The 72,089-nt window shown below is 27.9% G+C and overlaps 5 protein-coding genes and 3 long non-coding RNA genes across 11 annotated transcripts; 5 read left to right on the top strand and 3 right to left on the bottom strand.

Moving 5' to 3' along the window:
• The first annotated feature begins 32,043 nt into the window (after positions 1-32,043).
• Positions 32,044-34,672, top strand: LOC136077850 (zinc finger MYM-type protein 5-like). The gene is made up of 3 exons (XM_065792002.1): positions 32,044-32,143; positions 33,957-33,961; positions 34,016-34,672. The coding sequence occupies exons 1-3, from the start codon at positions 32,044-32,046 to the stop codon at positions 34,670-34,672; spliced, it is 762 nt and encodes a 253-aa protein (XP_065648074.1).
• A 36-nt stretch (positions 34,673-34,708) lies between these two features.
• On the top strand, positions 34,709-36,904 carry LOC136077854 (zinc finger MYM-type protein 1-like). The gene is made up of 2 exons (XM_065792005.1): positions 34,709-36,450; positions 36,523-36,904. The coding sequence occupies exons 1-2, from the start codon at positions 34,739-34,741 to the stop codon at positions 36,656-36,658; spliced, it is 1,848 nt and encodes a 615-aa protein (XP_065648077.1). The 5' UTR covers positions 34,709-34,738; the 3' UTR covers positions 36,659-36,904.
• Positions 36,905-38,788: 1,884 nt separating this feature from the next.
• Positions 38,789-41,021, top strand: LOC136077853 (uncharacterized). Of its 3 annotated transcripts, none has more exons than XR_010637317.1 (5): positions 38,789-39,131; positions 39,220-39,329; positions 39,779-39,873; positions 39,998-40,457; positions 40,533-41,021. It is a non-coding gene; the product is annotated as an uncharacterized LOC136077853 (long non-coding RNA). The 3 variants fall into 3 exon arrangements; XR_010637316.1 differs by having other exon boundaries at positions 39,779-40,163; positions 40,284-40,457; XR_010637315.1 differs by having other exon boundaries at positions 39,779-40,457.
• A 1,843-nt stretch (positions 41,022-42,864) lies between these two features.
• On the top strand, positions 42,865-44,406 carry LOC136077849 (zinc finger BED domain-containing protein 4-like). The gene has a single exon (XM_065792001.1). The coding sequence runs from the start codon at positions 42,865-42,867 to the stop codon at positions 44,404-44,406; it is 1,542 nt and encodes a 513-aa protein (XP_065648073.1).
• A 1,475-nt stretch (positions 44,407-45,881) lies between these two features.
• Positions 45,882-48,475, bottom strand: LOC136077608 (uncharacterized). Of its 2 annotated transcripts, none has more exons than XR_010637115.1 (3): positions 47,908-48,475; positions 47,473-47,569; positions 45,882-46,074 (listed from the first exon to the last, which is right to left on the bottom strand). It is a non-coding gene; the product is annotated as an uncharacterized LOC136077608 (long non-coding RNA). The 2 variants fall into 2 exon arrangements; XR_010637116.1 differs by lacking the exon at positions 47,908-48,475 and adding an exon at positions 47,766-47,897.
• Positions 48,476-54,084: 5,609 nt separating this feature from the next.
• Positions 54,085-56,637, top strand: LOC136077607 (uncharacterized). The gene is made up of 3 exons (XR_010637114.1): positions 54,085-54,760; positions 54,955-55,051; positions 56,441-56,637. It is a non-coding gene; the product is annotated as an uncharacterized LOC136077607 (long non-coding RNA).
• A 10,757-nt stretch (positions 56,638-67,394) lies between these two features.
• On the bottom strand, positions 67,395-68,847 carry LOC136077606 (uncharacterized). Its single transcript, XM_065791883.1, has 2 exons — positions 68,286-68,847; positions 67,395-68,104 (listed from the first exon to the last, which is right to left on the bottom strand). Exons 1-2 carry the CDS (start codon positions 68,761-68,763, stop codon positions 67,623-67,625), a joined length of 960 nt encoding a protein of 319 aa, XP_065647955.1. The 5' UTR covers positions 68,764-68,847; the 3' UTR covers positions 67,395-67,622.
• On the bottom strand, positions 68,817-70,107 carry LOC136077848 (SCAN domain-containing protein 3-like). The gene is made up of 2 exons (XM_065792000.1): positions 68,934-70,107; positions 68,817-68,851 (listed from the first exon to the last, which is right to left on the bottom strand). Exons 1-2 carry the CDS (start codon positions 70,105-70,107, stop codon positions 68,817-68,819), a joined length of 1,209 nt encoding a protein of 402 aa, XP_065648072.1.
• Between the last annotated feature and the right edge of the window lie 1,982 nt (positions 70,108-72,089).

Genomic DNA, 72,089 nt, shown 5'->3' with positions numbered 1-72,089 from the left:
AATATAATGTTTGGTCAGTTGTAATTTATATATCTAATCCTGATAAATTTGTCTCTTATTGGGAAAATGATAATCTAAGAGAATTTTTGAATAGTAATATTTTGAAAAATCATGCTATAAAAGATATCATTGAAGGCTTGGTTGGCATTCGTAACGTGTTAATAAGTAATCTTATCACTGATTTTAGTGTGAATGATTTTCAAATATTAAAATCATTACTAGTAATTTAACCAAAATAGAAGTTACTAAAGAGGGAGTAAACTTACTATTTTCCTATTTATTTATTACTGGTTATCTAACTAATACTAAATCAGTAAATGAGTATTGTATACCTAACAATGAAATCAAAAACGAATTTCAGAAATTTCTGTTATCATATTATCAAAATGTCTTTAACATTCCCTATTCTTTATTTGATGATTTGTCTAAAATTCTTTTTGATGTTTTTGAAGAGGATGAAAGCAGTATTTCTTCTACTTTTACCAAGAGTTTTGGACCTAAACTTTACCTTTTTTAGTTGGTCATTTAAAATTATACTTAAAATTTGATAAAGATGTTAGTGTAGGATTATTTGGAAATGGAGACCTAATGCATTCATTGCTAAACTATATTGCTCTACAGGTTGTCAAGGCAAAGTTTGCCACTGAGTGATATACAACAAAGCCTAGTGGCAAAAGGGGCAGTGCTGATATAAGTTAATAAAAAATGACATTGGTGTTGTCATAGAAATGAAGTACAATGATGATGTTCAGGAAGCTCTCATACAAGCTAAGGATTACTTTTCATTAAAAAAAGATGTCAATATTAAGGTTTTTTTTGGATGTAATATAACAGATAAAAAAATTAGTGTTTTTATCTGGAGTAATAAGCTAAGTAATAAGCTCTAAATCATCTATTTCTTTTAGTTATCCATAACTTTAATTTAAATAGTAATGGGTTCACATCTTTTTCTTTTTTTCTTTAATTGAATTGCGATACACCCTTTTAAACATTTTGTTTTGGTGTACTTTTTTTGACTAGACGTTATGTAATGTTTTGTTGCTGTTTAGGTATATGTGGTCGTTGTTTCAAGTGTTGTGTTTTTTTTAAGGGTCATGTTTAATTTATTTATCAATGTTTAATATTATTTTTTTCAGTTTAAATATATTTCCCTTGTTCATTTTTCAAAATTCTTGTGTTTTTAAACCTATACAAATCTTGTGTTAATAACTCAACGTGCATCTTAATTTTTTTTTTTATTCAAATATTTAAATTAAACTGTTTAAACAATAATAATAAACCATATAAAGATAGGTTATTTGCTGCAGCATCATTTCAAAACTTATAGTAATTAAAAAGTGATCAAAACTAAAAAATAATTGACCTAAGTTGACTCACTTTTTTATTTGAGTTGAGTTTGCATTTTTTTTAAATTCACTTGCTTCAAATATAAACTAATAAATCATAATAAGAAAGCACATTGGTCGTCAGGTCATCCAAATGCCATCGCTGTAACGAATTCGATTGGTCGCATGCTTGCTCTAGACATGTTGCCATACGACTTTGTAGAAGGCAGAGGATTCAAAGAACTGATGAAATTAATGGAACCACAATATCTGGTGCCAAGCAGAACTACTTTTTCAAGATCAGTTGTACCTGAGTTATATTGTAGTGTAAAACAGAAATCCCGCTAGTGAAATATATCGAGATTTTGAAGATATTCCTTCATATGCATTCACGACTGACCTGTGGACTTCGAGAGCGCAAGATCCATTTATTTATTTCTGTCTGTCATATGTAAGCCCTGAATTTGAGCTAAAGACATTTGTATTAGAAAACAAGCCGTTTCCAGGAGAACATACCGGCGAAAGCATTCTTGAATCTTTAGACAAGACTATTGATAATTGGGAGCTTCCTCGGACTGTTCCAATTTATGCGTTGCGTGATAATGGCAGTAATATGAAAAGCGCCATGAATCTCTCACAATCATTTTATGATGTTTCATGTTTTGATCACACTTTACTATTAACCATCAATGATGCCGTGAGTGAAATTGATGGAATGCAGACTGTCCTTTCCAAAAGCCGTCGTATTGTGTCACATTATCACCATAGCTGTCAGGTTACACAGAATTTGCCCAGAGAGCAGAAGCAATTAGGAATTGTAGAACGAGAACTGATAATCAATGTTGCTACTAGGTGGAACTTGGATTACTTTATGCTGAAGAGATTATGCGAAGAAAAAGATGCTACATCTGCAGAGCTAGCAATAAGTGAAAAAATTGATAACTTGACTAATGCAGACTGGAAGCTTGCTGAAGGCTATCACACAATTCTTGCTCCATTTGAACAAGCAAGTAGAGAATTATGTGGCAAGAACTACCCAACGTTGTCTATGAAAATTCCGGCTTTGCATGGCTTAAATCAGCAATTGCAGCGATTCATCAATGATCCTTCACATAAGGGTTGTGGTGTACTTATTGCTCGAAAATTAAAGTTAAAACTAGACCGACGATTTCCGCAATTCATATCAGCTTTGCCTGATGCAGCATGTACATTTCTTGATCCACGCTACAAATCCATCTTCTTCTCTGAACAACAGCAAGCTACTGTTGTAGACAGTCTTCATCAGTACTTTAAGAAATTCCGATCTCGTGGCGGTACTGGTGTTGGTGGAGGTGGACATGGTGCCTTGAGCGATCATGACACGAACTTAATTCAAGGTACAATTCCAAAACTATTACGTTTTATGTTACGTGATTAACAGAGATTAAGACTTGATGGTAATGGTAATGGCCTGCAGTTCAGATTTAACTTTCAGATTTACTGCATTGTGGTTTAATTTAATTACAGATGAATAATTAAACAATAATGCATAGGTTTTCATTTCTGTTTGCTATTTTAGTTTTACATCTATTTATATTGTATAATACTTTGTCGGAACATCTGCTAGTGCTGGTGCTTCCGCTCCTGCTTTTGGAAGTGCTGGTTCTGGTTCAGGTCCTGGTCGGACATCAGCTGCAGCCTCCAAGCCAAGTAGTTTATGGGATGACTTCGACAGCATCCTTACAACAGCAAGTGCGAATAGGATGCTGCCAGTTGATGATGCAGCTTTTGTGCAAGAGGAGGTCAGAATGTATATGATTGAACCTCCTATTGGAAGGAACGCCAATATACTTGATGTGTGGAAAGTTAATCATCACCGTCTGCCGAAACTCTCAAGAATAGCGAGGGCACTATTGGCTATTCCAGCAACTTCTGTAAATTCGGAGAGATTGAACTCGACGTCTGGTAACATTGTTACAAGAAGGCGATGTAATCTACTCTCTGAGCATGTGGCTGAACGAAATTTTATTCACGAAAATTTGTAGTGTAGCACAAAGCAGTAGCGTACCGAAGCCAGACTGCCCTGCCAGCTACAGTCAGTACAGTACACTGTAGATTAAGGTCTCGGAATTTCTGGAACAATTGCCTATGCATGTACTACTACTTTACATAACTGTATAGCATTTGCATTCATTATAGCATTGTACTTTTACTTGTATTGTATTATCTGTTAAACTATAACTATAATAATGTAATGTAAATATAATATTAGTCCTAGTCTTTATTCTATGCACTGCATTGCAAGTACTTGACTTGATTTTTTTTAACTTGAATTATTACACATTGTAAGTGAAGCAAGTGTTTTTTTACTGATTAAAACTTTTTAATAACTTTTTCTAATTTCTTCCCCTTTGTTTTTGATGATATGAAATCTTTTTCTGGGGTTCCTGATTTTGACAAAACAATATTTACCAAATTATGCCCTGCATGCTTTAAAATTTGGGAAATATTTGTTGTATGACCCCTTACACCAAGATGAAATCTTGTAGCGACTTCACTTGTTGCTTTTATTAATCCGTCCCCTGAGATTGAGAGGTGCAGCTCATCAGATCCTTTTTTTTCTTGTTAATGACACAGAAAAATTTTCATCTTCTTTACTAGATACACCGAAAAATGAATCATTAAATGAATTTGACTCAAAATTTATTGATTCTGTATCAGAATCAGAGACAATTTAGTTTTCAAATAAATTTTTATACTCTCTAAACATTTCAGGTTTTTTGTCTTACTCATTCCTTCGTTCAATTCTTTTTTGGTAAATGGTGTCAATATTCTCAGTTATATACATCTTGTTAGTCAACTTTTGGTCGGTGACTTGAATGACCTCTTTAATGGCATCAGGTGATCTGTTGCAATCAGCATTGATTTTCAATACATTATTTTTGCATCCTGGTCCTATGTCAAAAAGTTTTTTTAAAGTTTTTTTTATAGTTGGTTTCGAGATGTGAAAAATTTTCTTTTAAAAAAAAACTAAATCTAATATGAAAAAAAAGACACAATTTATACATTTACAACTTTAAAAGAGGTTGTCAGTTAAAATTAAAAAAATATTGTTATTTATTGTAAACATATTAAGAAAATTTTTTCTTTTTAAAATCTATTTGCTTTCTTTGAAGAAATAAATTGGTAATATTCTTTTAAAATGTCACCATTTGCGGGCAACTGGTATTTGTTAGCTTTAAAATATGTCTGTTCAATAGATAAAATGGTCTCTTTCGGTTTTTTACCATATTGTTAAATTTTTTTGCATATCTTCGAATTTTCTTTTTTCACAGCTTGTTCTTCTGCATTGTTTATTTTCATATTATTTATTTATATATCTAAAAAAAACAACACTTTTTTGTTATATTGATTTAATTTATTTATTGTGTTTAATCTCTATAACAGTATAAAAAAACAATACTTGCTTATTTATGAATTCAAAACAAATAAATGAGAGAGTGGTGGAGATGTATTATTTACCTGAAAAATCATATAAAATATCTGAAAAAGCCTGTTTTTCAGTTTTTATGCTTAACACTTCTAATGGATCTTAAACCCTTGAATTTGGTAAAATTGCATATTTTCATACATGTAATCAGGATATATTTCGAACCCAAGAAATTAATTTCCTAAATTCTACATTTATTTTTACTAAGGATTCATTTCTTAAAAGGTTATTCAAGAAATTGTGTAAAATGAAAATATAAATTTTTTTTTTTTTTTTTTTAATAATTCACCTCCCCAAGGCCAAGAAGGCCACTACAGATGAGGAGGTTACTTGTGGTTATAACCCTCTCCCAACTCTATAACTCCGAAACACGAACCTTGACAAACAAAGCCGCTGCAAGGAGAAACAAGTTGAGCGCGTTACTACCAGGGACGTGGTGGGAATCGAACTCGGAACCTCTCGCTTATGAAGCAAGCGCTCTACCACTACACTACTACCGCATAATAAATACTGTAAAAACAAATATTAACACCTCTCATCCTTTAAACAAATAATTCAATATTTACTTAAACTCAAATCCCTAAACATTCATCATTTTTATTAAATTTTTTATTTTTTGAAATTAGTTTATTTATAGCATGAGAACATTTTACAGGGTGACTCATTTAATATTTATACTGGCAGTGCCTTCTATTGCGAATCGATTTTTTTAGTATGCCAAGTACTTGATTTAATCTAGCTGCACCTTCAACTTGATGCCACTTCTTAAACTATTTGTGCTTTTGTTTAGGTATCACACACCACTAGTAGGTTAATAGTACAGCCCTGTTTTGGAAATCCAAGTTCAGAAAAATTCAAAAAAAAAAAGAAAAACTTAAGTTCTAAAGTTCAGAAAAGAAATCCAAGAGACTTTATGAAGAGCCCTTTCTTGAGACAATATTTCATCATTCTTTTGTGTAAAAATTTTTCCATTATATTACAGGGTACTGATGTGACAGGAACTGATCTGTAGTTTAAGCATTTCATTCGGCTTCCATTTTTATATATAGGTTAGAGACTCTGCCTTCAGCAAGTGATTTTTTAAAAATCATAGCTAATGGTGTGGCTATTGCTGTGATACAGTGTCAAATTACCTATGATGTATGCTATCATGGCCTTTTGATTTTGTCTCAATGAGCTCTTCTAAATTTTGGTGAACAGATATAGTTGTTATTTCTGTTTTATTTAGGGTACATTCATTTTTTGTTTAGTTTTCAAAGGTTGGCATCTGATGTAACTGTTCAGCAACAAATACAGACTTTAAATATACGTAAAGTGAACGAGAAATTTTTTGACGGTCAGCTGTAAGTTTTCCACTGTTCTCTTCCAATGACTTCAACATTTCATTTGCTTTTTGCTTATGTTTGACTTGGTTATGAATACGTTTTGGATTGATTTTGACACAGTTTGAAATTTTATTTTCGTACTTATCAACTGCTGATCTTAAAACCTTAACTAGCTATTTGCAGGCTGCCTTTTGCTTTTTTTTAATCTCTATGTGAGTCCATTAACCAGATTCAAGATATTTGCATTAAATGTTTCTTTTCTTATTCATCTTCTGGCGTATTCCATATTTGTTTTTGTTGAATTAACAGTGTTTTAGTTGAAGGCATGTGAAGGGTGATCGCCTTTTTGATTTTATCAACAAACATATAATAATTGTTGTTTACTGAATAAGAGTTGAAAATAGTCACCCACTCGTTAGCATTTAACTTTCTAATTTTATTTTAGGTGCCCCAAGACGTCCTTAGAGTCTTATCACAAAGCATTGCAGACCAAAGCACTTGAAAGGAAGTTCATGCCTCCTTCCTAAACGATTCTTGGCCAGAGGTAGCGTTGAACCACGGATCTCTAGCTTCTGAGACAAGCGGGCTAACCACTGCACTACCATTGAGACTGCTTTATAGTTTGCTCTGCACCAGATGAATCTTTTCTGAGTATTTTTAACAGAAAGGCTCTTATTTCTCCCCCTCCAGGTGTGTAGCCAATGAGTCTCCTTTATGCAGATCATTAATATGGTTTGGATCATTAGTTGTTAATAAATCTAGTGGTTTTAATGGTCTTTCTTCTGTATTTCTGTGGTGAGTATGGAAAGTGACTATTTGCATGAGGTTTTTTTTTAAACATTGCTGGAACTTCACATCACTTTGATGTTCGTTTTGTATATGTGCAATAGGGGTGTTTAAATTTTACAAAAATTAATTTTGAATTTTCAAAAAAAAAAATTTCACCGTTCTACACTTAACCAAAATTTTGACAAGTTTAAAACTTTTTACAAGAAGACTCTTTTCTAAAGATTTAAGATACATGCAAGCAAGTACACAACTTATTTGTTTGTTCCCTATGTCTCGATCATGCTTGAAAAAAAGGCACCCTACCTTTACTGGATCACCTTGCTACAACTTGATTTTTAAACGGTAATAGTAGCGAGAGGGAGAGGGAGCAAAATTTTTATTATGCATTTTAAAAAATTAGGAAATTTTTTTCTAAATTTTTTTAATGAAGTATAAAATATAATAAAAAATTTTTTTTTGTTTTTTCTGGTATCCGCTTGCTGTTTTATAAATCTTGCCTACGTTTTCTGGCTCATTTCAAATTCGTTAAATTAGAAAAGTGAAAATATAGATAAAAGATTATTGTAAAATCTATTTTTATTTTTTTTAATGATTTTAAATAATATTTTATATTGGTGGTATGTTATCTAGTTTGATATCTTATATTAAGGCTGTGTTATCTTGTTTAATATTTTATAATTGGGTTGTGTTATCTTGTTTTGATTATGTTATGAACAAAATTTATTTTATCTCTATTGAAAGATTTTTTTTGCTTTTAATTGTTTAGTCGACTACAAATCACGTTGCACACTAGCGGGGGGAGGAGGGGGGGGGGAAGAGAAAAGGTGGCTATCCGGTTGGCATATTTTAAAACCCTATAATAGCTCAGTATAGGCAGAGATATGCGCAATCTGATTTGCTAATTTTGAAAGAGAGGCGTATGGTAAAATTATAACAAATGTCAAAAATCTTACTAACAATAAAGTGAAATTGAGTAAAAATCAAATTATAGTATCAAAAAAAGTATGATTTTTTATCAAGTTTGTACTATATAGTACTTATACTTTTACAAAACTTCACAATTCAAAACATCCGTGATTTTCATAATCTTTAAAAAAAAAAAGATCCAAAAAAAGTAGTTTGTTTCCCTAATGGTTTTTATAACTCTAAGACATAAAAAAGACAACCATTGTAACAAACCATAAACCAGATAGTGAAACTTGAATATGCAGTGATTCTCATACAATGATTTGTTTAAAAATAAACTATGCAGTGTAAACTACACTTTGCAGCATCTGCAGCAGTTATTTGTTTTGTTACAAATGTACGCCATTGTATCAAAGATTTAATTAAAGTATTCTCAAAAATATATAATTTTGCTAAATCATAAGTACATATAAATACAAACTATATAATAATATATAAAAGAATATAAACGCTTTTTGAATATTAACGTCAAAGCATAGCTTAAAATTTAATTAAAAATGTTCTGAAAAGATTTAAAATGCTAATTTAAAATCTTTTCAGAATAGTGTTCGCATTACGATAAGTAAAGCTAAGATATAGGTTTCACTCCTCCAATCACAAAATTTGTTACTTACCCTTAAATTTTAATTTGTTTGGACAGCGGGCGTAGTCACGTCACTTTCGACATGGCGAATGGCGCCTTTTTTTTGACGGAGTTAACTAAAATCCTGCGTCCATCCCTGATAAAATTTGCAATTTTTCGAGTTACACGGTTTAGCCTATTTATTAATGATACTACGTTGTACTAAAGGAGATTTTTTAATTTAGAAATAATTTAGAATGCATTTGGTATTGTTTTTATGTTTTTTTTTTTTAAAAAAAGATTAAAATCCTAAAAATATTTTTATCCAGATTGTTAGCAGTGATGTATCCAAAGAGGGGGTATGGGTAGTAGACATCCCCCGTCAAAATAAATTTGTTTCTTTTTTTTTAATTTAGAGGTTCTTTTGTGAATTTAAGGAGCTTTTGTTTTTTGTTGCTTTTGTATAAACATCCATTACACCACCACCCACCCACCCCCTCCCCCTCCTACAACAAAAAAATTGAAGATTTTGTTGATCTCATTTAAAAACCTAATATTGAAGAGAGTGCTCCGAATAGTGGTGATTACAAATCTTATATCATGGAAGGTGAGAATGAAGTCTTAAAACTTTTTAAAATTTTGAGAATGGGATTGTTAAGAATGTATATGTGACCAGGGGCGGATCCAGCATTTTTTAGTCTTTGAGATAACTTACCAACATTTTGACAATTGAATAAGCATATAAATATTTGGAGCAAACTCCGAATATTTAACTGCTTATACTTATGTCAAATAAGGATGCTTTGCAAAAAGTTGCGATGATTAGAGTCTGGGCACAAAAAAGCTTAAGAATTCCCCCGCCCCCCTTCTCCTCCTGTCCTAAACGTGAGAGCAACAAGTTGATAAAATGTTTTTTTAACTATTCTTAACTAGACTTATATTAATCAATAAATCTTAAGTTTCATAGTATAATCTCTTAGCGTTCAAAAAATATAACCATATAAAATTTGTAACCCCCTCAAATCGAGAGGATTTTAAACTTTATATGGTCATAACTGTTTTTATTGTTTAAATGTACTTAAAGTACATATAAACAATCAAATATAATTTATACCATTTCAAAAAAAATCAAATATGATTTATACCATTGAAAAACGTAACTGCATTTAAATGCAAAAAACAAAACAAAATAACAAAACATATTTTTAATGATTTTACAAAAAATGGATACAAGTTAAGTTTAAACTAGAACATTATTCAAAATTGTATCTTATTAAATTACCTCATGGTCCTTGCTAAAAACAATAAGATCACTTTTTTCAAAATCATTTAATAAAGGAAATGACCATAGTTTATCTGGTTTGTTATCGTACTTAACATAGTATGTAATGTGGTTCGTTTTCTATTCATTTGATCGATTTGTACTACTTGTGCAGGTTCCCTAGATACTTCAAGACTTCATAGATACTTCAAGACTTCATATAAACTTCAAGAGAGATTTCTTCTCTTACACGATGTTGAATAGAAATACCTACAAAATCGAATGGATTGTTACTAAATTTTGTAAAAAAATTTCTTATTAAATATTCAGAACACAAGCCTAAGCAAATTAATAGTAAAACAAATAAAAACTTTCCTGCAATCCAGGAACTTTTTTTTAGTTGTTCAATTAATTTCTTCAGTATTGTATTCTGAACTTTTTCAATCAATTTCTTTTCTTGCTATCATCAGCTGCATCACAAGGCTTTAAACTAATACCCAAATTACTTATAAATTGTTTGTTTTGTATTAAATTTGCTTCAATGTCAATAATAAGATTTTCATAGAATTCTTTCCAAGTCAAGTTTCTTTATTTGGTTTCTTCTAACTTTGTTTTTTTAAAAACGTTTTTTTTTCGCATTTCACGCTAAGATGTCGCAATAAAAACCAAGCTAAGCGAGGAGTATTTTTAATTTTTTTTTTTCTTCTTTTGCTTGAAGACGAATAGCTTTGCCTTTTTTGAGAACTTCTTTTCTTTTATTATATTTGTTTTTCATCATTGGTACTTTCATCATTGGTTTTTGAAAAATCAAGTAATTCTTATATTTCTTCATCAGTCTTACTATTTAGCAATTCTAATGTTCGATTCTGAGACCACAGTGTCATGGCCAAGAAAGTTTGAATATTTGTATTCAGTTTTATTACCATAACTACCATTAAATCCTGCAAAAATTAAAATCAATTAAATTTTAACTTTTAAAATTTAATAACAATTTAGATGTTTATCTATCAAGACAATACAATTTTTTATTTAATTACATATACAATGTTATATATGTAACAAACAGTGTATGTTACAGTCTTATTCAAACTTTTGACAAGCAATCGCGTTTTAAAGAAGATTTTTTTTTATAAAAATAATTTTTAGTCTGGGTTTTTTTGCTGCAAACATTTTTATTTTATGTTATGGCAAAATCTATTAATTTAACTATAAATATTTTTATATAGCTATAATTATTTAAAATCGCCTTCACTATACCGAGTAAAAAGATAAAATGTTTCTTATTTCTATCTTGAAAACAAAAATATTTGAATTTTTTTTTTTAACTGTTTACCCAAATAAGTTGCAACATCTAAAATCATGTTATTTTATAAATGATTTATTTACATAAGTTCATCTTATTATATTTTTTATGTAAAACTATCCATTTTTGCAGGACCCAAACAATTATAAAAATTATAAAATAAATTATTTACGTTTTATTATACATGAAAATGAGCACGACAGCGTTTTACACCAATACTCGCTTTAAAAATTCATTACTTATTACTCATTCTGAGTTACGTTTCATAATGATTTATATGTAAAAATATAAAATTAAAATAAGATAGATCTAAAGTTTTTCGGAACTTTACTTAATGAACATTTATCATGGATAAAAAAAAAGGTCTAATAAAACAAAATTATCCTCTGCAATAGGTGTGCAATGAAAACCAAGATCTTTTCTTGATATTAAATCACACAAAAATAATGTACATAAGCCTTGTTCATAGTATCTTTTATACGCTTAAATTGTCTGGGCAAACACTCACAAAACAAAATTAAAAAAACTGCAAAGCTTACAAAATCATTCTTGTAATGCAATATATTAGAGATGGACCGATTCAGATTCCGATTCTCCCGATTCCGAGGTATGCGACAATTTTGCAATAAATTTAAATGAAACTAACTCTACAATATGCTACTTGCAAAACTGTTATATTCAGGGGTGGTGGCAGAGATCCTCAGTCATAAACAACATCAAACATGCTAAAGCATTTAAAAACATGTCATAAATCTAATATCAAAAATCAGAAACAGGATAAAGCAAGTAATATCAATTTTGATATTTAATATCAATTTGATACATATTTTCTTCGTTTAGCCGCGGTCATATAGATTTTATTTATATAATACAGCATTGTATTCTTTTTTTTAATGACGAAATAAATTAATAAATAAAATATATATCCATGGATAGCTCTATTGCAGGACGATCTTTTAAATCCAGTTCTAATTCTGCTTTTGAAACTCCTATGACCATGCCAAGTGAACCTCGATCTATTACACTCACATCCGTATTCACAAGTCTCAGGCCAAGGTTTGAGGATGCGGAGATCAATACTTGAAGCTCCTCTTCTACACCTAGTTCTGTAAAAATGAAAACTAGATCTTCATCTTCTAAAGAACCAACAGTACAACAAGTGTTTGCAAAGAAAAGGTCACTCACATCTACAGATTCAAAAGCAATAAAAATTAGAAGGCTTATTGCTGAAATAATATGCACAGATAACCAGCCTGCTAGTATAGTAGAAAATCCTGGCCTAAAAAGTTTACTACAGTTTTATAGCGAAGATGTACGAAATCAAGCAGAAAATACTTCTCGACTATTGAAATTCATAACATTTATCAGAAGGTATCAAGTAAAATTCATTTTTTGGCAAAGAAAGCTGATCACGTTAGTAATAACTACAGACATAAGGAGCTCCACTGCTAATAATGATTACATGAGCTTAACAGCGCATTACCTCACAGAAGATATGAAATAAATTCATATTTGTCTTGACGTGGTACCTTTTCCCTACGAGTCCCACTGCAGCTAATCTTGTTAACTTTATGAATGAATCACTTGAGCGTTGGGGACTACTTGAAAAATTCAATTTAGTAGTAAGAGATAATGCCAGAAATATTGTCTCTGGTATCGAAGTAGGGGAGTTTTCAAACTTTCTTTGTCTGACCCATTCAGATGGTTGTAAAAGATGGTTGTCTTGACAATGAACGCATTTTTTGCTAGCTGCTACATGTAGAAGAATAGTAGGTCACTTTAAACATTTGGTTAAGTTGTACAAACTTTTGAGACAATCTCAGGAGATTTTGCGACTTCCTAAACACAGGATCATTCAAAATGAGCCAAGTAAGTGGATTAGCACCTTCCACACGCTGTATCGTTTAATTGAACAAAAAGATTCGATTCTGTTGCTAACGCTATATTTACTAAAAGCTGCTCAACAAAACAAAGAATTATAAATTGAAGAATGAGACAGTTTGGTTTCTCTTGTTGCTGCTTTTAAAGTTTTTGAAGACGTCACGCTTACAGCAAGTTTATTGAAAGTGACCACATTAGATCAAAAAAGTATATACATAAATATTTCATTTTTCGTAAATTAAGTGTTATTTTTAATTTTTTGTTCTTTATTACAATATTACTTTATTACAAAACTCCGTGTCAAACGCCTTCTTAGCCTCGCGAAGAAGGCGCTTGACACGGAGTTTTTTTAAAGAAGATTTAACACGCTTGGTCTTTAAATATTTTTCTTTACATTATTTACCATTTTCAGTATGACCATCATTATTATTAATATTATTGTTGTTATTTTTGTGATAAGTATAATGATATCAATTGGAATATTTAGTTTTTCCTAATTTTAAAATTTGAACTAGTGTAAATCTCTGTTTGGTTTGGTAAGAGAATGGTTTGAAAAATTTGATGGTTCCAGAACCCCTGGACTCTTTTCCTGATTGCGCTACTGCAGTTTTATTGTAGATTTATTAATAAGTTATTCAATTAAGTCATCAGGAAACTTTTCAGTAAACTTTTTTATTTTGTAACATACACTGTTAGTTACATATATAACATTGTATATGTAATTAAATAAAAAATTGTATTGTCTTGATAGATAAACATCTAAATTGTTATTAAATTTTAAAAGTTAAAATTTAATTGATTTTAATTTTTGCAGGATTTAATGGTAGTTATGGTAATAAAACTGAATACAAATATTCAAACTTTCTTGGCCATGACACTGTGGTCTCAGAATCGAACATTAGAATTGCTAAATAGTAAGACTGATGAAGAAATATAAGAATTACTTGATTTTTCAAAAACCAATGATGAAAGTACCAATGATGAAAAACAAATATAATAAAAGAAAAGAAGTTCTCAAAAAAGGCAAAGCTATTCGTCTTCAAGCAAAAGAAGAAAAAAAAAATTAAAAATACTCCTCGCTTAGCTTGGTTTTTATTGCGACATCTTAGCGTGAAATGCGAAAAAAAAACGTTTTTAAAAAAACAAAGTTAGAAGAAACCAAATAAAGAAACTTGACTTGGAAAGAATTCTATGAAAATCTTATTATTGACATTGAAGCAAATTTAATACAAAACAAACAATTTATAAGTAATTTGGGTATTAGTTTAAAGCCTTGTGATGCAGCTGATGATAGCAAGAAAAGAAATTGATTGAAAAAGTTCAGAATACAATACTGAAGAAATTAATTGAACAACTAAAAAAAAGTTCCTGGATTGCAGGAAAGTTTTTATTTGTTTTACTATTAATTTGCTTAGGCTTGTGTTCTGAATATTTAATAAGAAATTTTTTTACAAAATTTAGTAACAATCCATTCGATTTTGTAGGTATTTCTATTCAACATCGTGTAAGAGAAGAAATCTCTCTTGAAGTTTATATGAAGTCTTGAAGTATCTATGAAGTCTTGAAGTATCTAGGGAACCTGCACAAGTAGTACAAATCGATCAAATGAATAGAAAACGAACCACATTACATACTATGTTAAGTACGATAACAAACCAGATAAACTATGGTCATTTCCTTTATTAAATGATTTTGAAAAAAGTGATCTTATTGTTTTTAGCAAGGACCATGAGGTAATTTAATAAGATACAATTTTGAATAATGTTCTAGTTTAAACTTAACTTGTATCCATTTTTTGTAAAATCATTAAAAATATGTTTTGTTATTTTGTTTTTTTCTTCATTTGAGTACAGTAATTTTTATCTTTTTAAATGGTATAAATTATATTTGATTTTTTTTTGTAGTGGTATAAATCATTTTTAATTATTTATATGTACTTTAAGTAAATATAAACACATCAAGTATGAATAGTAGCAAATACAAACACGATACTTTAAGAAAATATTTCTAATAAATTCCAATTATTGAAAATATTAAAACATCCATATCTTTGGAAATAAATAAGCTGTTAAGAACTGGAAATAAATAAGCTGTTAAGAACTTTAAAAAATAATGTAAAAAATATGCTGTTGGGAACTAAATACGCTTTTGGCAATTTTTGGAACTAATTAAGTAGTTGAAACCATTTCAAAAATTAAATATCCTATGAATTTAATTTTATAATTATGCAATTCATTAAAAAAAAATTAAATTCATGTTTGCTATAAAAATATTTTAAACTCCCTTTATCTAGTTTTAGTTTTTTGTTTTTTCCAAATTTTTGAGAAATGTGTTTTTGTGAAATAGAATGCTTTACTGCAGAAGTTTCAAATATTTTTTTGGTCACACATACATTCTTAACAATCCCATTCTCAATAAATCGCTTATTTTAAAAAGATAAAAGACTTCATTCTCACCTTCCTCGATATAAGAATTGTTATCACCACTATTTGGAGGACTCTCTTTAATATAAGGTTTTTAAATGAGATCAACATTTACAAAATCTTCGATTTTTTTGTTGTAGCGGGGTGGGAGGGAGAGGGGGGTGAGAGATGTTTTTACCAAAACAAAACAAAAAAAGCTCCATAAGTTCACAAAGAACCTCTAAATTAAAAGAAAAGAGAAAAATTAATTTTTGTTGGGGAAAGTCTATTCCCCATACCCCTCTTTCCCTGGATACATCACTTATAATGATCTGGACAAAAATATTTCAAAGATTTTAATCTTTTTTTTAAAAAAAATCAAACATAACAACAATGCTAAATGCATTCTAAATAATTTCTAAATTAAAAAACCTAGTTTAGTACAACGTAGCACCTTTAAAAAATAAGCCAAACCGTGTAACTCGAAAACTGCAACTTTTATCAGGGGCGGACGCAGGATCCCGACCTAAATAAAAGCGCCATACTTTTATTAAAATATAGGTTTCACTCTCCAATCACAAAAAATGTTTTTTACATCCTTCCTCCTTTACCCTTTAATTTTGATTTGTTTGCACAGCGGGCGTAGTTACGTCACTTTCAACATGGCAAAAAGTAAAATTACTTGTTATAACGCGAACACTATTCAAAACTAAGTAATTAGTTTGTTTTTTAGCATTTCAAATCTTTTCAGAACATTTTTAATCAAATTTTAAGCCATGGTTTGACGTTAGTATTCAAAAAGCGTTTTATATGGTGTTATATTTTTTCATTTAACATCAGTTGAATATTGATACAATGGCGTACATTTGCAACCAATCAAATAACTGCTGCAGGTGCCGCAATGTTACACTGCATAGTTTATTTTTAAACAAATAATTGAATCACAGCATAGTCAAGTTTCACTATCTGATTTATAGTTTGTTTTAATGGTTGTCTTTTTTATGTGTAAGAGTTGTAAAAAATATTAGGAAAACAAACCTCTTTTTTTAAATATTTATTTTAAAAAAACTTTTATTGAAAATCACGGATGTTTTGAGTTGTTAAGTTTTGTAAAAATATAAGTACTATATTGTACAAAATTTGATAGAAAAATCATTATTTTTTGTTATTATATCTTATAAAAGTATTTATACGATTAATGAATTTAAAACTCAAGTGTAACTGTTTAAGTATAGAATTGGTAATTTTAGTGATTTTGCTTGTATAAGATTCTTTTTCTTATACAACATCCTCCATTTTTATAAAACGTTTTTAAAAACAGAATGTTGATTTGATAAAATTTTTGTTTTATTTTGCATCGACAGTTTTTTTTTTTTTTGGTTTTGCACGGACAAAATAGGTGCTTTTAATATTAATTTTTATTTGCAAGGATGTAGGAAAATTAGTACTACAAAAAATATTGCTAAGTCTTTTTATTTTTTAAAGTGAATTATCTGGTTTTGCAAGTCCACTTCTCCTTTAGTCTTAGTATCCGGCTAACAAGAAATTTTATAATTGGACAAGCGAAACTCAAAATTTTTTAACAATCAAAACAGGGATCGATCTCAGTATATAGGACAGCTCTAAAAAATATGCACTGAAGGTACATTTAGAGTTACTAAAAAAACACAGACCGAAAAAGTTTAGCGCATGCGTAATGATAGGCTTTGCTGGATCGCGGTTTAGGTTGGCAAAAGATTATCGCTCACATGACGATCAAACTCCACTTGTAATTATGAGTAATTTGCTTAAGGCATAATTATGCAAAATATGGAACTAACTCTTTTCGTTATCATTCATCTTTACATAAAACATGCGTTTCTTGAATAGAATAGTATTTTTTAAAAAGAAACTCTACTAAAAAATGATCATATATATTAATGGTAATTTAATAACCAAATAGTAGTGACCTCTAGTAACCAAATGGTCTTATCCAGATATATAAGATTAAGATTTAATGTGTTGGTTCCCTATTTCCTGCCTAAGCAGCGGCGTAGCAGGAATTTTTGCGCCTAGGGCAATAATGAAAAAAATGCGCTTTTTTAACAATAAATTTTTTTTTTTGCACCTTTATTTTTTTTGGCTCCTTTAAGCCTTCACGCCCTGGCCTATTTCCCCTTTAGCCCTTCTCTCTATACGCTACCTAGCTTGAGCTATTTAAAAAAAAAATGGAAATAGTTCAAAAGAATTAAACTACATATCTTGTTTTGCTTGTTCTTGGGTTTTAAAAGTTCTTTAGCATATGCACAGTCGTAGTTGACTTTATAAGACCAGAATTTAACTGGCTAATCTAGACCAAATTTAAGAAGATTAAGACCATAAATGTAACTCAACTTTAATTAAAAAGTCAACTTTGCCTTTCAGTAAACTTAGTAATCCGAATTTTGAAGAATATTCAACAGCCTTTTCTTTAGTATGTTATATAGAACAGAACATCTTGCAAATACAGTAGAATCCAGTTAAATCGGACCCTAGATAAGTCTGACTTTTACTAATTTGAACAGATTTTCTATTCCCCTTGAACTTTCTATAAATACCGAGAGCTTTGCTCAACTCGGACATTTACTAAGTCCGACTATTTATCTATCTCCTATGAGAGTCCGACTTACCGAGGTTTTACTGTAGTAGACTTACCAAGAATCAACTCTAGTAGACTTACCAAGATTCTACTGTAGTAGACCTGCTGAGATTCTACTGTAGTAGACTTACCAAGATTCTACTGTAATAATAATCTTTTTTTTAAGCATTTTCAAATAAAAAAAAAATTTCCACTGGGAATGCAAAATGTTGACTTGTCTTACAATATATTATAACAAACAGCTATACAAAGGGAGCTTTTTATGATTTATTGAAACTTTTACTCTGGCATTGATGAAAACTTTCTCTAACAATTTCAAGCTTTAAAATTTTAATACCAATTAAAATATCTTTTTTTAAATCTTTAAACAAAGTCAATTAGCCTAGCTGGCTAGCGGTTAGAATTTAGTGGTTGTGATTTTACCTATCCAAATTAATATAAAATAAAATCTATAAAACTCTTGGGATTATGGTCCGAAGCTCAGATTTTGAGCTTTTCCTAATATGTTCAACAATATATTTACTTTAATAATTTCAAATATTCCACGCGACATATCATTTCAATTTTTAAAACTTTACATCGCCTTAAAAATCAGGCCATTTAATTAAGTATAATGATTTGAAACATATATTTAACGGAAGTTCTAGGAAGACATAATGGTCTTGTCTCTAAGCACTATAATTGAAATAGCATTTGGGTGCTTTTCCGTGTCAAAATTTACCGATGTCACGCGTGCCATAAGCCAATGTGGCATAAAATAATCAAAACCGCGGTTCTTGAACTACGCTTTGACAAGTGCGCTTAGGTTTCTAAAACGGTTGGCTTAAAGTAACATAACGGAAAATAAAAGCTTTATTCTAACCTCTCAAATCTAGAAAAATTATAACACGCAGTAGTCTAAAATTTAAATGAAATGGAACTTGCTATAAACCTCTATAATGACTAAAAAGAAATTTTTTATAGGTAAGCCATGTTTTAGATATCAAGAAAACAAAATTTTTATATTAAGATAATCCCAGGGTGTAACTCTTGTTGGAGGATGAGTATTTCAAGCCACCCCTTAATGTCAGTAAAAAGATATAGTGCGCAAAACGAGTATCAATTAAAAATATACCCTAACCATGACCCTAATGACTATGTAGTAGGCTATGTAATGGCTAGGGTAGATTTTAAAATTCTTGTTTCAAGGTTTGATACCTACTCTGACCATACATTATATTTTCCCAGAGTTGAGCATATTGAAAGCGCTCCATGTGACCTGACCTAACGATTACAAATAATTCAATTTAATACAAAATGTAAGAAAATAATAAAGACTAATACAAACAAGTATACAAACAACATTGATATATTTGTACACAATATATTTATTTGCAACACGAAGGTGGTGGAAATGCAAAGAAATCTTTGTAAGTTCAGAATTAAAAAATTGAAAGAAGATGAAGAAGCATGTGGAACAACAAAAATAAATACTTTCTTGAAGTATATGAAAAAGGAAGTGTAAGACAGAAATCATCGGATCATCTATAAAAAATATAGGTAAATATTGGACAACTTTGAACTTTTTTAGAAACTTTTTGTTATTTTTGTATGGTATTTTTGTTATTTGTGTATCGTACTTTTGTTATTTTTGTATGGTATTTTTGCTATTTTTGTATAGTATTTTTGAAATTTTTGTATAGTAATTTTTTATTTTTGACTGAAAAGGTTAAAAAACATATACTTTAACTTGTTATCACAGAAAACTTTTTGGAAATCCGGAAAAACTGGAAGCTGAAAGAACTATACAAATATATATGGAAAATTCCTTGAGAGAATAAAGGTTCCTTGATGATTAAAAAAAAAAGAGGTGAATGACTAATTGGATAAAGTTTTATCCAGAGGAAAATTTCATATTGCAGAAAACATAATTAAACCTTTTTTATTAAATTTTTCTTTGAAAATAAGATTTTTAAAAAAAAAAGACTTTGCAATTTTTTTTTGTAGTAGTAATACTCCTACATCTTTACGAATTATTTAAAAGCAACTATTTTAATAACATTTTACCTGCCTTAAATTAGTCCGTGCAAAACCAGATTAAAAAAAGTTATTGTCGATGCAAAATACTAAAAAATTTTTATCTAATCAACATTTTGTTTTAAAAACGTTATATAAAAATGGTAGACATATTTACGGAAAAAGTAATATAAAAAAAATTTACTAAAATCACAAAATATTTAAACAGATATAATTGAGTTTCAACTTTATCAATCCTATATCAAACATTGAAATTACTTATTTTCTAAAGCAGCGGGGGGTTTTGCACAATTATATTGATTATTATAATCGTCACTAGTCAAGTTGACTTTATAAAGCTTTTTTGAAAACCAGTTAGGAATAAATTTCTGACCAAAACCTGATATAAAAATAATTGGCGTGCAAAACTAGATAAAACGTTTTTTAAAAAATGTAATAAAAATAAGATCAAAAGAGCACTATTTTCAAATTTTTGTCTTAAACATTCTTTTATTGATATCTATTGTTTAGCTTTTAATTTTTTAATTCTTAGCTATTCGATTTACTGGATACCATTTTTTGCCATTATCTCAGAATGAAAAAAAAGTGAATTATCTGTTTTTGCAAGTCCACTCCTCAATTGATGTTATATTACCTTTGCTTTTTACATTCCGTAACTATATGAGCACGGATAATATCATTTCTTGGATAAATCTACAGTTGTTAGGAGTTGGAAGATTTTTTTCTCCAAACATCTCATTAACAGTTAATTTCAAAATTCTTTTCATCTCACGAATATTCAAAATGCCGTTTAACAAACTCAGAAATGTTACTTGACAACTGACGGTCTTTTTTTTGAGACAGTAGTTCACTCTAAACAATTTTTTTACTGATATAGTTTTCTATTACTACAATAATGTAAACAAGTAAAAGAAGTAATTTACATAGAAGGAAACAATTACATTTATTATTTCCATATTATTATTAACATTTTTGAAACTTATGTTCTTTTTGAATTCTAAAGTAACATCTGTTATTAACAGACATTTGACTGAGACCTCTGCCAACCAATATCTTGAGTTAAGCAAATCCGGATCAATTTAACCGTCCAGACAAAAATTTTTTATGATTCAATGCTTTTCCAAACATTTGCTAGAAAGCTGTCAGACAGCGAAGATCAATGAGGATGCAGTAAAACATTTTAAAAAGAAAAATAAAAGCCAGGACGCAAAATTAAAAAAAAAAGAATTTACAAAATACTTTACTTTGTATTTTTGACCTTTAATTTTTTGTTATGTCTGACCATCATTAACAGCGCACTGCAATAAGCAGGGGTGGGGAGCTAGAAATAAATGAATGGCTCCAACTCCAAATTTATTTAAACTTATGGTTCTGACTTTGGATTTAAGTTTTTTGGAATGAATGGCTCCGGCTCTGATTCCCAACTTTTTTCTACAGCTCCGACTCCTTTTAATATCTTTTTATGTATTAAAAAAGTTCATTATATGTAAATACCATTATCAGTTTTATTAATTTATTTATAAACTGTTACATAAGCATAGACTGAATGAAAGACTGTTCCAGAATTTTACAACAATAATTGATAAATAGAATTAGAAACTGTATAAATAAAAATTTAAGCTAAAAGGAGCAGAAGAGTAAGTCTTTTTTAATGGCTCGGGCTACTATTGACACTTCTAGCCCAGCTTCCTACCCCTTTCAATATGCCTATAGTGCAATATGAAAAAACAAAAACAAAGTAAGTTTTTTATTGCAGCTGATATTCACTAAATTTTTTTTCCAAATGATTTTTGAGGTTGAATATGTAACTTGTGACTTGACTTGAAGTTCAAGTCAAATCACATTGGCACTATAGTTAAAGCCAAGTCTTATTTTAGTTTTTCAAGTTAAGTAAAAAAAAAAGAAAGTGATTTATATATTTATAGTTGTCAATTTGTAACTCAAACTGGACGGATTTTAAGTCTTAAGACCACAGCTCTGGTTACAATAAACTGTTATTGACAGACACGTGCGGCATAATGACTTTCACTTAAAGTCATTCTGCAGCACACAAAGTAGAACAATTAAACCTTTAGCTTTCTGTTGTGTTTTAAAATCAAATAAGCAGCACATAGCTATTACTTTCCTAGGATTGCAAAACAGTTTGACATTTAAATAAAATAATATATAACACATAATGATCTTGAATAATAAACATAACATAGGTATATAAAATAAATTGTTTAAGAGATACAGCAAATATTTTTAATGAAAAATATAATACTAAATACTAAATGAAGAAATTAACGCAACACTAATTGGAGAAACATAACAGTAATTAAACTAACTATATTACTAACATACTAATAGGGAATGGAATAAATAACCGAAGAAATAAAATATTAAAGTAAATAAATATATTATTAGGCAGAATAGCATAATGTCAAATACAGTAATGGAAGTATTTGAAGTACTAAGTATTTGAAGTACATACTATTTTAAGTACTTTCTTTGTATGTGTATTTTAAATGTTTTTGTTGGAAGTATTTAGCGTTTTTACTTAAAATACTTTTGATTAGTATTTTGTACTCATTGCAAATACCTTTAATTCAAATACTTCTTCAAACATCCACAATGCACACGTATATTAAACTAACTGTTCGTCAAAGTTTCACTTTGCCGCTATTTATTCTGATTTTTTTTTTGTTTTATACCTATTATTTAACATTTTTCAAATAAATTTTGAAAGTGGCCATAGTTGTAAGTTTTGGCAAAGTATTTGGTATTTTCAATACTTTTTAAAAGTATTTTTTTTAATACTTTTAAAGTATTTTTACTTTACAAACTTTTAAAGTAATTTTTTTTTACAAACTTTTAAAAAGTATTTTACCCAGCACTGTTCAAACAACCAAAAATAATGCAAAATTAGAACATTTTAATACTGCTAGATTGTCAAGATTGCTTCCTGATTTTCTTTTGCTTTTACATATTTCTGCTTTTTACTAGGATTTCGATCAAAGCTATGGTGACAGTCAAATCCTTTTGTTGACAGAACAATAAAAGAAGTGTTATGAAAGTCTGAAGACATTTTCCACAATACTTTGTGCTTATCAGCATGCATATCTAAAAAAATATTTAACTTAAAAAATCTGTTTTGAATGTTATATATCTATATTTATTGTAATAGAAAAGGCTCACGATGAAGTAGAAAAGAGGAATAAATCATTATTTAAATAAAAGGAAAACTAGCCATGTGTGTACAATGTATGAAACAGTTAAGTTGAACAGAGATGATGATTAGAAGACTCAAAATTATATATCTTTTAATTTTGAAGACATAGAATAGCTTCTTCTACCGAATCACAAATTTAAATACACATGTTATCTAAAATTTTAAATGTTGATCCATTTTTAGAGAATAAATCTTTTTATTCAATCAAAATTTCGGTATAACTATGACAAATTGTAAACAAAAATAAAAAAAAACTTGCAAACCTAATATGTTGTTTTGTTCATTATCTAAAACAAGATATTGTGAAGCTTTCTCAATAGAATTGCGAATGTGTTTTGTATTTTTTTCTGAACTTAACAACTGTGTTTTATTAACTTAAAAACATGTATTTGTACCAAATACATTAATATTTTTACATACTTTAATTCAATATAAATTACAAAAAAATAATCAAATAACCTTGCACATTTATAAAATCTTCTGCTTCATCATTTAACATGTCAGTTATGTCATCATAATCTGATAAATCTGAACTAAAATAATAAGTTTGTAAGGGAACCTGTTGTACCTTTGACCACGTTGTACCTTTGGTCACTCTACTCTGTCGGCTTACTATTATTATTTAAAAAAAATGTGAAGTGCAATTTGAAATAATAGCCCATGACAACTCTTCTTACAGTAAAACATCATACTTGGGATAGATGGTATCGATCCACATGTAAATATAAGATTTGGTTCTTAAAAAGTAAATATTTGTGTTAATCTTATTCTAATTTTAAAACTATGATGTATTGTTGTTTGATTTATCAACGACATTTTAAACATTACCCAACATCATTTTTTTGTTATGGAAAAGTTGGGATGGTTATGTCTTACCGTAAATGGGGACAAAGATAATAATAGTTAAAGAAACCCATCTCGTGTACCTTTGACCAGACTAGGACGTTGTACCTTTGACCGACAAAAATTGTTTCCTTTTTAGGCATCTGTGCTTTATTGCTTTTTAATACAAAATTTTTTCTAGTATTATGGTAATGAAAAAATTCCATTGAATTTTAATGCAATTCACTATTTATCCTTGGACCACTACTACACTTAGAATAATCTATTTTGATAATTTAGTTACTTGGATAGCTGAAGCAATATTATTATCAAGTTCATTCTGTTTGCACAGCTATAGAGAATTAAATGTATAAAAATAGTCAATAAATTCTGTTATATTAATATATACTAATATATTTTAGTTTTAAAATGCCAAGGAGCAAGGTTGGTGTTTTTGGCAAAAAGATTTCCGAAACAGGTATGCTTAATGCAGTGAATTTTGTGCTTCAACAAAAAATGAGTTTAAGTGAAGCTGCAAGACATTACAGCTTCGCTTAAACTCATTGAGACTTCATGGATAAAAAAAAATGCGCAGGTGAACAATGGCTGCGATATTTTCGCAAAAGAATTAAAAACAAGCTAGCTCTACGTAAACCACAACCTATAAGATCTTCTGTACTCAATAGTGAAACCGTAAGAATTGTATATAAAAATTACAAAAATGTTTTAAAACGTTATCATTTTGACCAATCAAATATTTGGAACTGTGATGAGACAGGAATTACCACAATCCACGTACCACCAAAAATTCTAGCTCCAAAAGGTAAAAAACAAATAGGAAGCATGACTAGTGCTGAACGAGGCAAATATATAACAATGATTGCAGCCATTAATGCTACTGGAAAAAGCATCCCACCATTACTGGTATTTCCATAGTGAATGTACTTGATCATGAAAGTGAAATTGTTTCTGGAAATATTTTAACTGTTAAGTTGGCCGGAAAGAAATACTCTAGATTATATAGTAGATTTTCAGTTATAGAAGTTGTTGGCATAATTTACAAAATTATGTATCTTAAGAAATCAGGAGACTTTTGTAAAAAATTTATAAAAGAAGATGACAATCTTTATGATGTGAAACTTTAGGATACTTTTATGAAACTTCCACCACCAAGTATTAGTCACGGTTCATCTAAATGTCAGTCTCTTATGTTTGTTGTTGATCTGACTATTTTTAATAATTAATATATTATACTCTTTTATTATTGTATTTTTTGTTGTCACCATAAAAATATTTCCAATAAAAAGCATTAAGATCATATGTAAATGAATATAGACCGTCAGCTAATATAAGTTATAAAAATATATTTGTGCTCTTTTATTATCTAAAATAATAAAAATTACTGTATATATTAGGAAACATGTTTTGTACAATTAAGTTGCATTTAAAATTTTGGACTTTAACCCAAATTATTTCACGTAAGTAGTATCTAACTAAAGAAAATATGTGACTTTATCTAAATAGTTATAGTTACTGATTTTATTTAAATAGATTAGTAATACTATTAGTAATACTGACTGAGTATGGTAACTTCGATACAGAAGTCTTTGGAAGATTGAAAAGATTGATTTTTCTAATTTTTTTTTAGACAACTAAGATTGATTACCAAATAGTTAGATTTCTTTTTTTTATTGACATGAGGTAGGCCTGAAGTTGCTATATAATATATAACAAGCTAAAATATTAAAGAGGTTCAAACATTGCATGATTTTTTAATAATAATATTTTGGTCTAAGGAACAAAGCGCATTTATCGAAGGTACAACGTACGTGTTGTACCTTTGACCAATTTGACTTCTTTTTTTAAAACGCGGGAAAAAGATACTTCTTGGTCGAATGAAAATTAAAACGCGGGAAACAAAAATTAAAACGCGGAAGAATTAAAACGAGAATTAAAACGAGGGAAAAAGATACTTCTTGGTCGAATGAAAAAAAAGTCCTAAGTAAAATTTTTAGGCAAAATATGAGGGAATATTATATAGTTTGAATGGTTTAAATTTACTCAATAGACTACGCAAAAAACGCCTTAAAGCAAAAAGTGGTCAAAGGTGCAACAGGTTCCCCTTCATAATATTGCAATGATAATATAAAAAAATTATAGTTTTGCAAAAAAAATTTTTTTAATGAAAGTTTTTAAACATAATATTATTATTACTATTATTATTTTTGCTATTATTACTGCTATTATTACTATTGTTATTATTATTATTAATACCATGTATTAGAACTTTCTTTTTTTAAATGATAAGTCTATATATATGGGCTTATCACTTAAAAATGAAAGTACTAATACATAATAATAGTAGTAATAACAATAATGATAATAGCAATAATAATAGCAAAAATAATAATAGTAATAATAACATTATGTTTCAAAACTTTCATTAAAAAATTTATTTTTTACAAAACTATTATTTTTTTATATTAGTATTGTTCATGTTTTGTTAAATTATATATATATATATATATATATATATATATATATATATATATATATATATACATATATATATATATATATATATATATATATATATATATATATATATATATATATATATATATATATATATATATATATATATATATATATATAAGGGTTAAGACTTTTTTTAAAACCCATGCTCCTGTACTGTAGATTGATGAGCTTTTACCTAAAAAGCACAAAATGAACTATTATTTGCATATCTTTTGAAAAAAGTTCACCCAGCCATTGAAAAATCGATTTTGACATAAAATCAATTTTTCAATGGCGGGATGAACTTTTTTTAATAGATATTCAAATAATAGTTCATTTCGTGCTTTTTAGGTAAAAGTTCATCAAATAGTACAGGAGCACGAGGTTGAAAAAAAGTCATAACCCTAATATATATATATATCTATGTATATATATATATATATATATATATATATATATATATATATATATATATATATATATATATATATATATATATATATATATATATATATATATCTATATACAGAACTGTGAATAAGTTTTAGACCACTTGTATAATTAGACGTATTTACAATTTTTTTCCTATGTAATTTTTTTAAAGCGTACTTAAGTTTAATAATATATAAGAAAAGTTGAAAGAATATGTTATTTTAAATAAATAAACAAAATTAATAAGAAAACATGAGAGATTTGTTTGTTTATTTATTAAAACGATGTGTCTTTTTTTTTTTTTTTTTTTTTTTTATTTTTTTTTTTTTTATTTCGTCATTTTCATAATAAGTTATTTACAAAATATTTTGAGTTAAGATATGACCGGAGCAGGCAGAAGACAAAAGTCTTATCATCTAGCCCCGTTGTATCGTTTACACTACCATAAATCTATCATAAATTTTTACAATATCAATAAAATAATATAAATATTTTTAAATAAACATTTTACATTTTTTTATACATAAAAAAAAGAATTATTTATACATTCATAAAAATATATATGTATAAAAAAAAAAAAAGAAATAAATACAAATTTAGATAAATAAGCAAAAAAAATATATGTTTTACTTTTAAGCAAACGAAAGAAAAGTTAAGAATTGGAAAAGAAGATATTAAAAATAAAATAGAATTTGAGATATGTCATAATCAAGTAACTGTTTTTTTAAAATAACTTTGAAAGTTTGAAGTGAAATTAAAGTTTTACTTTCAATTGGAAGAAATGAGTTCCACAAATGTGGCCCTCGGTATGCTATTGAGAAATTAGACTGTTTTAATAAGGTTTTTGGTACCTGATAGTTTTGCAATGAATGCTTTGTTTGATATTTATGATTTATAATAACAAAAAGGTCGTCAAAAATATTTGGCAGCATACGATATGTAAATCTAAACATGAATAAAAGAATGCTGTAGATATTTAATTGATAAACATTAAGCACTCCAAGCTTTTTAAGCAGTGGATTGGCACTGGTGTATTTATTAGCATTTAATATAAGGCGGCTAGCTTGTTTTTGTTTATTTAAGATACGCTTTAATTTTGATGGATAATTGCTGGCCCACGCAATATTACAATAACTGATATAGCTATGGATAAACAAAAAGTAGATAAGTTTTAAGCAGTTTTTATCCAACATATGTCTTGTCTTGTACATAATTCCAATACTCTTTGAAATTTTATTTTCTATTAAATTAATGTGGTCTTTCCAACTTATTTGTTCGTCAAGTAAAACGCCGAAAATTTAATGCAGAATGTCCGTTGTAAATTAGTTTTTTCTATTGAAATATTTGGGAGTTTTAGGGGCAAAGTTTCAGATTTGGAGGGTTTAGAAAAAAGAATATATTTGCTTTTAGTTTTATTTAGAGAGAGTTTGTTGGCTTTCAACCATTCATTGAGGTTGGCAAGCTCACGATTCATAGTGATAAAGATTGACTGGGTTTGAGTGGGAATAAAAAACCTGAGTGTCGTCAGCAAAAAGATTGAAATTTAATACACTAGAAGATAAGTAAATATCGTTTATATAGATAACAAATAATAAAGGCTCTAGAATAGATCCCTGTGGAACTCCGCAAGAAATGTTTTCTAGTTTCGTACAGGTTTTGTCATAAGATACACATTGTTTGCGATTATTAAGATAGGAAAAAAACCATTTATAATTATTATTTTTGACACCATAATTTCTGAGTTTGTAAAGAAGAATAGTATGGTCCACAGTATCGAAGGCCTTTGAGAGGTCAATAAAAACCCCAAGAGTATATTGGTTGTTTTCAAATCCGTTTAAAATTTCTTTAACTAATTTAATTACTGCATGTTCTGTCGAGTGCCCTTTTCTAAATCCGTACTGATTATTATTAAGCAATTTATGTTTTATAAAATAATTGTATAGCCTATTATGCATTATTCTCTCTAAAATTTTAGAAAAACATGGAAGTATTGAGATAGGTCTATAATTAGATAATTTAGAAATATCACCGTCTTTAAAAATTGGAACTACTCTTGCTAGTTTTAAGAGGTCAGGAAAAATACCATTATTAAATGAAAGATTAAATACAATTAGTAAGGGTTTTTCAATAATATCAAAAACTTCTTTAACAACCCTTGGGCTTATGTCATCAAGACCTGAGCTTTTGTTTGGTTTTAACATATTAAAAGCAAACCGAAGTTCATCCGGAGATACTTCAAGCTCATCCATCACACAGTCCTCTTCTTTAATATATGATTTAAAATTTTTATTTCCGGGAGTTATTTTATTTGCTAGGTTTTGACCGACGTTTATAAAAAAATTATTAAAACTCTCTGCAATAACTTTTCGCTCATCAATTACTGTTCTTTCATCTTCAGTGTTTACATATTTTGGTAAAGTATTACCATGATCTTGTTTATTTTTTCCTATCACTTCCTTTATTATATCCCAAGTTTTTTTGTTATTACCAATATTATTTTGTAGTGATTTTGAGAAATAATTTTTTTTAGCTTTCTTTTTCAGGTTTTCAAACAGGTTTTTGTAAATTTTATATTTTTTTTCGTTTTGATAAGTTTTGTTTTTTAAGAATTTTTCATATAGTCTTTGTTTTTTCTTTGAAGATTTACTAAGCCCTTTTGTAATCCAGGGACTTTGCAGGTTTTTAAGCTTAGTTTTTATTTCCTTCATCGGAAACGCTTTGTTGTAAGCATTAATGAACTCATTGTAAAAAAAATCATAAGCTATATTAACATCTTTGCAATTATTGAGTTGTTTCCAGTTTACTTTGAGTAAATAATTTCTAAACGCCTCAATATTAATTTCATTAATCTGCCTTTTTACTTCCCTTTGTACTTTGCATTTTTTTCCTTTTTTAAAAAAATTCGAAATGAAAAAGATTGGAAAGTGGTCGCTTATATCGCTTTTTATGATTCCGCTTTGAATGTTGCATGTTAAAAAGTTGTTAGTAAAAATATTATCAATGAGAGATTCGGTTTGAAGAGTTACGCGAGTAGGTTTGTTAATTAAGGGAATAACGTTGTACTGAAAAAGAGTGTTTGAGAAACGTTTTACATCGCTATCAGTTTTAACATTAAGAAGATTTAGGTTATAGTCTCCCATGATGTAAATTTGTTTGTGCTTTACTTTTTTTAAGTAGCATTTTAAGTGTTTTAAAAAAGATTTCTTATTTCCGCATGGCGGTCTATACAAAGCAGTTATTAAAATGTTTTTTTGATTATTGTGGTTTAATAATTCGATAGTTAGAAATTCAAAGTCCGCGTTTTGAATACTTAAAGTTTCTATTTTCTGAAAATGGATTGAGTCATGAACAAAAATGCATACACCACCACCAATACCACCACCTCGAGTTTGGTGGATTGCCTTATAACCTGGAATTTGAAAATTATTTTTTTCATTTCTGCACCATGTTTCTATTAAGCATATTACCGTAAACTCAGAGTTTATATTTTTAAGCATTGATTTAAAATTTTCAAAGTTTTTGTTCATACTACGAATGTTTAAAGTTAGAGTTGAAAATAACATTTGTGACGCATTCATGAGGTTAGATACTTCCTCAATATCAAAATAGTTAGAGTTGATTATGACGTCCTCAAAAAAGTTTACATCTGGATCATTATCATTATTCAAAAGAAGTGTGTTTTGTTTATTAAAAATTTCTAAAAGATTTGTTACGTTTGATTTGTTAACCATTTTCATTATTATAATATTTAAAATTAAGATTAAAAATGAATAGATTTCTAGCTATATCATTTTGAATTATTATAAACATTTTTTAAAATAATAAGTTTGTCATACCTGACGATTACATTTTCTCCATTTAATTTTCTCACTTTCGCTTCAGAAAATAACTTCCTTCGTATTCTTGCCGTCTCTTGAGAGAAATCTTCATTCACGTAAATATTCAGACCTTTGAGTTTTCTTGTTTCTTTTTGAATGCTTGATTTATCGTTAAACCTTAACAACTTCAAAATAATGGTTCGGGATTGGGCTTCTTTTCTAAATCCAACTCGATGCGCTCTTTCAATTTCGACTCCTTTTACTCCTAAATTTACACATAATAAATTCTGAACCTTTCGTTCAGTTTCATCCCAAGTTTCATTGATATTTTCAGAAATTCCGTCTATCCTTAAGTTATTAAGCCGCGACCTATCTTCGGAGATTCTGCATTTTTCGTTTAAAATTGTAATATTATAAGAGCTTTCAAGTTCTTTAGAATCATTAGCAGCTTTCACCTTTTGGTCGATTAAATGTTCGTGAAAATTTAAGCTTTCTTTTAAGTCTTTTATATCATTTTCTAGCAAGTGTATTCTTTTAGTGCAATCCAATGTTTTTGTTTCAATATCATCTAGGCGTGTATTGATTATTTTTAAATTATCGCTAAGTAAGTCCACAAATACTTTTTCTTGTACTTTAAATAATGTTCGTATTTCTTTTTTGTGCTGAATGAACATATCTTTTATTTCGGATAAAGTAATAGCCATTTTTAATTTTTTTTTTTCTTTCTTTTTTGAGCTGTTAGAATTACGTCTGTTCACCACGGCGGTCGAGTTGAATGAACTTGTTCATTCAAGAACTCTGATTCTAAGAAGTCACACAAATGGGGATCACTGTATTTTTTAGCGGTGGCATGGACATTTAACAGAGAATCGTTAACTTTTTGTCATAACAACTACATCCAAAACAAGATATTCGAAGAATGCTGTTACAGAAATCAGAGAAACTAGCTCCTTTGAAGATAGAAAGAAAAGCGGTAGACCTCCTTAGCTAATAAAAGATGATAATAAAAATTAAAAAACCCTGTCTTTAAGAAATACAAAAAAAGCATTAACCGAGCTGGCAAAAGACATTAACACAGCAACTGGGGAAAATGTCAGCTCTTCTTTTATTCGGCGCCACCTACTTAAATCAGGATTAAGAGGGTGTGTTGCAATCCGAAAACAATTACTACGGTGTGGCAATAAAGAAAAACGACTTAAATATGCAAATCAACACAACGATTGGGCCCAGGAAATGTTTAATCGGGTTCTGTACACCAATGAGTCCAAATTCGAAACTTTTAGTTTTAATTTAAATAATTTTTTTATCAAAAAATTATTTAAATAAAATGGCAGAGGAAAGAGTACTGGAATTGATAGCCTGTCCTCCAAAGAGTCCAGTTTTGAATATAATTGAGCATTTTTTGGGATTACCTGGACAGAAAAAAGGTCAAACATGCTCTCCGAAATGCTGAAGAATGTTTTGAAGTACTTCAAAGAGAATGGCACAACATACCCCAGAATTTTATAACTAACTTGTATGAATCTATTCCCCGGCAAATATTGGCTGGGATTGAGGCAAAAGGAGGACATAGTAAATATTAAGAGTTTTTTTATGAAGTTTGACATTGAAAAGTTTGTAATTGTTCCATATTTTGTTTGAAATACATGTGTTTTAATAGGTTTATAATTTTGAACTACAAACTTTAATATTAGAGAAGAATTATCCGGGATTTTTTGTAAAAATATAAGTGGTCTAAAACTTATTCACAGTACTGTATTATATATATATATATATATATATATATATATATATATATATATATATATATATATATATATATATACATGTTATAAAAAGTTTTAAATAAATATATATATATATATTTATATATATATACATATATATATATATATACATATATATATATATATATATATATATATATATATATATATATATATATATATATATATACATGTTATAAAAAGTTTTAAATAAATATATATATATATATTTATATATATATACATATATATATATATATACATATATATATATATATATATATATATATATATATATATATATATATATATATATATTATATATGTATAATATAATATATATATATATACATATATATATATATATATATATATATATATATATATATATATATATATATATATATATAAGGTATATATATATATTTATTTATTTATTTAAAACTTTTTATAATATTTATATATATATATATATATATATAAATATAAATATAAATATATATATATATATATATATATATATATATATATATATATATATATATATATTTGTGCGTGCCGTTAAAGTCGACAGTTTAAGTCAGTGCCGTGGCAAAGGCCCCCCAAACCCCCCATTTGGGGGGGGCCCACGAGATATAAGGGGCCCGTTTTTTAAAAAATGATAAAATTTTTTATGGCATTTTATTATTTTAACAGATAATTATCAATTATATTCAAACTATAAAATAAAATAAATGCTACTAAGACAATTTTAATGTGAAAAAAAACAACTGATGAGAATGGACATCCTTGTTTAGTTTCTGTATCTATATAGTAGCTTAACTCTAAAATTTTTACTCATACTTTTATGAAAAACACGGAATTTTTTAATCTTGACATGTTTCGTAGTTAACATACTACATTTTCAAAAGATTAAATAACAATTTAAAACTCTGGATATAAATATAAAATCAAAATTTGAAGACATTACAGAGAAATATTAACCGACAAATAGAATTGTTACAAACCAATAAAAATTATAATACAAATTATGATATCATAAATAGCATGCAAAAAATTATGTAAATAAAACAAACTAGATTGACAAATTTATATTATAATGAACAGTTTATTTAAAGATGAGTTTTCCTATTTCACATGGAGTTTTCACACCGGGATATTTCCCGGTGGGCCGTCAGCAATACAACATTTTAAAATTTTATAATATTTTAAAAAGTATTTTCTTTAATTTTTTTAATAACTTTCTAGAATAGTAATAAAAAATTGTGAGTTGAAATACGATTTGAAATATTGATTTCTGCGTGTCAGTTGCTTCATTTGACTGTATGATGTGTGTGTAGTTGGTTAAACCGAAACGCAATCGTCATTATTCAAAATTCGTAGTGAGCGTGGCTGAATCAGCTGAGCCGGTAAGTTTATTATTTTTAGGAGACATTATTATTTTTCATTTAATTTATTTGTATAAATTAAATAGGTATAGTACTATAGTAGGACCTAAAAGTAAATTTTATAAACTATCTGTTCTATTTTTAGGTATTAATTATTGGAATGAAGAAAGTGAAAAGTGGTGCAGCTAAGAGAAGAGAAGCAGCTGCAGCCAGGGAAGTAATAACTAAGTACCCCAAACTTACACAATTTTTGAAACCAGCAGTTCAAGCTGATGGTGAATCAGTAGCAATAACAGAAACCAATAATGATGTTACAGCCAATGCAGAAAATGATTCTGTTTCTTGTTTTGGTTTGTCTGCTGAAGGAGACTCTAATATGGCAATCTGTGAGTGTATACCAACTGCCACAACACTGCCACTTCTTTTTCTCAGTGATGATCCTTCTGATTGGCCAGAAAATGTTTCTGATGCACAGAGGTGTGACATTGTTGAACGTGGTGTAAAGCAAATTGAGATAGATTTTCCACACAATCAAGAAAGACGACGATTTTCAGTGACTTATTATAAACGACAGATGAAGAATGGAGAAACTATTGTACGGTCATGGCTTGTGTATTCTATGAAAAGTAATAAAGTTTTTTGCTTCTGTTGCAAACTTTTTGGTATATCAGATTCACCATTCCGACAAGGGATGAACACATGGGAAGGTTTATCCAAAAAACTGAATGATCATGAAACAGGAAGTACACATCTCAGGTGCTTTGAACAGTGGATTACATTACGAAAAGGTAAACTGTTTTAAAAAAAATTTTGTCATTAAATATAATAAATATTTATATATTTTACCAAATTCAACATTGCAGGCATAATGAATCAAACAACCATTGATGAGCATCAATACAAGTTGCTTCAAAAAGAGCGAAAATTTTGGAGAGCAGTATTGGAACGATTACTAGACATCACTCTATTTCTTTCTGCGAGGAATCTTGGATTCCGTGGTTCACAAGAGGTCATTGGTTCCAAGAACAATGGAAACTTTCTTGGGTTGTTTGAATTGATGGCGAAGTATGATAGTGTGCTCGATGAACTTTTACGTCGGATTCAGAAGAAAGAAACTAATGAACATTATTTGAGCAATGATACCCAGAATGAGTTGATTGAATTGTTAGCCAAGGAGATTGAAGCCGAAAACCTTTCCAAAGTAAAGAAAGCGAAATATTTTTCCATTATTTTGGATTGTACGCCAGACGTTTCACATAAAGAACAAATGAGCATAATCCTACGATCAGTAGTTTGCATTCCTGGGACAGGTATCAACATTTCTGAAAATTTCTTTGGATATCTCAAGGTAGATGATACCACTGGAAAAGGGCTTTTGGATGCCTTTCTAGATCAGACAAAAAAGTGGGAATTAAATATTCTTGACTGTCGAGGCCAATCCTATGATAACGGTGCTAACATGAAAGGAAAGGCAAAGGGTGTTCAAGCTAGGCTTCTTCAAATGAATCCCAAAGCTCTATATGTTCCGTGTGCAAACCATTCACTTAATCTAGTCATTGTTGACGGTGCAAAGTCATCCAACAGTGCAATTACTTTTTTCGGAGTTCTTTCAAGATTGTATACACTCTTTTCATCATCTCCTGCTCGATGGCATATTTTAAAGTCATGTATACCCATTTCTGTCAAGCCTCAATCCGATACCAGATGGGAAAGTAGAATAAACTGTGTGAAACCTCTTCGCTATCACCTGAAAGAGATATTAGAGGCATTAGAAAAATTGGAAGTGTATGCTCTAGAGAAGAGAGATGGCGCAACAGCTACAGAAGTATGTTCGCTGATGGAATATATGATGACATGGCCATTCATATTGTCAATCGTTATTTGGTATGACATTTTATACCAAATTAACAAATCAAGTAAGCTTCTGCAGTCCTCTACAACTTCCCTTGATGTCTTGGATAGTGAAATAAAGGCCACATATACATTTCTTCAGCAATATCGTGAAACTGGATTTTCAGACGCACACATGAAAGCATCAGAAATCGCAGAAGTGTTGGACATTGCAAAAATTTTTCCAGAAGTGCGTTCCCGACAAAAAAAGATGATTCATTCATACGAGTGTGCCGATGAAGCTCACACCATCCAATTAGAACAGAAGTTTAAAGTTGATTTCTTTTTACCACTCCTTGACATGTCAATGGGATCAGTAAAGGAGCGTTTTGAACAAGTCAGTAGTATCACAGAGCTCTATGACTTCCTATACCGTTCTGAGAATCTTATTCAAATCTGTAAAGAAAATTCTTTGTCTTTATATTGCAAAAATTTGCAAGCAAAGCTTGGCGATATAGATTCGGATGATCTGGAAATGGAATTAAAACGATTTGTCATAGTGGTACAGGAGAAAGAAAGTACTCACATGAAATCTGCACATGATTTTCTTAATTACATTTATAAAGAAGAGCTGCAAGGAACTTATCCAAATCTTGCCATTGTGTTACGCATAATCCTTACCTCACCAGTAACTGTCGCAAGTGCTGAACGTAGCTTCAGCAAGCTAAAATTGATTAAGACTTTTCATAGGTCAGTATATTTAATCTTGCTACTTTATACATAATAGATGTAGCTCTATGCATTTCTTTTCACTTTTTATAGGTCAACAATGGTTGATGACCGCTTGTCTTCTCTGGCGATGCTGTCAATTGAGAACGATGTGGCAAGAAAATTAAATTATGAGGAGATAATCAACAAATTTGCAAGTATGAAAGTTCGCCACAAGTCATTTCTGTGACAATTGTGAATATGTGATTTATTACAGGTTTTGAAGTATTACCAATATAATATAACAAACATTATTCTGATAATTATCCGTACATATACGTTTGTCTATACTTATATGTCTTATTTTTGATGTTTTTAGCCTTTAGAAAAAATGTGACGCATATATATCCTGTAATGTGATGCCACAAAAATAGGGCCCAAAAAAATGATTTGGGGGGGGGGCCCAAATGTACCACGCCACGGCACTGGTTTAAGTATCAAAAAGCTGATTAAGTCGACAAATATTTAAAGGCGACAAAATTGAGTCGACTTAAATTTTTAATGTTTTTTTTTAATACATTTCTTTACAAAATATACTGTAGAACGGCATCGTTTAATAAATATTGTTAATATGTTTATAAAATAGGATAGCTTATATTAAACTAATAATTATTTCTCAGAAACTAAAGAATTAAAGTTTAAAAGCATATATTTATCAAGTTAGAAAATATAACGCTTAAGATGACACATACTTTAATGCATTTTTAGCAATTTGTAATGTGTATTTTTTTTTTTTAGTTTTTTTTTCTTAGTTTTTTTAGTTTTTTTTTCTTAAACAAAACAATATTTACTTATTTTATCTTAAAAGATTTTAATGTTATCTATTAATTTATTTATATAAACGTTTAATAACATAAATACTTTTCTATACTTAACGTTGATATAATTTATGCGGGAGTCGACTTAACTTAGGTTTTTAAAGATTTAAAGTTTAGAGCTTTAAAGCTTTAAAATTAAAGTCGACGGTTTTCATTCAAAGTTAAAATAAACAAGTTACGCTTGATTGGTTTTATAACATAGACTTTTAAAAATCTATTGTATGATATACCCAGACGGCACAACTCGTTTAAAAGTTACGCGTGGTTTCTGTTGCGTGTTTAAAACTCCCGAAAACACTAAGAATAACACGTGTCAAGAATAAGGTTTCGATTCCGTGAAATTTACTACTATATTTTACCAAAAAACCAGTTTGGATTTTAAGTTTTTAGTGATGGTTTTTCAGTTACAAAAATGGAGTATTAAATTATCAAAAGTTTTCGCAACGAATGTGAAACCATTACTGAAAGCACGCGATTATTCAAATTTATTGCATTTTTATTATTCGGAAGGTTTTAGAGTGTGTAACAAGAACATTCAGGAAAACATTTGTCGAGAAAATTTATGTGTTAAATAAATTCAGTTTTTGTTAAGTATTAGCATGTATATATATATATATATATATATATATGTGCATATAAATATATATATATATATATATATATATATAGATATATATATATATAGATATCCACATATAGATATATATATATATATATATATATATATATATATATAGATATACATATAAATATATATATTCACATATATATATATATATATATATATATATATATACATATAAATATATATATGCACATATATATATATATATATATATATATATATATATATATATATATATATATATACACACACACACAAACACACACACATATAAATATACACGTGTGTATATATATGTGTATATATATATACACATATATATACACACGTGTATCTATATACACACACTTGTGTATCTATATAATTTATACAATGTATATTTTATATATGTATGTATAATACATATATAAAATATGTATGTGTTTATTTATGTATTCATATGTATATATGTATGTATGTAAAAGTCTATATATTATGTATGTATGTATAAATATATATGTATATATATATATATATATATATATATGTATACTTATATATACTTATATACATACATACATACATACATACACTTATAAATAAATGTATATGTTATGTATACGTAATATGTACACATATACACACATATGTGTGTTTATTTTGGCGTATCTATATTTGTGTGTATTTGTATCTGTATATGTGTGTTTATTTCTGCGATGAATATATATATATATATATATATATATATATATATGTATATATATATATGTATATATATATATATATATAATATATATATATATATATATATATATATACATATATATATATATATACATATATATATATACATATATGTATATATATATATATATATATATATATATATATAATACATTTTTTGTGTTAATAGTATTATTGTTTTTACTATTAGTATTGTTATTATTTATATATGTTTGAAAAATACTAGTGTTGTTCCTATATAAAGGTGTGTGTACTAAATGCTATAGGATATCCTATTAATGATAATTATTTAACAAAAATGAAAAGAACAAGTTCAGCATAGTGGAAAGAATATATGAAAAAATATCGATCAGTTTTAGCTGGAAATTTATTACCTGTATGTTTAAATTTGTCTTCGAGCTTTGAGGCTGCACCAATATACTACCTATGCTTCAATAAACTTTCTCTACCAATATTGACAGCAAAATCTTGTAATACTTTGTTGCAAAATACTGTTCGTAAGTAACTTTACTTATCTGTAAACCAATTGTTTATATTTGAAAATTATTATGTAAATATTAAATTAATTTTTAATTGTTTGAGAAGATACAAAAATGAGTCAGCAGTATAAAAAACATGGCATGAGCAGAAGCCAGCTAGAAAAGTTCTTGTATAGTCTATCTGATTGCAGAAATGATATTTTTTTGCTGATTAAGGTAAGGGTGAACTTTTTTTGTTTTGTTTGTGTGTGTATATATATATATATATATATATATATATATATATATATATATATATATATATATATATATATATATTATATATATATATATATATATATATATATGTATATATATATATAACATTTTTAAACCAGAATATGTGGATTTTAATAAGCAACAAAGCATAAATTGAAAAGACTCTACTATAAGTCTTCTACTTACTTATAGTTTACTAAAATAATCTTACTAATTCTACTAAAAGTCAACTACTAAGTTTTTCACATGTTTAACGAAAAAGAGAATGAGAAAAAATATTAATGGTGGTACAACTGTTAATGAAAATACTTGTATTGAAACTCTAGTTATTTATCTTTAACTTCAAAAAATTTAAAATGACACTAATATTTCTGGTAAATTTTGTTTTTGCAAATTTTATCTTTTAGGAGTTTTACTTTTATCACATAATCTAGATGAAGACAATATATCTATAGAAGACTTCAGAAACTTAATGAAGATAATAATATTAATGCTGATTAAGGTAGGTGACTATTAATGAACAGGGGGCATGTATGCATTTGATTTTTTTAAATATTATGTATAACTTATGTTTATATTTATTACCTATATTTGAGTGTATATTAGTCTAATTTATCTTAAAACAGGATATTTGCACTTTAACAAGTAACAAAACCTAAATGAGATGGTTTCGAATCAACCTTTAAAGGTTTCTATATTTATAAGCAAAAATCAATTAAGAGAGGATTTACATCCTGGTATAAATGCTAATGAAAATACTTGTGAATACTCGGGCTTCTGGGTCTTTCCTAAGTAATAAATTATTTGCATTTAATTTAAAAGTGTATAATATTTATAAAGTACAATAGTATATTTGATGAATTATGTTTCTCAATGGGTTTCATAAATTCTTTAAGGGCGTCTCTTATTTAGGTTGAAGTAGGTGGCTCTAAAAAACAATTTGAAAAGAAGAATGAAGGGTCGATTCCGTTTAAATGTACATACACAAACAAGCGTGATTAATAAGGAGAAAAGCAATTTTACTCTTCCATCGAATCATCACTCTGGTTTTTCCAAACAGCATTTTTTTATAGTGCATTTACTTAGGTACGATACAAAACAATAGACTAAGATAATCATTTATTTTGTTATTTATTATAAAACTCGTTTTTTTTTAAATAGATTAAGGCGAATCATCAAAAACCATTACCAATACAGATCGACCAAAAAATAAGACAAACGAAACCTCTTCCATGGATGATGCCATGTTTTAGCGTAAAATGATTGTATCACACCATTACGGAAAAAGAAATTTGGGCTACTGCAATAGTTTTTAGATAAAGATTTGAATGAAATTAAACTTGAACAGGTTACCTCAATTGAGGAATTAGTAAAGTTCGAGACCCGACTTTTAAGAAAAATTAAAAAGAACATTCGATGCTACTGTAATTGTTTGTAAAAATGCGAAAGCGTATTGTTATACGATTTTAGATTTTATAATGACGGAAGAGGCGATCAATCGAAATTAAATATTATGTATGGTAACCATGTGCCAAGCATCTTTTATTAGCTTATTTTTAATGATTTGGTTTTTTATTTCTTTGTTTATTTTTTCTTCGTAGTATTAATGTAAAATAATTTACCTTAAAAAACAAAAATAATACAACAAAATTGTCGTAAATATAATGTAGTATATATAAAGAAAGGTTTACATGTTTAAAGCTATAAACGTGTCTAACAAAACCTGCGTATTTTTGGGTTATCATTAAACCGTGCTGAACAGCTGTTAGTTCAGGCATAAGTTTAGAAAACTTATGCCTGAACTAACTTAAGGCATTAAATAAAGTTTCCGTTTGGAAACTTTATTTAATGCCATAAGTCCGTTTTAAACTATAAAAAACACGAATTTAAAACCTCTTAAAACACGAGTTCAAAACCTCAAAAACACGTATTTAAAACATAAAAAAACTCTTGTTGGAAAACTTAGAAAACACGTGTAAAACTCCAGTTAAACTTCCCGTGAAATGCACGTGTTTTTGGTTTACGCCTGGATCGTAACAAACACGTGTTTATACGGGTATTAATTCCGAGAATAAAACCAGATGTGCCGTCTGGGTAATTTATTCAAATCATACAAATAAATTTAAAAAAAAAAAAAAAGTGTCGACTTTAATAAACAATTTAAACACTGTCAACTTTATCTGGTATCTAGCAGTATATATATATATATATATATATATATATATATATATATATATATATATATATATATATATATATATATATATATATATATATATATATATATATATATATATATATATATATATATATATATATATACATATATATATATATATACATATATATATATATATATATTTATTTAAAACTTTTTATAACATGTATATATATATATATATATATATATATATATATATATATATATATATATATATATATATATATATATATATATATATATTAATATATATATATATATATATATATATATATATATATAATATAATATATATATATATATATATATATATATATATATATATATATATATATATATATATATATATATATATATATATTAGGGCTGTACCGGCTTCCGGCTCCGGCCGAAATCCGGTCATTTGTACAAATCCGGCCTAAATCCGGCTCCGGCAAAAAGTTTTGAAATCCGGCCACATTTTAGCCGGATTTCTGAATTTTGGTCAGTTATTTATTACATCTTTTTTGCTTTTATTTATACAAATCAATGTTCTTTGTAATTCTATATTTTATGTACTCCATGTTTGTAAAGGTATCTGTATTTACATTTCTTTACAATTTCTTTTCCCCTTTGAAGTTATCGATTCCATTCATTGCGATAGTTAAAATTGGTAACTTCAGAGCAAAAAAAATTCGAAATTCGAAAAAATAAGTCGTTGAAATATTTCTGAAAGATTTAAATTTATAAAAATACATACTTAATTAAATATTAAATTATTTAAAGCATTTAATTAATAAAACTACCTTATTAACATAATATAATATTTTCTTTGATAATTTAAATAAAATTTATTTATTATAAACAATATTTAGAAGTAATTTGTTACTTTATTTTTGCTTATTAATCAAATCAATTCACGCTTATTCAAAATATCAAATTTTTAAAGTTGTTTATTTCAAATATAATTAAGAATATAATATAAACAATTTTCTAACGTTTAGCTATATTTATGTTTAGATATTACATTCAACTACTTTGCAAAAATTGTATAATCATTCATAAGATTTGTTTTAACTTTTTCTAACTAGATGGCAGGCAAAGGAAAAAATGATAAAAGCTGTCCAGTTTGGGAACTCTTCAAATTAAAGGATATCCTTTAATTTACACAGCAAGCACTGGCATTTTGAGCTGTCGCTATATAGCGACAGCTCAAAATGCCAGTGCTTGCTGTGTCCTAGTATCTTGTCACGTGGTAAAGCTGGTGAACCTAAAAAGTTTTTAACTTCGTCTATGATAACACATCTTCGTTCGAAACATCCTAAAGAATACAACGAAATGCAAATAAAAATTGCTGACTCACAGAAGAAAGCTGAAACTGTAGCACTGCGAAATGCTAAGCCTGGTGCAACTGCCGCAACCAGTAAAGCCATGGTTCAGTACACAATTCCAGAACAAGTTGCACGCATAAAAATATGGGATATCAACAACAGCTCATCAATTAGAATTCATCGTGCCATTGCTAAAATGATTATAACTGATATGGAACCGATTCAGGTTGTTCAGAAGACAGGCTTCGTTGAACTGATAAGAGTTTTAGAGAGGCGGTACACTGTTCCATCACGGAAATATTTTTCAGAGCGATTAATTCCTGAAATAAACGATGAAGTGTGTGCTCAACAATTGGTAGTACTAAATCCAGTAACTTCTCCATTTCTGTCATTTACCACTGATGCATGGACATCAGGCAATACTGTGCAATCATTCATGGGTTTAACTGCCCACTGGCTAACAGAGCACTTTGAAAACATGAGCTTTGTGTTGGATTGTAAGCCATTCATTGGACATCATACTGCCCCTGCACTGATGACTGCCTTTCAGCAGATGCTTGACAAATGGAACATTGACGTTGGACGCTGTCATGTCGTACTTCGCGATAATACGGCAAACATATCGAAATGTTTCTGTGATGCCAACATAGATAGCCTTGGGTGCTTTGCACATACTATTCAGTTATGTGTACATGATGGCTTGCTCAACCAGTGGGCAGTATCAGATATAATAAGTATTGCTAAGAAATTAGTTAGTCATTTTAGGCATTCTTCGTCTGCGACTGGTCGGTTCAAGGAGCTGCAGGCTGAACTTTGTTTACCAGACCACCAGCTGATACAAGACGTGAGTACAAGGTGGAATTCAACGTTTTACATGCTGCGCCGACTATGTGAACAGCGTCGTGCATTAACTGTTTACTGTTCAGAAGTTGATGGAACTTATTGCCCAACTGCATATCAATGGTCTGTGGTGGAGAATGTAGTTTGTATGCTGGCTCCGTTTGAAGAGGCTACTCGTGAAGTTAGCTATGAAACAGCACATATATCACTGGTTATCCCTATTGTAACAGCTCTGCGGAACCTGTTGAAAAATGAAGGCAATGATGCAGGTGTAAGGACTATGAAGTCAACACTACTTAAGTCATTGGATGAGCGTTTTAAAGGCACTGAGGAGAAACCTCTTTATACAGTGGCGACGTTGGTTGATCCACTATTTAAAACTAAATTCTTTTCATCACAGGCAACACTGACAGCTGCAAAGGCAGCGATTCTGCTTGCATTCAATAAAGTTACAGTGCAGAGGGTATCAATGCAAGATGAAAGTCATTCTGAGCATGCTAAGCAGCAAATTAAAAAAATTGAAGAAGTTCCAGCAAAAAAAATCTGGCTGGATAATTCTTCAACATCATCATCATTACTCTGGCGATGTATTAATGAAATTGTTCAATCTACGTCAGCACCTGAACAACAATTGCCAACAAACATTGAAACTCAGCTAAGCTAGTATCTGGCAGAACCAGAAATAAATAGACTCGCTGATCCACTACAGTGGTGGAGTAAAAATATGCAGAGATTGTCAGCTCTGGCGACAGTAGCTCGCATATATTTGGGTGCACCGCCGACAAGTGTACCATCAGAACGTTTGTTCAGTGTTGCTGGGGAGGTCCTCAATGATCACCGCAGCTCACTCCTTTCACATAATGCAGCTCGTCTAATATTTCTTAAGTACAATTCGAAACTGATCAAAGACTAAATACTATTTAGTCTTATGCATATAGATTAATTTAGTAAATAGAAAAAAATCGTTTATTAATTATTTTGTTCTGTTATATTGTTCTGTTATATTGTTTTATTTATAATATTTGAAAATTTTTCCTTCTTTTTTAATAAAAAAAAATAAAGTTTAACAGAAAAAAGTTGTCACTTGGTATTGAAAATGGTCAACATTGTTTACCATTTCAAACGTTGTTTGATTTACAGGATTTCGGCTCCTGTAATTTGCTTTCGAAACCAGGCTCCGGTTCCAGCCGGATTTGTCAATTTAAATCCGGCAAATCCGGCTCCGGCCGGATTTGGAAAAATTGAATCCGGTACAGCCCTAATATATATATATATATATATATATATATATATATATATATATATATATATATATATATATATATATATATATATATATATATATATTCATATATATATGAATGATGCTAATTGTGTAACTAGATAGTTATATAATTAGCGTAACATGTGTTAATGCGGCAAAAAGCTCAACTTATCTACTAATAAAAAAGAATCCTAAAAAAAAAAAGTGGTAACGCAATACTCAGTTTTGTTTAATTGAATAAACAAAAAAATTTAATTAAAAAAAGTAAAGAAACAAATTTGCTATGTACGCTTTAACTATGAGAAATTTTGTTAATTTTTTTTTTATTCGTTTTGTGTCCCAGTCGGCAAATTTAGTTGTAAATGCGCATTAGAAACTCGTTTAAATACGTATCGATGTGGTATGTATGTTAGCCATTTTATCGTGTCGCATACGCATTAGAAATACGCATTAGATGCGTATAAAGACAGGTATACAATACGACGCCTACTGAGTATCAAACTCGCATTTGAAACTCTTGTAAACACGTATAAAACACGATAACCAGAGAATACTCAATACGATATTTTCCTGGTATTACATGCGCATTTAAAACTTTCCAGAATACGCATTATTTACGAATATTTGTTAGCCATTTTATCGTGTCAAACGCGCATTAAAAATAGCTATCAGATGCGTATAGAGACAGGTATACAATACGACGCCTACTGAGTATCAAACTCGCATTTAAATACGTATAAAACGCGATAACCAGGGAATATTCAATACAATTTTATTAACTAATATGAATTCATAACATAATGATAATGACTAGCAGAAAGCAACCCGTAATACGGGTTATGAGTTATTAAATCATTAATAACAATAAAAACACATTAATAACTTGATATATTATCTAAAAAATTAAATACAAATATATCTGTAAATATTTTAACTTTGACTCCCTATCAGCAACATCATTGCTTATAGTCAAAGACGAAGACCGCAATTAACATCAGTTGAGTTCTTTTTAAAATCTGTCACAACAATGGTACCAGAAACGGAAAGTCAAGTAAAGCCTGCAAATACCTAAAAAATGAAATTGAAAAAAAAAATTTTAATTACAAAAGTACTATTTGCATTTTATTGTTAGTAGAATTAGGATAATAATAACAGAAAATATATACTCTGTGTCTACAGAATAATTAAAAAAAATTATAAAAAGGCTAGACAACACAATGTAGTAACACTGGGAAATAACACCACAACTTAATAAAATATTTTATTAACTTAAATACTTGGAATAAAAAGATTTTATTTATTACAATATTTGAACAATTGAGGGACAATTATAGTTAAACAATTTAAACAATTATACCATAAAATAGCAAGCAAATCGTAAAATATTTCTTAGAAATGATCTATTTTTTTCATTTGACTACTATTTTCAAGTTGCCTATAAGCATTTACATTATAACTTCGTTGAGCCTAATACTATCTATTTCAATTTAACTATTATCATTAAACATATTACCAGTAATCTTATATTGCTGCAACTGAATAAATGAACGTAAAAGAATCTTACAAATTGTGATCTTTTCTAACCAAAGACTTTATTTAAACTTAAGATTTATTGAAATCCATATCTTTTTATATGTTTACAAACATTAGTCGTTTATCAAAAATATCAAACAACATTTATTTACATCAATTATTTTTAATTAAAAAAGAATCTAGACTACAATGCACAAAATTAATTTTACCTTAATGCATAAAAATAATAAATGCACAATCTTGTATAAAAAAATGAAGCACTGTCAATCAGTATATTTTACTCTAAATTAATTATTTAAATGACGAATGGGGCAAGATGACGACCTACAGTTATCTCTTAAGCAAAACTAAATATAACAGTTGATTTTAGCTGAAAGGGAAGTAGATTAATTTTACTAGATTTATCAATGGTTTCTTTTTAAATCTTATTTTTGTGACGAAAGCTAAGTATTAAAAAAGTTTTTCCGACATTGAGAAAAAAACTTTTTATCCTCGTTTGACTTGATTTATTACATTGCTACATCACCAGCTAAAGGTAAGTTTTAATTTTTGGGACAGACTAAGATACAGGCGTTTTTTGAAACAGTCGTCATCTTGCCCCAAGTTCCCCTATATATCTATTCACATACCTTTAAAAAGTGGTATTACACTTTTTACACAATGAAATATGGAAATACATCATTTTTTTCAACTACTTTTAAAAGGAATTTATTTATTTTTTCTAGTCTGTTATTTTTTCTAAGAAAGAATATTTATAAAGATACAGAGAAATATAAAATATACTGAAATATAGGCAGATTTATGTTTATGAACTTTTGTGTCAACAAATTACAGTCAGTTTTCCATGTTAAATACATAAAATATATATCTAATATAACATATATCAAATATCAAATAAATCAAATATAAAATAAAACAAAATAGTAAACTTACTCAAATCAGTATCAGTTATACCGTGTGAAGTAACTAAAAAACACTTTAATTCTTTTCAATTGCTCTAAAAAATAACTTTCTGCTCTTTCCAATTGCACTAAAAAGAAAAAAAAAACTTACTTAGATAAGTTGCCAAGTTCTTGAGAATCTGAAAACAAATAAGTAAAAAAACAAAGAACAAGCAAACATTTATTTGTTAAAACTACTATATTTAAACAAATTAAATTTAAAAGTGTAACGCCAATTCTCCTTACAGGCTAAAAAAAATTTTCAGCTCAAATTTGCTTGCATACCTTGCTTGTAAAACCATGTGAATAAGAAACACATTTAGAAAAGCCAAGAAACTACTTAAAGATGACATATGCAACATTGAAGTTTGAACGTTCACTGGACTAATAATTAGCAGATGTTTTTAAAAAATTCATAAAAACTTACATATATTCGTTCTTTTATATTGCATAAATCCATTATATGATAAATCTGAAATGAAAAAATGTAATGGATAAGTAAATACAAAGAAAAACATCATATATGAATCACAAATCAATATATCAGATAGAGATAAGATGTCATGATAAGAGAGTAGTAGTTGTTAAATATTGTTATTTCATGTTAGCTTTTAGAAAACAATTCATGTTGGTACGTCATGGTTCTTAACATTCAAATTAAGATATAAACAAAATGTATATATGGCAAAATGATTTTTCTTGAGTGGCTTTTACTGAACGATTAAAAGCAGTGAGTTTCAATAATAAAACCACTTATAATTTTTAACAATAGACACCAACATAAAGGTAAGCCAAATGTAACAACATTAGTAACATAAATAACAACTTTATGCAAAATTTTGCTCAACACGTTTGCCAAGTCACACACTTTGAAAACATGGTCCATAAATATTATATGAAGTGTTTATATATGTTATATAAATTTAAATAAATATATTGTGTTTTATAGTTAGTATATATGTTTATATTATGTTGTTTCGATGTCATGGAAACAACATAATATAAACATATATACTAACTACAAAACACAATATATTTATTTAAATTTATATAACATATATGTTATATAAATTTATATGTTTATAGTTTGCATATATGTTTATATTATGTTCAAAATTAAAATGTTTTTGATAAATATATGTATGTGGTAATATGTGTTATATAATTGTTTTATAAATGCATTTTTAAAATAGTATAAAATGTATCTATCGTGTATATAAATATTATAAGAAGTGTTTATATATAAACACTTCTTGTAATATTTATACACATTTTATACTATTTTAAAAATGCATTTATAAAACAATTATATAACACATATTACCACATACATATATTTATCAAAAACATTTTAATTTTGAACATAATATAAACATATATGCAAACTATAAACATATATAACTTGAATTGCGTGAACAAAAAATTTAAAAATAACATGAAAAAATCGAAAAAGATTCATATATATATATATATATATATATATATATATATATATATATATATATATATATATATATATATATATACATACATACATATATATATATATATATATATATATATATATATATATATATATATATATATATATATATATATATATATATATATATATACATACATATATATATATATATATATATATATATATATATAAATATACATATATATATATATATATATATATATATATATATATATATATATATATATATATATATATATATATATATATATATATATATATATATATATTCATACATAAAGACATATAATATAAACATATATACTAACTACAAAACACAATATATTTATTTAAATTTATATAACATATATGTTATATAAATTTATATGTTTATAGTTTGCATATATGTTTATATTATGTTCAAAATTAAAATGTTTTTGATAAATATATGTATGTGGTAATATGTGTTATATAATTGTTTTATAAATGCATTTTTAAAATAGTATAAAATGTATCTATCGTGTATATAAATATTATAAGAAGTGTTTATATATAAACACTTCTTATAATATTTATACACATTTTATACTATTTTAAAAATGCATTTATAAAACAATTATATAACACATATTACCACATACATATATTTATCAAAAACATTTTAATTTTGAACATAATATAAACATATATGCAAACTATAAACATATATAACTTGAATTGCGTGAACAAAAAATTTAAAAATAACATGAAAAAATCTAAAAAGATTCATATATATATATATATATATATATATATATATATATATATATATATATATATATATATATATATATATATATATATATATATATATATATATATATATATATATATATATATATATATATATATATATATATATATATAAATATATATATATATATATATATATATATATATATATATTCATACATAAAGACATATATCTCGTAATAAAATATCAAATTATAATCATATTTAATTTAAATCAAATACTTATTGAATAAAGAACAAAAAACAGATAAAAGAACTGCAATCCTAATAACAAAATTTAACGCTTAGCAACAATTAAAATGTCAGTGCTGGCTCAAAATTTTAACTTATTTTTCTAAATTTTCTAAAACAGAACAAAAAAAGGTAATAGCATAACAGAAATGTCAATAAAATAGTAATCAACGGAATAAAATAAGCAAGGTATGAAATGATAGGATTTAAAGTATATTTGAATTATATTAATTTAGGACTTCATAAAACTAAATTAATAAATTTAAAAGTAGTAATAAATATTTTTATGATAAAGTTTTAGTAACTCTTTTAGTGCAAAAAAGTACTGTAACTGTACTGGGGATAATTTACTAAATTTCTCAAGAAACATTTTTAATTTAAATTTTATTTTCGCTATATCAGTTTAAGCATGCGCTTTAAAAGCAAAGAATCTTGTTTTTCCATTATTTGTTAATATTTGATCAAAATAGGGTTTAATATAATTCCGATTTTGATCAAATATTATAAATACATATTTTTGATAAATAAGTGGTATTGAACTCGAATTCGAAACTTATAACTAAATGCGTATTTTTCTGGTATCAACGGCGGTATGTTATACTTGACCAATACTCCGATTATTTACAATACTAGATATGCCGACTGGGGTGTTTATTCGTTTTGTGTGTTTTCGCTTAAAATACGTTTATTCGTTTAATAACGTTTATTCGTTTTGTGTGTTCGCTTTAAAAAATGTTTTTGCTTGATTTGATGTTTTTTTATCTATATGTATATAACAGGAAAATAAGAAAATAAATTGCTATTTGTTCGTAAAATATGTTATTTCATTAACAGTTTTTTAATGACGACAAGTTGAAAAGAACTTTATAATTTCTTTAATAAATGTATTTACTGCGTTTGATGCATGTCTCAAATTGTTTCTTTTATAATGCCTAATTTCCAATGTTAATATGAATTACTAGAGATAATGAACATAAGGATTGCACTGTTTAAAAAAATGTATTTAAAAACTTTAAAAAATGTTTTAAAAAAGCTCCTTAACATTTCGTTAAAAAAATTCAATAAGGTAACAATGCACTACCCCACAAGCTTTTGGAGCATCATCAATAATAATCGTTCATCAGGAAATAAGCTATTGGGTTTAAATGCACAACTTGGGTAATCCTACTAAAGTGCAGACTATTTCAATCGGGGTATTAAAAACAACCAAATATTTTATATTAAACTATTAGTATTAATGACTTCTTATTTTTTTTACATAAAAAACTTGTTTTTAAAAAAAGTTGTTTTTATACATATAAATAGCAATTAGTTTACTGGCTTTCCTGTGCATTGATAAAGTCAGTAAAGTTTAGTAAAACCATTTGTAAAAATAAAATTTAAAAATTATCAATGTTTCTAGCGCAACTTATAAAGTATTTTTTTAATATACTGACTGAAAAAAGTTGCAAGAAAATTGTATAACAAAAAATATTTTTATTTTCGTTATATTCTTCTATACTTTTTTCCTTGACTTGTAACTATCAATTTTGCTAGTGGAAAATAACAAATGCCCTAAAAATATGAAAACAAAACCAGCAAAATATTTAGGTATATTATTTTTTTTTACAATAATTTTCTTTTTTTAATATTCCATTTTTTTAGCTTATTTTGTTTAGGTTTTCTATTTCGTATAATCTTTGGTTCTTCGAGTATTGTGGTTTTATTCTCTTTAGTTTCTTACAGTTTTATTTTGCCGCAAATTATTAAAACGTTCACTATATAAAAATAAATTCAAGTTGTCAAAAAAAAGTTACTTTAGGCAGGGCTGAAAAAGGTGTGCAGCCGCACGCGCTTCCTGTGAAGGCTTGCAAGTTCATACCGGAAGTCAGGTCACAGTTATACCTAAAAAATTTGGTAACTTTTGCCTAAACCTAAATGACAAAAATGTTTTTTCCAGTTAAAACAATTTGATGTATTTCATAAAATGGCAGGAATGATATACTTTTCTATAGTTTTTCTATAGTCACAAAGAAGCTAACCACCAAATTGAGATGGACAAATAGACACATGAAATAACAGCAGTTAGGGTTGGTCAGGGTTAGGGTTATATATAATCAATAAAATTATTAAAAATGTCAACTAGGATCTAAAAAAAGCTCTGCAACTGGATAAATGCCAACAAAATCTGTTTAAATACAAGTATAACTGGTGTTGATTATTTTCAAACCATGGTTAAAAAATCCTCATCATCAATTTAAAATAAAATTTCTTTTATAAATAAGAACTTATTAATAAAAATAGTTCTTTCTTTCAACTAACTTGAGAAAACCCATACAAAGAAATATTATCGGTTAAACTTCCATACTCATCGATGAAAAATAAAATGAAAAATACGAGGGGCACATTAGGGTTTTTGTTGGATGTAATATAATAGATAAAAACTTAGTGCTTTTATCTGGAGAAGTAATTAGCCCTAGTTCATTTGTTTCTTTAATTATCCATAACTTTAATATAAACAGTAATGGGTTCACATCTTTTTTTTTTATTCTTTAAACGATTTTCTATACACCCTTGTGAAAATTTTGTTTTGGTGTACTTTTATTTTTTGACTAATAGTTATGTAATGTTTTGTTGTTGTTTAGGTATATGTGGTTAATATGATCATTTGTTTTCAAAATTTTGTTTTAAAACTGCTTTTTAAAACTGTTTTATCCTTTTATTTGCTATGCATATTGATGTTTATTGCCGTATTTGTCAATATCTATTAAAGTTACAAATAAATAACTGAAAACTGTAAAACTATATATAAAAAGATTTGAGATAAATATTTGCAGTTTTTACAATTTTTTCTTAATTTAAACTTGTTATTGATTAATCGACGACAAACCCAGTCGGCATATCTAGTATTGTAAATACTCGGAGTATTGATCACGTATAACATACCGCCATTGATACCAGAAAAATACGCATTTAGTTTTAAGTTTCGAATTCGAGTTCAATACCACTTATTTATCAAAAATACGTATTTATAATATTTGATCAAAATCGGAATGATACTGAACCCGATTTTGATCAAATATTAACAAATAAGGGAAAAACGAGATTCTTTGCTTTTAAAGCGCATGCTTAAACTGATATAGCGAAAATAAAATTTAAATTAAAAAGATTTCTTGAGAAATTTAGTAAATTAATTTACTAAATTTCTCAAGAAATCTTTTAGTGCAAAAAAGTACTGTAACTGTACTGGAGATAATTATCTCCAGTACAGTTACAGTACTTTTTTGCACTAAAAGAGTTACTAAAACTTTATCATAAAAATATTTATTACTACTTTTATATTTATTAATTTAGTTTTATGAAGTCCTAAATTAATAAAATTCAAATATACGTTAAATCCTATCATTTCATACCTTGCTTATTTTATTCCGTTGATTACTATTTTATTGACATTTCTGTTATGCTATTACCTTTTTTTTGTTCTGTTTTAGAAAATTTAGAAAAATAAATTAATATTTTGAGCCAGCACTGACATTTTAATTGTTGCTAAGCGTTAAATTTTGTTATTAGGATTGCAGTTCTTTTATCTGTTTTTTGTTCTTTATTCAATAAGTATTTGATTTAAATTAAATATGATTATAATTTGATATTTTATTACGAGATATATGTCTTTATATATGAATATATATATATATATATATATATATATATATATATATATATACATATATATATATATATATATATATATATATATATATATATATATATATATATATATATATATATATATATATATATATGTATATATATGAATCTTTTTAGATTTTTTCATGTTATTTTTAAATTTTTTGTTCACGCAATTTAAGTTATATATGTTAATAGTTTGCATATATGTTTATATTATGTTCAAAATTAAAATGTTTTTGATAAATATATGTATGTGGCAATATGTGTTATATAATTGTTTTATAAATGCATTTTTAAAATAGTATAAAATGTATCTATTGTGTATATAAATATTATAAGAAGTGTTTATATATGTTATATAAATTTAAATAAATATATCGTGTTTTGTAGTTAGTATATATGTTTATAGTATGTTGTTTCCATGACATAGAAACAACATAATATAAACATATATACTAACTATAAAACACAATATATTTATTTAAATTTATATAACATATATAAACACTTCTTATAATATTTATGGACCATGTTTTCAAAGTGTGTGACTTGGCAAACGTGTTGAGCAAGATTTTGCATAAAGTTGTTATTTATGTTACTAATGTTGTTACATTTGGCTTACCTTTATGTTGGTGTCTATTGTTAAAAATTATAAGTGGTTTTATTATTGAAACTCACTGCTTTTAATCGTTCAGTAAAAGCCACTCAAGAAAAATCATTTTGCCATATATACATTTTGTTTATATCTTAATTTGAATTTTTAGAACCATGACGTACCAACATGAATTGTTTTCTAAAAACTAACATGAAATAACAATATTTAACAACTACTACTCTCTTATCATGACATCTTATCTCTATCTGATATATTGATTTGTGATTCATATATGATGTTTTTCTTTGTATTTACTTATCCATTACATTTTTTCATTTCAGATTTATCATATGATGGATTTATGCAATATAAAAGAACGAATATATGTACATTTTTATGAATTTTTTAAAAACATCTGCTAATAATTAGTCCAGTGAACTTTTAAACTTCAATGTTGCATATGTCATCTTTAAGTAGTTTCTTGGCTTTTCTAAATGTGTTTCTTATTCACATGGTTTTACAAGCAAGGTATGCAAGCAAATTTGAGCTGAAAATTTTTTTTAACCTTTAAGGAGAATTGGCGTTACAATTTTAAATTTAATTTGTTTAATATAGTAGTTTTAACAAATAAATGTTTGTTTGTTCTTTGTTTTTTTACTTATTTGTTTTCAGATTCTTAAGAACTTGGCAACTTATCTAAGTAAGTTTTTTTTTCTTTTTAGTGCAATTGGAAAGAGCTGAAAGTTATTTTTTAGAGCAATTGAAAAGAATTAAAGTGTTTTTTAGTTACTTTACACGGTATAACTGATACTGATTTGAGTAAGTTTACTATTTTGTTTTATTTTATATTGGATTTATTTGATATTTGATATATGTTATATTAGATATATATTTTATGTATTTAACATGGAAAACTGACTGTAATTTGTTGACACAAAAGTTTATAAACATAAATCTGCCTATATTTCAGTATATTTTATATTTCTCTGTATCTTTATAAATATTCTTTCTTAGAAAAAATAACAGACTAGAAAAAATAAATAAATTCCTTTTGAAAGTAGTTGAAAAAAATGATGTATTTCCATATTTCATTGTGTAAAGTGTAATACCACTTTTTAAAGGTATGTGAATAGATATATAGGGGAACATGGAGCAAGATGACGACTGTTTCAAAAAACGCCTGTATCTTAGTCTGTCCCAAAAATTAAAACTTACCTTTAGCTGGTGATGTAGCAATGTAATAAATCAAGTCAAACGAGGATAAAAAGTTTTTTTCTTAATGCCGGAAAAACTTTTTTAATACTTAGCTTTCGTCACAAAAATAATATTTAAAAAGAAACCATTGATAAATCTAGTAAAATTAATCTACTTCCCTTTCAGCTAAAATCAACTGTTATATTTAGTTTTGCTTAAGAGATAACTGTAGGTCGTCATCTTGCCCCATTCGTCATTTAAATAATTAATTTAGAGTAAAATATACTGATTGACATTGCTTCATTTTTTTATACAAGATTGTGCATTTATTATTTTTATGCATTAAGGTAAAAATAATTTTGTGCATTGTAGTTTAGATTCTTTTTTAATTAAAAATAATTGATGTAAATAAATGTTGTTTAATGTTTTTGATAAACGACTAATGTATGTAAACATATAAAAAGATATGGATTTCAATAAATCTTAAGTTTAAATAAAGTCTCTGATTAGAAAAGATCACAATTTGTAAGATTCTTTTACGTTCATTTATTCAGTTGCAGCAACATAAGATTACTGGTAATATGTTTAATGATAATAGTTAAATTGAAATAGATAGTATTTGGCTCAACGAAGTTATAATGTAAATGCTTATAGGCAAAATAGTAGTCAAATGAAAAAAATAGATCATTTCTAAGAAATATTTTACGATTTGCTTGCTATTTTATGGTATAATTGTTTAAATTGTTTAACTATAATAGTCCCTCGATTGTTCAAATATTGTAATAAATAAAATCTTTTCAGTCCAAGTATTTAAGTTAATAAAATATTTTATTAAGTTGTGGTGTTATTTGCCAGTGTTACTACATTGTGTTGTCTAGCCTTTTTATAATCTTTTTTAATTATTCTGTAGAAACAAAGTATATATTTTCTGTTATTATTATCCTAATTCTACTAACAATAAAATGCAAATAGTACTTTTGTAATTAAATTTTTTTTTTTAATTTCATTTTTTAGGTATTTGCAGGCCTTACTTGACTTTCCGTTTCTGGTACCTGTGTTGTGACAGATTTTAAAAAGAACTCAACTGATGTTAATTGCGGTCTTCGTCTTTGACTATAAGCAATGATGTTGCTGATAGGGAGTCAAAGTTAAAATATTTACAGATAAATTTGTATTTAATTTTTTAGATAATATATCAAGTTATTAATGTGTTTTTATTGTTATTAATGATTTAATAACTCATAACCCGTATTACGGGTTGCTTACTGCTAGTCATTATCATTATGTTATGAATTCATATTAGTTAATAAAATTGTATTGAATATTCTCTGGTTATCGTGTTTTATACGTGTTTAAATACGAGTTTGATACTCAGTAGGCGTCGTATTGTATACCTGGCTTTATACGCATCTGGTGTCTATTTTTAATGCGCTTTTGACACGATAAAATGGCTAACAAATATTCGTAAATAATGCGTATTCTGGAAAGTTTTAAATGCGCATGTAATACCAGGAAAATATCGTATTGAGTATTCTCTGGTTATCGTGTTTTATACGTGTTTACAAGAGTTTCAAATGCGAGTTTGATACTCAGTAGGCGTTGTATTGTATACCTGTCTTTATACGCATCTAATGCGTATTTCTAATGCGTGTTCGACACGATAAAATGGCTAACATACATACCACATCGATACGTATTTAAACGAGTTTCTAATGCGCATTTACAACTAAATTTGCCGGCTGGGAAAAGTAAAAAAAATATTTTTGTTAAATTTGAAATATTTAAAAATTAAGTTAAATATTTAAAAATAAAGTAATAAAAGTAAAACTAATGATTTTCAGGTCATAAGTCCACCGCTATGCTTAAATAAGTACGTTAAAGCCATAGCGCAGCGGTTAGCGGGCCTGCCTTAAAAGCTAGAGATCCATTGTTCTAATGCGCTTCCACGGTGTTCTGTGATAAGACCGTAAGGATATCTTGGGGCACAAAAATAAGAAAATAAAAAAAGTCTCACTCGCCGAAAACCTTGCTAGGAGACTTTTGACTTCAATATATATAAAATTGAAGGGAAGAAGGGGAATCCATAAAATGTACCAGTTTTTGAAAACATATATGAAAGAGGTTTTTAAAAACTATAATTCACCCAACTGAATTGTGTCAGATACCCAGCTAGCCGACTAAATTCGTCAAAAAACTGACTACAACTTAAAAATCACCTTCTTTTGGGGGTAGGGGGTGCAGGGGGTAAAACATCCTCTTCCTCAACACACCCTACCCTAAAATTGTCTTTGATGCAATATGTACGCATAAAAAATCTTTGCTTCTTTAAAACACTCTACAAAAATAATGCACAAAATTTATTAATTTGAAAAAGACTATATTCTTTGCATTTTTATGAATAATTTACATCTTAGTTAAGTGAAGTAAAAGGTAAAAATATGTTATACACAAGCTGAAAAAACAAGCTAACGCGGAAAACATCTACTTTTGTTGTTTTACTAAAGTAATGTACATGTATGTAAGTAAAGTAAATGTAATGTAAGTAAAGTAAAATATAACAACTTGAGCATGTTATTTAAAAAAAAAAAAAATGCGTGATTCTTAAATTGACTATAAAAATATGACTAAAAGATGTGCATTTTTTGCTTGTGAGTCTTAATTATTTATAATATTTGTTGAAATATTGAGCAGTACTTTTACTTGTACTTGAGTAAAATTTTACTCAAATAACAGTAGTTTTACTTGAGTACAAAATTTTTTACTTTGTCAACCTCTGTGTGTGTATATATTAGCTTAGTTTATTGTTTATAAGTAGTATAAAAAGCGGGTTCTGGGCCATTTTTTTTCAACTATATCCCTGTCCATATTCTCATATCATATTTCATCCATATAAACAATAATATATTAATATATTATGGTTAGATCAATTTCATCAACTTAAGCATAAAAGAAAACATGTCCACATTAGACTTATCAATTCTTTATTATCAACCCATAAGTTGAACGAATCAGGATACCCATACCACTTTACTAATGATTTGTTTTTAAGTTTGCAAATAACTTTTTCAATCCTAAATATGCTTTGATCCGTTTTTTGCATTTCTTGTTCATAAAAAGTACCTTGTATTTCTTAACCATTATAGTCAGTTAATTTATAAGTTGGTGGATCTGTGAACTGAACTTGTGACACTGTAAAAACTTCTTCAGTCCATCTCGGTGTGAATCTTTTTTCAAACGTTCCTTTCTTTTTAGTTATCCTAACTCTATCACCAATTGAAAACTTTGGTCTTACAGACTTTGATCGTACCTTTCTATTTAGATTGAACCAAACAATTGTTTCATTCTTTTTATCGCTAGCTTCAACTGGTGTCATTTTAATTGAAGAATGCTTTGTGTTGTTGTATTTATTTACCATTTCATCTAAGACGTCAATATATTATCTAGTAGAATTAGCTGAAAAGTACTTAAACATTTTATCTTTCATTTTTCTATTCCAACGTTCAACTACACAACTTTTTTCTTCATTTTCAGTTGAGTATAACTCAACACCTAGCACTTTAACATGCTTATTATAAAATTCTAATCCTTTATCTACCCATATTTTTTGACACTTTCTTTCGCGGAAGATTTTATTTAAAGCATTAGCAATATCAACTCCAGTTTTACTTTTCAATGGAACAATCCATCCATACTTGGAAAAAACATCTATTACCATTAATAAGTATTTTATACCGTCATTGAATTTGGAAAAAGATTTCATGTCAACTAAATCAGCAGCCCATATTTCATCGATTCCATTTACAATCACTTTTCTTTTTCTGAAATATTTTACAACTGGTTTATGAAGTTCGTTTGCAAGTTCGTCAGTCCATTTCAGGTCTTTCAGACCATTAAGAATTAGATCCTTTTTTTCTTTGATCATTTGTAGTTTTTTTGAGTAGTTTCAACACCCAAACCAAACTTTGCTTTAGATGATATAATAAGTTTTATAATACCTTGTTCAATTCTTTCACGTATTGTTGGATTTTTTATAGAATCTATTTCTTCGATCATAATTTTATCCGCTAAATTTCTTTTTGCTGTGTCATTGAAGTATTTATAAGCAAGATCGTGATGGTAAGCTGCATTATCAACTCTATCTATAGGTTTACTCCATTCTTTATATGAGTCAGTAGAAGTTAATCTTTCTTCTAAATTAGTACCAGGACCTGCAAAGTTCATTCCAGGTAAATGCATTTCACCTGGAAACTTCGACCATGGTAGTTTTATTTTACGTGTTGCTAAATCTCCTCCTTTTTTTGAGGATACAAATTGAGTTTTTAATCTTCCACAAATAGCACAATTTCCACGTTGCATATTTCTATTGTTTTTACTCACGACATTTTGCAAGTTTAGTGTATTTGTTTTTTTTCTACATTTAACGCAGTAGAACATTTTATATATATAAAAAAAATTTTTTTATAAATATTTTGATATATAAAAAATGGATATTATAGATTTGTCGTGGAATGAGAATAGCAATAAAAGAAATAATAATAAGTTGTTTCCTAGGAGTATAAGAGGAATTATTGTTGGAAAGTCGGGTTGTGGAAAAACTACTTTATTATTAAATCTACTTTTAAGACCTGGTTGGTTAGATTATAATAATTTACAAGTTTTTGGAAAGTCTCTTTTTCAACCAGAACACAAAATATTAAAAAGATCTTTTGAACAAAAATTACCAAAAGAAGTTATTCTTAATTTGTTTAAGTATCAGGACAAAATAGAAAATCCTGAAGATCTTGATGCTAGTAATAATAATTTAATAATATTTGATGATTTGCAACTGACAAAGCAAAATAAATGTGAGAAGTATTATATAAGAGAAAATGCAAATTTTATTTGTTTATTTCCACAAGATTCAAAGAATTTAAATCATATTTATAAAGATCATGTATCGAGTGATATGTCAGAGGATGAGCTTAAAAAGTTATGTAGAACTGCATGTAAGAAAAAGCATGGATTTGTTGTAATAGATTTATCTTCTGAAAAAGATGATGGAAAGTATAGAAGTGGATTTGATAATTTTTATATACCCAATTTTTGAAAAAAAATAAAATCTTATATAAAAATGACATGTTTATTAGTGAGCGGAAATAGTAGTTTATTAAGAACTTTTTTAGCCCTGCTATTAAATTTAGAGAAGACAGAGAATATGAAATGGCTCTAGTTCGTATAGATACATCTTACAGTTTTCCTAATATTAATTCTTCAAACAATAATTTTAGATATACCAAAGATAATGGATCAACTTGGAAGGATATAAACATTCCAGTTGGATCTTATGAAGTTGTTGATATAAATAATTACATCCAATCAACGATGATATTAAACAGTGATGCAACTTTACCAGATGCAAATATTACAATTGTAGCAAATAAGAATACATTAAATGCAAATTTAACTATTGCAACTGGTTATAAAGTTGATTTTACAACTTCAAATTTAATTAGAAGTATTTTTGGTTTTAACAGTGGAATATATTCAGTAGGATACTATATATCAACTAATATAGTAAACATATTAATTGTTAATAGTATACTAGTAACAAGCGATATAATAGCATTATCGTATGTAAATGGAGCAACTAGTAACGTTATATATTCATTTTTCCCAGATGTAGGTCCTGGATATAAAATTATTGAAAAGCCGAATTATGTAACTTATTCACCGCTAATACTAAAACAAATATCAAAAATGGAAACTAGATTGGTTGATCAAGATAGAAATCTTTTGGATTTACGAGGAGAACAAGTAACTATTAGATTTTATATAAGAGAATTATATAAGTCGTAAAAAAATAATTTTTAAAAAAAATTATTTTACTTACATATAAAAATTAGTAATTATACTAATATTAAAGTAAATATTTCAGAAGGGCAATTGAAAAAAATTAAAAAAGTAATTGATGAAGGTGGTTATGGAGCTAGTATTAAATTAGCTCATTTAGATCTTAATGGCGATCATCTATTAGCTGTAACAAAAAGGCAATTGAATAAAATTACGAAAGCATATGAAAATGGTACTGGTGTGATAATTAATTTAAGTAAAGCGCAACTCATTCACAATTCTAAAATAGAGGGTGGATTTCTAGGAGCACTATTACCTTTCCTTGGTAGTGCTGGAAGATTTTTAGTATCAAGCGTTGCTCCAGCTCTTACATCAGGTTTATTAGCAGGAGTAGGTTCAGCAGCTGGATCAGCTATGGTTGATAAAATTGCTGGAAGGGGTGTTGTGTACTTAAAAAAGAATGGAAAAGGAATTAAAATGACTGCTGCAGGAAATGGCTTATATTTGAGACCATGAAATTGAGGTAGTTCTATTGGTGATGGATTGTACTTACGTAGTGGAAATGGATTTACATCAACAGGATCAGGTTTATTATTAAGACCAAGTTCACCATTTGCTAATATTCCATTTTTGAATATACTTTTATGATTTATTAAATTTATTTTCTTTATATAATAAAAAGAAATGCCATTACATATTTTAGGAAATATACCATGTGAACCTCCAAATCAACTTATTTATTCTAAAGTATACGCAAAGATGTTCAAAGATTTAGAGCATCCTTCAGTATTAATAGATAATAATAAGTATGAAATATTTGCGCAACAAGACATTACAATAAAATATCTATCACATCAATATATTCTTTTAAAGTTTGGTGTTGTAGTTAATGAAAGTGTTGTGTTAGTTTCATTAAAAGAAGAACTTAAACGAAAAATGTTAAGTTTGCAAAACTCTGTAATATCAGAGACTGTTGACGATATTATGATAAATGTTGTTAATAATTCTGATTCTGATATATTGATTAAAAAAGGGAATAGTTTATGTTTTGTGAATTTATTGTAATTATTTTTTAAAAAATTATTTTTTACCTATTAAAATGGAGTTTAATTGCAAAAAGCTATGTAATAATATTTATTCAGATATACAAAATGATATAAATATTAATCAGTTATATCCAAATCTTCCAAGTGCACCTGATGAAGAAAATAAGATTATTAGTGCACATCTATATCGTCTAAACACAATTAGCGAGATTCAAAAAGAAATAGAGAGTGAGAGAGAAAAGAGAAATAGGTTAAGTAAAAAGTATCATAGAGCTGTAAAAATAATTTCAGCTATTGATAATTCACTACTAGCAAGCACTATGGCACTTGGAACTATTGGAATCGGCTTTTTAGCAACAATAGTCGCAGCACCAGTAGCTATCGCATGTGAAGGTGCAGCATTAGGAATTAATGAATGAACAAACTAAAGAATTATTCATTAATCAAGGAAGAGATGAAGCAATTAATATACTCCAAGGCAGATTTAGAAAAAATGTAAACGTCAAAACGTAAAACGTAAAACGTAAACGTAAAACGTAAGGCGTTGTGTTTTTTATCTTTATTTATAAAAAACGCAAAATGCCATTTCTAAAAATTGAAGATCCTGAAATAAGGGATGAAATTGTTAAGGATTACTTAGATAATAAAAAAAGAGTAAAGCAGAATGATTTAAATGAAACTAATTTACAGTCAGGTTTAGATAGTCTTGATAGCCAAGATGGTATGAGTCTAGGAAAAATTGCAACAGATTATCTAAAAATGTATGCTAATAGTAAAAAATCTACAGATACTACATTTGGGATACGTGATGAAGATGGTATATTTTATATTGGAAAAAAACCAATACACATTTATGATAACGATGTGATTATTGATGATGAAAAATATTATGGTGCTCCTGGTCTTTGGGAATTGATAGTAAAGTTTAATCCTAATAAAGGAGTATATAATGAAGAGGATATTAAAAAATATCAAGATATATTAATACAAACAGATGCAATTACTTCTGAAAACCCATACAAACCAAAGTCTTCTCGTAGTGTAAAATACAGAGAAATAATAGCACCCATTTGGAAAGACATAAAAGAAAATAGGAAGCGTGAATCAAGAGGAAAAGAAATTGGAGGTAGAGTACAAACTATAATTCTTCCTAGTGACCCTGATGCATTAGTTGATCGGCTTTATTTGTGTATAGCTGCATGGAAAGTAGGTAACACTGGAGCAAGAAATGAAGGTGTTGCAATTTGTGATGAATTATTACGTCAAAATGAAATAGATAATAAACAGTATAAAGCAATACAAAATCTTTTATAATTATATCTAATTGTATATAAAAAAATATATAGTGCATAAAAATGCTAATTGTTAATAATAAGAGATATAAAAAAATATATGTTGTTGTAGGAAGTGGTATATTCGACATAATAAAAAATTTATTTAAACGAGCAGCATCATCAAGTGTAACAAGAGTGTCATCAGATATGTTGAAGAAGATGGCTGCTACTGATTTAGGAAAAACTGCAATAACTGCTGCTAAATCAGCAGGAAAAGAACTTTCAAAATCAGCGATAGAAGCTGCTACAAATGCTGCAGTTGAAAAAGAAAAACAATTAATTGAAAAAGCATCTTCAAAAATAGCTTCACAACCTGTTATTAGTGAAAAAAGTAAAGAAATACTTTCAAATTTGATAGCATCTGGGTCTAATGATCTAAATAATCAAAGATTTTACATGGAACCAAATGAAGATGAAGTAAAAAAAGTACCGTGCAAAGGTCGCTCATGCAAAGTATCAAATAAAAATGCTGTAAGAATAGAAGATCTAGTTAAAATGGGACGCGGACTTCGACTTGCGTAAATTTAGTTTTCGTAAATTTATCTTTTGTAAATTTATCTTTCGTAAATTTATCTTTTGTAAATTTATCTTTCGTAAATTTATCTTTCGTAAATTTATCTTTCGTAAATTTTGTTTTCGTAAATTTTGTTTTCGTAAATTTATCTTTTGTAAATTTAGTTTTCGTAAATTTATCTTTTGTAAATTTAGTTTTCGTAAATTTATCTTTTGTAAATTTAGTTTTCGTAAATTTTTTATATATCGTTTTTTAAAAATTGTCAATTAAAAAAAAAAAAATTTTATATTGTATATAAAAAAATAAAATGACGACTTCTGAAGTATTTAATTTTACAGAAATTCCAGTAATAGATAATGGAATTGAAAGATGTGAAGATAGTGAATATGAACCCATTGTTGGAACAAATCTAAATTTTGGAGATATAAAAACTATCGTTCCAGAACAAAATTTGTTTTCACTTCCATCAAAAGCGTATCTCTTATTTGAAGGGCAACTTGTTAAACTACCTGATGGATCAGCTTATGCTGATGCAGATTCAGTAGCTCTTACAAATAATGGTATTATGCAATTATTATGTTAAATAACATACAAATTAGGAAACCAAGATATAGAAGCTATTTATAATCCAGGTCAAGCAACTACAATGCTAGGATTGCTTAATTATTCAAATGACTTTCAATCAGCACAAGGATTAAATCCATTGTGGTATAAAGATACAGCACCAACAGCAGTAGCTGCTGAAAACACAGGGTTTGCAACAAGGCAACAATACATTATTAAAAGTCCAACTACAAACGGTACATTTTCATTTTGATTTACCTTTAAGACACATTTTTGGATTCTGTGATGACTACGACAAAGTTATTTATGGACTTAAACATACAATAATTCTTACAAGACAAAGTGATAATCCTGCAATTTTTAGGCTTGCTGCGGGAAAAGTTAATCTTACTAAAATATCATTGTTTATTCCAAGTGTGAAACCATCACTTGAAGAAGAGACAAAAATTGATTATGAAATTAAAAGAAAAGTGGTAGCTCCATTAAGTTTTAGAATGCGTCAGTGTGATACTACAACTGTTCAACAAGCTACTATAATTGGTTGGCAATTAAGTTGTGCTGAAATTCCAAGATAAATTATTGTCGGATTTCGAACAAATAGAAATACCGGAGAAATAGAAGTTACCAGTTGCTCTTGTGTTAAATTTGTTGATATTAGATTGAAAGAAGTTTCCTGTGAATCGGTTTGGAACTAATCCTAGTTTGTATTTAAGCATGAACAAAATGTTAGCGTAGATATTAATTTGGTAAATGTTTAGTGCTTTCATTTCTTTTAATAGGGGTTTAGCGTGGGTCAGTTTGTTTTTATGATGTATTATTCTAGCAGCATGTTTTTGTCGTCGATAAAGAGATATTAATTTTGTCTTGTGTGTGCTTCCCCAGGCTATGTTGGCATATGTGAGATAACTATGTATAAAGGAAAAGTAAAAAAGTTTTAGGTTTTTTTGCGATAAAAATCTAGCTTTAAAAAGTATACCAATACTTTTAGATATTTTAGTGTTGATGGCATTTAAATGAGCTGTCCATAAAACATTTTCGTCAATAATCACACCAAGAAATTTAATTGTTTGGGTTCTTTCAATTTTTTTGTAGTCAATACTTAGTGTCGGTAGAATTGATGGTAGTTTGTTCTTCTGTTTCTTTGAGTAAAATAGAATATAATTAGTTTTTTGCGCGTTTAATTTTCTCATTTTTTCGAGCAGAATTTTATGGTTGACAGTATCGAAAGCTTTTGTAAGATCGATAAAAACTCCCAATACAAATTTTTTAAAAAAATATTTGATCATTGTTACTTGAAAAATATTTACGTTATTTATAATAATAGCACTATCCAATATCCTGCCCTTGATTATTTTTGCTCATTTCCAAATCAGCAATTTTCAAGAATTTATAGAGATGCATCAATGTTTAAAGAAAGATTTTATGGAATGAATGAAATTATTGCAAACAGCAATATAACTCCTTCTGACTATAAAGATTTATACCCAATATTTGTTTTTGATGTTAGCAAACAATCAGAAAAATTAAAATCAGCTACAGTACAACTACAAGTTAAAGCATTTTTTAATACAACTGTACCAGCAAATACTCAAGCATATGCTATTGTAATATCTGATAAGATGATGAAACTTGTATCAGATGGTAATAAATTTGATGTTAAATAAATTTTTTGAAAGTTATTTAAATTTTATTTTCTTTATATAATAAAAATGTATTATACAAAGAAAAGTTTAAAAAGTTTATTAGAAGAAAATAACATTTCAAAAACATCTGACAATATCGCTACATTGCTAATGATTGCAATGGAAAATGGGTTAGTAGATAAAGAATCTATTATGTCTCATTGACATAATAGATTCTTGTGAGGTGAAAGAAGTAACTATTAAAAGATCAGTTGGAAGACCCAGAATACATCCAGTGAAAGAAGTAGATCCTTCGGATCTATACAAAGTAACTGAGAAAAGATCAGTTGGAAGACCTAGAATACATCCAGTAAAAGAAGAGAAAAAAGAAATAGATCTAAAATATGAAAGATTATGAACAATTAAGAAAAAACCAGTCACTATTAAATTAACAAACATGGAAACAGGAGAAGAAACAGTATATAAATCTTTATATAGCGCAATGCGTGAAACTGGTCATGGATATAGATATCTTAAATGCGTGATGGTAAGATTGATAATGGTTATAAGATTGAAATATCAAATTCTGAAAAATTAAAAAAAAATTAAATATATTTAAAAAAATCTTTATATATAAAAATGGGATATGATGATTTATATGAAAATCCAAATGCTATTGAAATATTAAAGGCTAAGTTAGATAAAGTTTATTTTTTAATGCGATTGAAATATAAAAGAAGAAAAATTATAAAAGTAAAACTTGCAATATAGAAATATAGATGCATTTAATATTTCATATGAAACTTTACATATGAAATATTAACAAGAAAAAATATTTTGAAAAATGATATAAAGAAAATGAAAATTAAACGGTGAAAGAATTAAAACAAATCGCTAAAGAGCGAGGAATTAAATATTATTATAATATGCGAAAAAGCAAACTCATTACAGAGTTATCGCTCACAGAGATGCAATCAGTTGAACAGATTAGTACAAAGTATCTACTTAATGAGCCTGTTCCAGATATATCATCAACAATTTTAGCTCCGTCCAGGGGCGGATTAGGCTTTTGAAAAGGCCCGGGAAATGCTATCATGAAAAAGGCCCACCAAGTGACCTTTTTTTTTAAATCGTATTCGCTTGTAACCCCTCACTTTTAAATACTTTTGTAACACTATTGAACAATAAGGACTTGTATACACTTGTTTAAAATCAATAAAGATGTCATTTAAGTATATGTGTTATATTTGTATTATAAATTCATATTTAAATCACAAAAACTAAAAATCATAAAAACAGTAACTTTTTTAATTCACCACTCGATTTAGCAAGTTCATCAATAATTTCATCGTTGGTTATGTTACTCAATATGTCCTTTTCAATGCACATCATCAACAGTGAGTCCAAGTGATCTTCTGTCAACTGATTTCGCAATCTAGTTTTGACACATTTCAACTTGCTGAAACTCCTCTCACAAGCCACTTGGGTAATTGAAATTGTGAGCATGAATTTGTAAGCCCTGTGCAGCATGCAGTAGCTCTTGCCGTAAAGATTATATTTTCGAAGCACATGGTAGCAACAGTAAATGCACGAGCGACACTTCTTTAGAGGGGCGCATTTATGGTTGGTTGCGTCATCTTCATTTTCAACCTCATCCTCATCAATCGTGATTTGATCAGAACAATCGTAACTCTCTTCCAATGTTTTTTTTAAAACTGGCCACTTTTTTGCAAAGTCCAACAGCTCAAGCAACAGCTGCGCTTCTTCGCCTAAAATATGAAAAGATAATCTTATAAATATTCAAAATAAAGAACAAAAGAGATAACCTTATCTAATGCTAATTAAAAATTTAATGAAGTTTACCAATTTGGAAAACAAAAATACTTAAGCAATTACTAATAAAATTTAACAAGAAACCAATCAATTATATTTATAAGTAAATTTACACACCTGTTGCCGAAATATGACATGAGATTTTCTGAAGGGCTTTTTTTGGAATATTACATTCCAATAACTCAGAAAATCCGTTGGGGTCAAAACAACTCATATCAGAGTACAGTTCACCGTGTGATGCAAACCGAGTCGACAGACTTCTTAACACTGTGTCTAGAATACCATTGTGGACCTCTACTTCAAACTTTTTTAAAGGATCTGTAAGTGGATCATCATTTGCTAATTCTCCTGCCATTACTTTTCTTATTCTTTTGCGTACCATAGGCAAATCTGTCTGTATAACACAATCACATTCTTTCTCGTCAAGAATGGTTGCGGACACATTAATGAAATGGTCTGCAGCCAACTTAACTTGATCAAAATTGCGTGATTGAGTCTGAATTTCTGAAATAGTTACTTTAACCATCTCAAACGCTTTTATGAAATTCAATCCAGACGTCTGTAGGTATTTAGACAGTGGTGTGGTTGACTCCATTATTCTTAGATATACAAATCCCGTCAGTACAGTCTTATACTTCAATAAGGACGTTAATAGACACTGCGCATCATAGCGTGCTTCAACACTTAATAAAGTGGAAGAGACTGCTATTTCCAGTACTTGAACGACGTCTGAGTATAGTGCTCCTTCACCGTCGCGAAACGTACCAAAAAACTTTTGAAGAGCATCGTGTTTGGACCCCCATCTAGTAGCACCGATAACACTTAGTCGTTTGTGAATGTTTTGGCCATTTTTTTCTTTCATGTGATCAGTCCAAAGGTCCATTCTTAAGTAAGACTCACGAAAAAACATAGCAGCCTTTTGAAGTATACCAAAAAGTGTCATTGAAGCTTCATTACTGCTGGTGGCGTCACATACGACCAGATTTAAAACATGCGCATAACACCATGTGTGAATGTGTCCAGGAGACGCTTTTTCTAAGAATGTAGTAAATCCATTGTATGCCCCGGCCATATTAGATGCGCCATCAGTACTATCTGACACACATTTAGTAATATCAATGCCATTTTGTTCCAAATCATTTGACATCAATTTGCACAGATCACTGCCTTTTCCAGAATGTGAATCGACAACACCAATAAGTCGCTCATCAACTTTGTCGGTAACGTATCGCAGGACTATCGCACATTTATCCGCTTGTGTTACATCTTGAGTTGTGTCAAGTTGCACTGAGAATATTCCCGCTTGTTGTACTTCTTCAGCAATGGCACTTTTCATTAATTTAGCGATTCCTAATATAATTTGGTTTACAGTGGATTTGGAAATGAAAGTATTTCTGTTAGCTCTATTCCTCTTATCCTGTTTATCATTCAGCATGCCTTTGTCGATAATTTCCTTCAAATGCGCTTTTAGAATTTCATTGTACTTCGCAACAAGAATCACGATTTCAAGAAATGTTCCATGATCCACTCTGTCGTTAGCCAAAACATTGACGGCTTCGCAACCAGCCTTACCTCGATATGGCATACCACGTTTACCAATCAATTTGACAATTGACACTACTCTGTCCACGATCAATCTACGATGTAAAACTTGCTGTTTTCGTAGACTATATTGCTGACCTTGTACCATATCTAGAATGGTTCGATTAGCAGAGAAATGTAGATAAGCCTCGACACATTCTTGGTGTCTCTTTGACGATTCGTGTTCCACAATACGTTGATGAATATGAGTCCAACTGTTAAAATCTGTTACAAACGAACTTGGTTTCTGCTTCTCATTTCCATGTGCCAAACAAACACTGCAAAACAGGCACTCTTTTTCTTCTGAAAATGAAAGAAACATACGCTGCATACCATCTTCAGGACGATAATATACCATTTTTTAATTAAAGTGACGTGTTTCAGGCTGATGTGGGTGATATTTATAGAAAGTTGTCATTTCATTCAGGTGAGGCTTATTAAACCAATCATTCACTCGGGTAGTAGTTTTTTCGTTATCACCAGTAGGTTCAACCATGCTTGAAGAAGCTGTGATGTTTAGAATGAGGATTGGTTGGGTCATTTCATTAGTGTCAGTATGAACGCCATCTTCATCATCAAGGTTTATTTGGGTCTCTTTAGCAACGTGAGATCGAACCTCATCAACAGGCTCAGCATCAGCATGGTGTTGCAGGGTATTTGAATTCAGTTTAGAAAACATGGATAGTAGATTTTTAGTTGTTTTAGCATCTTCTCGCAGAAGCTTTATGTTTTTCTCACGTAACTTTTCATGTCCACTTTTTCGCTTAGACATCACACCTGTAAAAAAATAAAAAAATAAACATTTGTATTAGCCTTTTAACTACTATGATTTTTATTGATTATTTTTAAATAAGTGTTATGAATGGAAGACTTTGAAAATGTTTGTTTGTGCGACTGTATTGTTATTTGTGTGAAGTTTGTTAATCTGATTATTTTTAAAGAATATAACTTAAAATTTTAGATTATACTAATTTTAATATTTTTTAAAATAAACCTACATTTATTAAACCTACATTATTATTACCTACATTATTATTAAACCTACATACTTATTAAAATAAACCTTCATCTTCATTAATAATAAATCATTCATACTTATTTTTATAAACTGTGTAGGGATTTCTTGTTAATATTATACATACTATATAAAATATAAATAGCTATATAAAATATAAATATTATAATAAATACAACAATGTTTGTGTTATATTTTACAATAAATACAACAATGTTTGTGTTATATTTTACAATAGTTTTTACTAATAGTTACACTGTTACTGATACTTACAATAAACCATAAAAATGATAATTATGCAATTATTGACACTTTTGTGATGGTTTCAAGATATTTGTTGGAAAGACAAAACCAAAATTTGTTTTTTAAATAATAATACTTACAACAATAAAGCATCGAAATGAGATTAATCATTAAAATATTGCAAGAGCATTAAATCCAACAGCTAATCATCCTAAAAGAGTAGATAAAGATCTTAAAAATCAAGCAGAAAAAATAAACTGGGAAAAAATAGAATTTCCAGTATCCTTAAATCAAATCACACAATTTGAGAAGAACAATTAAGATATCAGTGTCCATGTATATGGTTATAAAAATTCAGAAGTTCATATTTTGCATGTATCAAAGAATAATGATCGCAAACATTTAATAGATTTACTATTAATCTCAAATGGCGAAACCAATCATTACTGTTTAATAAAAAATTTAAGCAGATTACTTTTATCACAAACATCTAGACATGATACTAAAGTGTATTATTGTAGAAATTGCTTGTTAAAGTTTAATTCTGAAGAATCATTATCTAATCATAAATCTTATTGTGATACACATGATTCAGTACGTATCGAACTTTCACCACCAAATTCAACAATGCAATTTACTAATCACAATAAATCAATGAGAGTTCCGTTTGTAGTATATGCTGACTTTGAAAGTTTTATCAAACAAATTGACACTTGTGAACCCAATCCGAATGAATCTTATACTAAACAATATCAGGAACATATTCCAAGTTCATTCTGTTATTATATTAAATGTTTTGATGAAAGTTTTTATCAAAGCAGTCCAGTCACATTTACTGTAAGTAGTGAAACAGATGATGTTGCACAAATTTTTGTTGATAGTTTACAAGAAGATATTAAGAAAAAGTGATAGTATCAAATTTCCAAAAAAGATGATGTTTAGTCTTGAAAACAAGCATGATTTTATTGCAGCAATATCATGTCACATTTGTGGAGAAAAACTAAATGAAGATAAAGTACGTGACCAGGAAAATATAGAGGTGCTGCTCATCAAAGTTGTAATTTAAATTATAAAATTCCAAA

This window comes from Hydra vulgaris, chromosome 03, assembly GCF_038396675.1.
Source record: "Hydra vulgaris chromosome 03, alternate assembly HydraT2T_AEP".
NCBI lineage: Eukaryota > Metazoa > Cnidaria > Hydrozoa > Anthoathecata > Hydridae > Hydra > Hydra vulgaris.
The sequence above is the reverse complement of the archived record's forward strand: the minus strand, read 5'-3'. Positions and strand labels throughout refer to the sequence as shown.

What these genes read in the sequence shown, in the direction of transcription:
- LOC136077854 (XM_065792005.1), top strand. Translation starts at nt 34,739, where the DNA reads ATGAATCAAACAACCATTGATGAGCATCAATACAAGTTGCTTCAAAAA. An exon ending in TTGATTAAGACTTTTCATAG is followed by an intron (nt 36,451 to 36,522) that starts GTCAGTATATTT and finishes CACTTTTTATAG; the next exon opens with GTCAACAATGGTTGATGACC.
- LOC136077606 (XM_065791883.1), bottom strand. Translation starts at nt 68,763, where the DNA reads ATGGAGTCAACCACACCACTGTCTAAATACCTACAGACGTCTGGATTG. An exon ending in ATGTCATATTTCGGCAACAG is followed by an intron (nt 68,105 to 68,285) that starts GTGTGTAAATTT and finishes TTCATATTTTAG; the next exon opens with GCGAAGAAGCGCAGCTGTTG.
- LOC136077848 (XM_065792000.1), bottom strand. Translation starts at nt 70,107, where the DNA reads ATGGTATATTATCGTCCTGAAGATGGTATGCAGCGTATGTTTCTTTCA. An exon ending in TGCTCTTCAAAAGTTTTTTG is followed by an intron (nt 68,852 to 68,933) that starts GTACGTTTCGCG and finishes CACTTTATTAAG; the next exon opens with TGTTGAAGCACGCTATGATG.
- LOC136077850 (XM_065792002.1), top strand. Translation starts at nt 32,044, where the DNA reads ATGGCAGAGGAAAGAGTACTGGAATTGATAGCCTGTCCTCCAAAGAGT.
- LOC136077849 (XM_065792001.1), top strand. Translation starts at nt 42,865, where the DNA reads ATGATAACACATCTTCGTTCGAAACATCCTAAAGAATACAACGAAATG.